This window comes from Phyllobates terribilis, unplaced genomic scaffold, assembly GCF_046119375.1.
Source record: "Phyllobates terribilis strain yellow unplaced genomic scaffold, ASM4611937v1 Scaffold_1__5_contigs__length_1240528914, whole genome shotgun sequence".
NCBI lineage: Eukaryota > Metazoa > Chordata > Amphibia > Anura > Dendrobatidae > Phyllobates > Phyllobates terribilis.
The window spans coordinates 250,039,726-250,111,814 of NW_027362761.1; the positions used below are offsets into that span (position 1 = coordinate 250,039,726).

The following is a 72,089-nucleotide window of genomic DNA, read 5'->3' on the forward strand; positions in this document are numbered from 1 at the left end:
CGCTACAAAGAAACTGGCCCACATGAGGACCGCCCCAGGAAAGGAAGACCAAGAGTCACCTCTGCTTCTGAGGATAAGTTTATCCGAGTCACCAGCCTCAGAAATCGCAGGTTAACAGCAGCTCAGATTAGAGACCAGGTCAATGCCACACAGAGTTCTAGCAGCAGACACATCTCTACAACAACTGTTAAGAGGAGACTTTGTGCAGCAGGCCTTCATGGTAAAATAGCTGCTAGGAAACCACTGCTAAGGACAGACAACAAGCAGAAGAGACTTGTTTGGGCTAAAGAACACAAGGAATGGACATTAGACCAGTGGAAATCTGTGATTTGGTCTGATGAGTCCAAATTTGAGATCTTTGGTTCCAACCACCATGTCTTTGTGCAACGCAGAAAAGGTGAACGGATGGACTCTACATGCCTGGTTCCCACCGTGAAGCATGGAGGAGAAGGTGTGATGGTGTGGGGGTGCTTTGCTGGTGACACTGTTGGGGATTTATTCAAAATTGAAGGCAAACTGAACCAGAATGGCTACCACAGCATCTTGCAGCGGCATGCTATTCCATCCGGTTTGCGTTTAATTGGACCATCATTTATTTTTCAACAGGACAATGACCCCAAACACACCTCCAGGCTGTGTAAGGGCTATTTGACCAAGAAGGAGAGTGATGGGGTGATACACCAGATGACCTGGCCTCCACAGTCACCAGACCTGAACCATCGAGATGGTTTGGGGTGAGCTGGACCGCAGAGTGAAGGCAAAAGGGCCAACAAGTGCTAAGCATCTCTGGGAACTCCTTCAAGATTGTTGGAAGACCATTTCCGGTGACTACCTCTTGAAGCTCATCAAGAGAATGCCAAGAGTGTGCAAAGCAGTCATCAAAGCAAAAGGTGACTACTTTGAAGAACCTAGAATATAAGACATATTTTCAGTTGTTTCACACTTTTTTGTTAAGTATATAATTCCACATGTGTTAATTCATAGTTTTGATGCCTTCAGTGTGAATGTACAATTTTCAAAGTCATGAAAATACTGAAAAACCTTTAAATGAGAAGGTGTGTCCAAACTTTTGGTCTGTACTGTATGTCAACATAACTTCACCAGATCACAAAAATGTCCACTCTATCCTGTCCTCAATTAGCTATCTTTCTGGCATCAATTTCCACTTGAAATTCATGTTGTTTGAAATACTAGCAAGGTAAACTGTCATGCCAAAGTACCATGTGGGGTGCGGAAGTTTACACTCTGCCATGACAGTGACAAAAAGAAAAGAAAAGTGAGTTTGTGATGCCAGGGTGCACTTAACTAACCTGGGAGTTTGTTGTAATGTGGTGCACTCCAAATAGTCCAGAAAACATTAAGGCCACAGGGGCAGTTGATAACATTTACTTGTTGCAAGACTACACAGGTACATCCAGATTAATGAAGCTTGAACACAAACTCCATTCCTATGCAGCAATCAGAGTTACTATCCAGTGTCGTAATGCAGTGATTCCTAAGCTTCACCATCTGCTTGTATGCACAATCCTTATCACACAATTGTCTGCAGCTGAGGTTGTGGTTTCTCATATATAGGAGCTATGGCCGCTCTCCTACCTGTTCTCTCATATGTAGGAGTTATGGCTGCTCCCCTACCTGCTGCCTCATATATAGGAGCTATGGCTGCTCTCCTATCTGCTCCCTCATATATACGAGCTATGGCCTCTCTCCTACCTGCTCTCTCATATATAGGAGATATGGCCACTCTCCTACCTGCTCCCTCATATGTAGGAGCTATGGCCGCTCCCCTACCTGCTCTTTCATATATAGGAGCTATGGCCGCTCTCTTACCTGCTAGCTCAGCTTCTCTAGGACGACTCTCACAAAATGTCTCCTTCCCTTCACAACTAGGCCCAGAAACCGGGTTATGTGGTCTTAACATGTGACCTTATGGCCATATATGGAAAGCAGGGATGCTTTATTAACCCTTAACAACCTCCTAATGCCAGAAAATAATAAGTCCATCACTTTGTGCAGATGTAAACCACTTCTATTTACTGAATTTTCATGTACATTATCTGCAAAGGGAAATATTACACAGTGCAAGCATGATAAGGTAGCTGCCAGCTCTGCTATATCTTAAAAGGCACATGCAGTGCAACTTAGGGGAATTACAAGTAATCACAAAATGTTTGAATTCTTTAGCAGAGCTGGCTGGGACTGGTGTGAAAATGGCAATAATGCTTTGCACAAAAAATGTGTGCGTTTTATGAATTTTTGCATAAACCCTTTGATGAATCGACCCCATTGTGTCAATCTTTTCTGATTGTAGGAAAAACTGATTTTACTAATCTTATAATATTAAACTCTGGTAATTTATACCATTGTTTTTATGATTAATAGATGCACCAGAGGGACATGAAAAAATGTATCATGCATACTGACATCTGTTTCTACTTGTCTTCTTTGCAATCTTTCTGGAACACGTTCATGGATAAGTACAATATTCTCTGCCAGCATTACACACCTTTGTGTATTCAGCCCATCATCTGAAGGAAAGTAGATTTGATATGAGTTAAAACACCAATGCTGTTAAATGACATTAATAGAACTTGTGGTTCTCCTGAGGAAGTAATAAGTGCACGTCGAAACACATTGAGAATAAAACCACATTACCTGTTCTACCTTCTCAAGTTTTTTCTGGACATCTACTGTATATGTCTTATAATGCCAGCAGCACAGCATATCCACTTTTCCATATTTATTCATTAATAGGATTTAATCATTTTTTATGCTGTTTTTTTCCTGCAGAGAGAGAGGAAAGCCCTTTGTAAAGTCCCTATGATTCTGTCAATCAAGATCATCACATTTCGCTTGTTACCAGTAACAGTTCGGAAGAAATATGAAAGAGGATATCCAGTCACAATAATCAGCTGAAATTTCCTACTGTAGATTCATGTTACAAGATGACACGGGTAGAATTTGTGACCTCAGGCCTTTCTGGTTGCTAGAACCCTGGCTGGCAGTAACCAATGTATTCAATTAATAGATCATATCTGCTAGCTTGTTTCTAAGTAACTGATATGCCACACATTAGACTATGAGATAAACATATCCGCAGGAGGGAAGCAGTGGCTGAGATGAATGATGAGGGACATTAAGGTTGTCAAGCAGCATAGTGACCATCAAAGACAATCTGCCGCAAGCATGGATGCATTGTAATTAGCATAGGGCATTGTAGCTGTCATAGATTATATTAATGCAATAATGGGAAATTGTTAATGGCATAAAAGAATGGAAGCTATTATAGGGAGCACTATGACTTGGAGGGGCACTGTATCTACCGTGGGGGTATACCAGCTGCCATGAGAGACACTGTGGTTTTCATAGACACTATGTTTTGTAAAAGTGAGCATCAACGGTGCTTGAAAACTGAACTCTGCAGATTACCCTAATAGCTAGAAATTTGATATGGGTTCATTGAAGCACAATCTTTGACATTACAACCATAGCTTTTGGGAGCTGTAGCGACTGTGAGTGTACCAGTGCTTCAATGCAGATAATAAAAGATACTTCCCACCACCCATGGACCAGGGCCGGCTCCAGGTTTTTCTGGGCCCGGGCGAAAGAGTCTCAGTGGGCCCCTTTAACACATACCACGATTCATGATGCAGAGATACGGCGGAGAAATATATTATATATATAGTACAATGCAAAGATTTCACTTCTTACATTACATGAGTGATATCTACTGTAAATTCCACAATAGCTCAGAAACCGGTGAATCGCTCCACACAGAATACTGGCCCCCATATAAGGCTCCACACAGAATACTGGCCCCCATATAAAGCTCCATACGGAATACTGGCCCCCATATAACGCTTCATACGGAATACTGGCCCCCATATAAGGCCCCATACGGAATACTGGCCCCCATATAAAGCCCCATAAGGAATACTGGCCCCCATATAAGGCCCCATAAGGAATACTGGCCCCCATATAAGGCCCCATACGGAATACTGGCCCCCATATAAGGCTCCATGCGGAATACTGACCCCCATATAAGGCTCCATGCGGAATACTGGCCCCCATATAAGGCTCCATACAGAATACTGGCCCCCATATAACGCTCCATACAGGATACTAGTCCCCTTATAAAACTCCATACAGGATACTGGCCCCCATATAACGCTCCATACAGGATACCGGTCCCCTTATAACGCTCCATACAGGATACTGGTCCCCATATAACGCTCCATACAGGATACTGGTCCCCTTATAAAACTCCATACAGGATACTGGTCCCCTTACAAAACTCCATACAGGATACTGGCCCCCATATAACGCTCCATACAGGATACCGGTCCCCTTATAACGCTCCATACAGGATACTGGTCCCCATATAACGCTCCATACAGGATACCGGTCCCCTTATAACGCTTCATACAGGATACCGGTTCCCTTATAACGCTCCATACAGGATACTGGCCCCCATATAATGCTGCATGCAGGCTGTTACCCCCCACATAATGCCCCATACAGGCTGTCCCCCCCCCTTATAATGCTCCATGCAGGCTGTTACCCCCCACATAATGCCCCATACAGGCCCCACCCCTTTTAATGCTCCATGCAGGTTGTTACCCCCCACATAATGCCCCATACAGGCTGCCCCCCCCTTATAATGCCCCATGCAGGATGTCACCCCCCCTCTTTATAATGCCCCATGCAGGATGTCCCCTCCTCTCTTTATAATGCCCCATGCAGGATGTCCCCCCCTCTCTTTATAATGCCCCATGCAGGATGCCCCCCCCTCTTTATAATGCCCCATGCAGGATGTCCCCCCCTCTCTTTATAATGCCCCATGCAGGATGTCCCCCCCTCTCTTTATAATGCCCCATGCCGGCTCCATACATTAAAAAAAAAAAATCAAATACTCACCTCCCTCCTCCTCACCTGCTACCTGCTGCAGCTGCTCGGGTCGGGACTCCAGCGTTGGCGGCGTCTTTCCGCTCTGCGCTCCCTGTGACGGCTCAGGGGAGGGCGCGGTGTAAAGACGTCACCGCGCCCTCTGACCTGAGACGTCACAGGGAGCGCAGAGCAGGAAGACAGCTGATCTGCGGAGGCACGGGGAGAGGTAAGTATCCAGCTGCCGGGGCCCTGAGCAAGCGGCGGAGAAGGGCGGGTGCTGACACCGCTCTCCTCCGCCCATAGCCCAGCGGGGTGCACGACCGCCAGTGGGCCCCTCTGCCTGCTCAGGGCCCCGGCATTTGCCCGGGTGCGCCGGGTGCTGACGCCGGCCCTGCCATGGACCCCAGGTCTGTAAGACAATCACCATTGTAAACAAGTAGTCAACCATCCATATGCAGAGTCGCATCAGAATTGATCCTGAAAAGGAGGTTAATAATAATAATAATAATAATAATTATAATAATAATTAGGTTAAGCTTGGAGATTGGCCTTGTGTGGCTGTAAAAACAATTTCACAATCTGTTTCCGGGAAGTGTGGTGAGAAAGAACTGAATATAGCAGAGATGCTGGCAGTGAGTAACTCATGACGCCCGGATGAAACTTGTAAACATTTGCTATTCTCCATGCGTCTGTGATAACAATATTTTATTCTTTTTGAAACTTAGAAGACTGAGCCTATTATTTGTCAGAAACCAATATGCCTTTTACCTTTAAGTGAGTAATAAAAAGAACTTGTGTATGCCCCAGAATTTGTATGTTCATGAGATTTTATAGGGCCATAAAACATACCATATCACAGGGTTAAACCGTTAAACACTTAGTTGTCTATTCAAATTGCGATTGGTTTGAATGCTCAAGCTTTTAGAATGCTGTCAGTTTTCAAGTGGTATTTCTGAAGTTTGCTGGGGTTGAAGCTAATGCCATATCCTGTATACATTTATTCATTCAATAACCTATATACAAATTTTTTTCTCCATCTTCTCATAAAAGAAGAACATTGTCCTGAAACTACTAAAGAGGCATGATGCTCAAATAGTGAACTTTAAAGGGAAAAGGATATATATATATTTGAGCATCATGCCAATGTTGTTCTTTCATGGTAGGGTGGAGAGAATTTTTTTTGAATATAGGTTATTTTAAGAAATGAATAACTATTCAAAGGCAACTTCTAGAAATGACAATCTTTATTTTTATATAGTGCTAACATATTCTGCAGCGCTTTACATACATCATCATCGCTGTCCCCATTGGGGCTCACAATCTAGATTCCCTATCAGTATGTCTTTGGAGTGTGGGAGGAAACTGGAGAACCCGGAGGAAAAAACACAGGGAGAACATACAAACTCCTTGCAGATGTTGTCCTTGGTGGACCCCAGTGCTGCAAGGCTGCAGTGCTAACCACTGAGCCACTGGGCCACCGTGCTGAACTTTCCCTCGTTCCACCGCAGCGCAGTTCCAACGTTCTGCTTGCTTAGTGCGGTGTATTTTCATTGCTTTAAGATGTATTGCCAAACTATTGTGAGATTGCAGGATCGCTTTGTCCTAGCATGCTAAATCTTGTGGTCCCAAAGTTAAAATCCTAGGTGAAGTTCTTTCTGCTTCTTATCTTATTATTTGTCTTCCATTCTATGAGTCAAAGTCTGGAGATGAGCAAATCTTTTGAAATTCAAATTTGCCAGCTTTGCCAAATATTTCCAGAAAATTCCATTCACGGTAAATTAATTTACCAGAGATCGATAATACTCAGTAATGTCCTGAAAAGACCTGTATGAAACTATTCTCTTTTTCTCACAACCTAATCTTCTTCACTGCTAAGCAGTCACACACTATTTGTACAGTTTATTCAGTGTTTTGTATATTTCCCTATCTCAATGGCTAAATTGTGATGTCTTCTCACTATCCAGATCTACCAAAAAATGGCTGCTGCATTTCCTGCCTCTGATTTTATACAGGCTATTATAATCTTTCCTAATTGACTGCTATAACATGTAATATGATAGCAGCAAAGCATTATGATGAAGTCCACCTGAGGTCATATGATTCTTCTCTGGCTGATGGGTAAAGTGCAAAGGCCATTTTAGGCGATTCTAGCGAAAAGAATGGATTCGCCGGGCCCTGCAAATTTCTAAAAATTCAACAAAAATCAAATTGCTCATCTTTACCACAATAACAATCCTTGTCTTTATATAATTTACATTTCAGTCATGGGGGATTTTGATTTCATGCTGTTTGGAGATTTTGACTAACTTTCTATTTTACACTATACATTGAGTGGTGTCTGCCTCCATCTTAGCTGTGCCCTTTCCAAAAGTATGGTAAATATAACAGAAATGAAATTTAAATATTAAAAATATTACACATTTGCATATATATTAGTACCGAAAGGCTGCTGCATTTTTATGTTTGTATTTTTATGAATCAGTATCCAACACTGAACTGCAGACTCAAGAAGCCGAACTAATGCTTTCTGACACAGCAAATTTATTGCCTCTTTTAAAAACACATCAGTACCATATTGCCTTAAAAGCAGATATTTAGCATTGCGCATTCCTATTGCATTTAGTTTCTGGTCTGTAATTGCTCTTAGATCTATTTCTGTTTGCACTAACCTCCCTGCTGGTAAATTAATCATGGAAGCAAGTTGTTCCAGTACCATCTTTGTTTAAAAAAAAAGATTCTTCTGAATATTATTCTATATTTAATGTAGTAGTCAGTAGGGGGTGCTGTGGGCCTAAATGAGGATGCATGTCGGCTAAGGGCTGTAAAAATTACCTAGAAATGTAAATAGGTGGAAAAGAAAATGCAGCTACTGTATCCTTCACGTAAGGAATTATCATATTGCCAAGCAAGCTACGGAATAATATTTAAGCAAAATTCATTGGGGTTATTTAAGTGCATTAGTCAGTGGATTGATTGCGGAGATACTGGAGCATTTTAGGTCATCTCATGCATTAGAGGTGGGTGGGGTAGAAAGCAATGTGCTGGAGCCTGATTGCAGAGATATCACCGGCAGACATGGGAGAGCTGCGTATTACTACCGGGACACCATCTGACACTACAGCACATTGTGGGCAATTTACAGGAAAAGTGAGTCTTTTTGTAATGTTGTTCTGTACTTTCAGTTCCTATGTGTGGATTACTAACAGTTATTACAGTAATTGCAAGTTTTGTAATGAGGTCTTGAGTAAGTAGTTACTCTTTTTTTTTTTTTTTATTTCCGGAGGTTTTACAATTTATTTTGTAATTAATTGCAACTATTTTTGCTGCCTGATACTTTTCAATATCAGGTAGCACAAAAAAAACCAAAACATTTGTGCAAAAAATAATGCTTATAGTATAACAAAAGAGAAAGGTATGTCCTGTATGTGGATAAGAGGTATCTGTAATGAAATATTGCCAATATAACTAGGTGCTATTCTTATATGAAAAATATGATATAAAGATCTTTCATATTTCGCATAGAGAGAAATATAGAAACAGAACCTTATATGGTAGGAGCCGACTAACTTTTATCAAGCTAAAAAATCAGATAGATCTTTTCCCTCTATCCTATTCCATTGATATATCATAGAAAACCACAAGTAGATTATTCGCTGAAACTAACATGACATGGAAGGGCACGCGTTATTCTTGGTTTTCAATCTCTTATGTGATAAAGAAACAAAACCACAGTGTGAAATCAACGAGATTGAAGAGTCACACAGTTCAGCTGCATTCACACTGACAGGTAACTGTGAATGAGAGTTCTTAAAAACGCTCCTTTCACAATTATGTTGCATTTTAAATAGGCTAAAGATCACCCGATGAACTAGCAAAATGCTCATTCATTGAGTGAAATGATCTTTTCTCGGGGGTGCATCATCTTGTGTAAACAGGACTCATACTGCCGAGAGCAATGGCAGCCTATAGGCACTGAGCAATCTAATGTACATCATTCAATGTGCATCTTTTGCCACAATTTGGCTGTTTAAACAGGCAATTAAATGATCAGCCGTCATATCGTGCCGCTGGTCGGTACATGGAAAAGGACCATTAGTTAAAAATACCATACTAAAGTGCACTTTCCTTTAGTATAAGGAGCATAAAAATGTATTTAGTCTTGAGAAGAGATTAACTTGTATAACGACAGAAATGGTCCAAACAAAAAGTATTGTAAAAAGCTGAAACAATATATGAAATTGCCTCAAAAGACAATGAGGCACTCCCTCCGTCTGAAGAAAAAGGTTCAATCTCCATAGGAGACAAGGCTCCTTTACCAGAAGAACTATTAATCTTGTGGAATAGACTACCTCAGGTATTGGTCACTCACAACATGAACTATCAATACGTTCCAAAAGGGCTTTTGTAGAAGAAAATAACATAATTACGTACAGTGGCTTGTGAATGTATTCACCCCCTTGGCTTTTTACCTATTTTGTTATATTAAAACATGCTTAAATATTTTTGTAATCCGATTTGTGTGTGATGCAGCAGCACTAAATAGTCTAAGTTGGTGAAGTGAAGTGAGAAAAATATAGGCATAAACTAAATTTATGGGCTCAAATAACTGAAAATTAGCATGTGCAAATGTATTCACCTCCCTGAAGTCAGTACTTTGTAGAGCTTATTTTGTAGCAATTACAGCTGCAAGTCGCTTTGGATAAGTCTCTATGAGCTTTCCACATCTTGCCACTGGGACTTTTGCCCATTCCTCAAGGCAAAACTGTTCCAGCTCCTTCAAGTTAGGCTGTGTGCCCACGATGCGTTTTTAATGCGTTTCCGCAGCGTTTTTGCAGCTGCGGAAACGCATTAAAAACGCATGGTAGAAGGCCTCCCATGTCCCCCAATGATAATCCACGTGTGCTGTGCACATGCTGCGGAAATTTCCGCTGCGGATTATCATTGCAGAAAAAAACGCAGCTCTACCAATTATTTTGCGGAAGTGCTGCTTCTTCGCCGCCATTGACTTGCATTAGACCGCATGGGTTACGCATCACTGTATATGTAGATGCGTAATCCAAGCGTTCTAATGTGCGGATGGTACCCGGGTGTAGATGAGAGGAGAGTCTCATCCACACCCGGGTACCATTAAAAAATCTGTAAAAAAGAATAAAATAAAAAATAAATGTATGCTTACCTTCCGGCGGCCCGCGCTGCGCTCCTACATGCTTCCCGGCACTTTGCAGTGAATTGAAGGACCTGCGCTGACGTCAGAGTCATGTGACGGGTCACGCGACGCTGACGTCGGCAGGTCTTTCAATTCATTGCTGCCGGGACGGAGCGAAACAAGCCAGCGCGGGCCATCGGAGGGTAAGTATATATTTATTTTTTTATTTTTACCACTCTCTCGGGTCACACTATATAAATCCATGCCGGTTGCATGGATTTATATAGTGTGACCTAGTTGTCACAAGCACTTTCCAAGTGATGCTAATCGCTTGGAAAGCGCTTGTCAATCCACATGCGGAAATGTCAGTGAATGAACGCTCCATTTCCGCATGTCCCTGGCAGGAAAACGCATGTACAATCCGCATGCGTTTTTTTCTGCCAGGGAGATGCAGAAACGCTCAGGAAAAAATCCTGAGCATTTCTGCATCGTGGGCACATAGTCTTAGATGGTTTCCTCTGGTGAACAGCAATCTTCAAGTCTGACCACAGATTATCAATTGGATTAAGGTCTGGGCTTTGACTAGACCACTCCAGAACATTTACACATTTCCCCTTAAACCACTAGAGTGTTGCTTTAGCAGTATGCTTAGGGTCATTGTCTTGTTAGAAGGTGAACATTTGTCCCAGTCTCAAATCACTAACAGACTAAAATAGGTTTTGCTCAAGAATATCCCTGTATTTCGCACCATCCGTCTTATCCTTGACTAATACGATTTTGCCTGTCCCTGCTGCCGAAAAACATCCCCACAGCATGATGCTGCCATCACCATGTTTCATTGTGGGGATGGTGTTCTTGGGGTGATGAGCTGTGTTGGTTGGGCACCTGACAGCATTTACCTTGGTGGCCAAAAAGTTCAATTTTGGTCTCATCTGACCACAGCACCTTGCTCCATACATTTAAGGAGTCTCCCACATGTCCGGGCTGAGAGTTTAAGTGAGTGGCCCTCTCTTGGCAGGTTTGTTGTGGTACCATTTTCTTTCCATTTGATGAAAATGAAATTTCTGGTGCTCTGAGGGATCATCAGAGATTTTTTTTTATAACTCAACCCTGAGGTTGTGTGCCCACGATGCGTTTTTTAAGCGTTTCCGCAGCGGCAAAAACGCTGCAGAAACGCTTAAAAAACGCATGGTAGAAGGCCTGCCATGGTCCACAATGATAATCCGCATGTGCTGTGCACATGCTGCGGAAATTTCCGCTGCGGATTATCATTGAGGAAAAAAACGCAGCACTAGCAATTATTTTGCGGAAGTGCTGCGTTTTTGCCGCCATTGACTTGCATTGAAACGCATGGATTACGCATTACTGCATATGTAGATGCGCATTCCACGCGTTTCAGTGTGCGGATAGTACCCGGGTCTAGAGGAGAGGAGACTCTCCTCCGGACCCGGGTACCATAGAACCTGTGAAAAAAAGAATAAAATAAACAATAAATGTTATATTTACCTTCTGATGTCCCCCGGTGAGCTCATCCTCCCTTGCCGGCAAATCGCGGTGGACTGAAGGACCTGCGCTGACGTCATAGTGCAGTGTACCGCGAGCTGCCGACAAGGGAGAATGGAGCGAAGCAAGACTCCGGGGGCCATCGGAAGGTAAGTATAGATTTATTTTTTTATTTTTTACCATTCTTTACCGTCACACTATATAAATCCATGCCGGTTGCATGGATTTATATAGTGTGACCAAGTTGTCAAGCACTTTCCAAGTGATGCTAAAATCGCTTGGAAAGCGCTTGACAACCCGCATGCAGAAATGCATGTGAAGAACGCTTCACATCCGCATGCGTTTTTTCTGCCAGGGAGATGCAGAAACGCTCAGGAAAAAATCCTGAGCATTTCTGCATCGTGGGCACATAGCCTGACTTGTACTTCTCAACGACTTTGTCCCTCACTTGTTTGGAGATCTACTTGGTCTTCATGGTGTTTGGTTAGTGGTGCCTCTTTCTTAATGGTGTTGCAGCCTCTGTGGCCTTTCAGAAAAGGTGTGAATATACTGACAGACCAGGGGCGGACACAGACTGTAGTGGGCCCCTGTGCAAGAAATTTTTTGGGCCCCCCCCCCCTGCGCTTCATAAGGCAACAAAGTTATCTAAACATAACCCCCCCCCATGTGCATCTCTCGCCCCCCCATGTGCAGCTCTCATCCCCCCCATGTGCAGCTCTCATCCCCCCCGTGCATCTCCCATCCCCCCCATGTGCATCTCTCATCCCCCCCCCATGTGCAGCTCTCATCCCCCCCCCATGTGCAGCTCTCATCCCCCCCGTGCATCTCTCATCCCCCCCATGTGCATCTCTCATCCCCCCCATGTGCATCTCTCAACCCCCCCCATGTGCATCTCTCATCCCCCCCCATGTGCATCTCTCATCCCCCCCACTCCTAGTTAACTACTTGTATTTAAAACAAATAAAACTTGTTATACTTACCCCCATGCGATCCCTGCAGAATCCTGGCGCTCGTCCACGTCGCTGCCACCAGACGGTGCCACATGCATAGCCATCAGCTTTTGTTTTGGCCAAAAGATTTTTAAAGCCGCCACCACGATAAGGTAGACTCTTCTGGCAGGGCCCTACTCTAACCTATTAAAATTTTCTTAAAATATCCAATACTCTTTTTAGATATATTTTTATTTAGTTTTCTTTAAGGGAATGTGTCATATACATTTTTTTTTTAAAAATGACCAATAATACCACATACAGGGAATACTGCCACACCATGACCAGACCACATATTACCACAACATAGTGACCGAATAATACCACACAGAAGGGGGAAAAACTGCCACACCATGACCAGACCACATATTACCACCACATTACTAATATTACCACCACATTACTAATATTACCATAAGTGTCATTATGCACGGGAGCTCTATACATGGTATGTATAATGTAAGTGTCCAGGTAATCTAGTGATCACCAGTGACATTATACACAGGAGCTCTGTATATAGTGTCAGTGTACAGGTAATACAGTGATCACCAGTGACATTATACACAGGAGCCCGGTACATAGTATATAGTGTAAGTGTACATGTAATACACTGACTCACTGGTGACGTCTCTAGGTGAAGTCCTTCAGCTACGCTTTTCTCCTTCATCCAGCACAGACCGCCATTACGTCTTCCAGCCAGGACTCGTCTCTGCATAAAATAACACAGTTATCTAGAGCACATTCCCCAACTTCTACATTACGCAGCTGAATACAGACGTGTATCCACCATCAATATATGGTTAGTTATTATACAACCTACCATTCCAAATATAAATTGTAATCCACCACGGTGCCCCCATTAACTGTAAATAGGCACTTAATATATAATTTAATTAGAACCTCTACTCTTTCCGCCAATTTGTTACCAGTTACACTCCTGCATCCGCAACGCCCCCTACTCTATACTTCCTGCTCCCCGCATTCATTATTTACATGCACCCCCTGCCCCAATTCATTATATCATGTCCTGCTCTCCCCACCCCATCATCATTTATCATTTACTGTCCCCCACCCCACATTCATTATGTGCAGCTCATTATCCCCCTACTCCCAATTCCCCCATGTGCAGCTCATTTTCTCCCAATTCCCTCATGTGCAGCTCTCACCCCCCCATGTGCACATCTCTCACCCCCCTCCCCCACATGTGCCCCTCTCTCATCCCCCTCCCCCACATGTGCACCTCTCTCATCCCCCTCCCCCACATGTGCACCTCTCTCATCCCCCTCCCCCACATGTGCACCTCTCTCATCCCCCTCCCCCACATGTGCACCTCTCTCATCCCCCTCCCCCACATGTGCACCTCTCATCCCCCTCCCCCACATGTGCACCTCTCATCCCCCTCCCCCACATGTGCACCTCTCATCCCCCTCCCCCACATGTGCACCTCTCTCATTCCCCCTCCCCCACATGTGCACCTCTCTCATCCCCCTCCCCCACATGTGCACCTCTCTCATCCCCCTCCCCCACATGTGCACCTCTCTCATCCCCCTCCCCCACATGTGCACCTCTCTCATCCCCCTCCCCCACATGTGCACCTCTCTCATCCCCCTCCCCCACATGTGCACCTCTCATTCCCCTCCCCCACATGTGCACCTCTCTCATCCCCCTCCCCCACATGTGCACCTCTCTCATTCCCCTCCCCCACATGTGCCCCTCTCTCATCCCCCCCCATGTGCACATCTCTCATCCCCCTCCCCCACATGTGCACATCTCTCATCCCCCTCCCCCACATGTGCACCTCTCTCATTCCCCTCCCCCACATGTGCACACCTCTCATCCCCCTCCCCCACATGTGCACCTCTCTCATTCCCCTCCCCCACATGTGCACCTCCCATTCCCCCCACTCCTAGTAAATTGTATTTAAAAAAAAAAAAAAAACTTGTTATACTTACCCCCATGCGATCCCTGCAGAATCCTGGCGCTCGTCCAAATCGATGACACCAGGTTCTCCTGACTTCCGGTCATGTGACGGTGCCGTCACATGACCGGAAGTCAGGGGAATCATGAAAGCGCTGCCGCAGCAGCGCAGCGCTGAGATGTTCCGGCCCCGGCGCTTAGCATGGGGCCGGGGGCCCCATGAGGAGAGAGACGCACAAGAGGGGGGCCCCCAAGGGGGCCCCTACCGGCTGGGCCCCATACTGGAGTCAGGGCAGTCATGCCCTGATGGCGGCCCTGCTGGAGGCTGAAGGGGCCCCCTCTCCCTCGGGGCCCCCGTTCAATGAACCGGCTGCACGGGCGGTAGTTCCGCCCCTGTGACAGACCATGTGATACTTAGATTGCACAAGGGTGGACTTCCTTTCAGTAAGAATTGCTTTCTTCTTAGTAATGATGACAAACAGCCCTGATTCCAAGGTGGAGTTATTTCAAGTTGAGTTTAGCAGACATGAGTGTGATTACTAACAGCTTCTATCTTTCATTGCCACATTATACAAACACTTGTAGCAGAAGTACAGTAGCCTTGTATCACCATACAAAAACTTCTAGCAGCTCTCACAGTGCTGCCAGCTCACCTGTACTACCCGACTGCCCAGAGATGAAAGATGAAAGCTTTTAGTAATTACACTCGGGTCTGCTATACTCATGATTAGTGTTGAGCATTCCGATACTGAAATATCGGGTATCGGCCGATATTCACTGTATCGGAATTCCGATACTTAATTCCGATACTTTTATAATATCGAATACCGGAATCGGAAGTTCCCATAATGCCTGCGCTCTGCAGTGTCTGTGAAGGATGACAAGCTGGATGGCAGCGCTCAGCTGCGATCCAGCTTGTCATCAGAATGCCATCCCAGCGTGGGAGAATTCTCCTGATTGTTTAAAAGCCGGCGGGCGGTAAAAAGCCGCCGGCTTTTAAACAATCACACAGCCCCATACTGCTTCCCCGCAGCCTCCCACCCCGATCCTCCGCTCCCCTCGCCACCTCCAATCCCAATCGTAAATTAGGACCGGGCGGGGAGCGCAGCACCAAGGAGCGAAGGACCCGGGCGGGGAAGCCGGCAGTGAAAAGACTTCACCGCCGGCTTTCCCGTTCTGTGCTGCGCTTTCCCGCCGGTTATTTCAAATGAACAGCTGAGGTATCAGGTGATGCCGATCAGCTGTTCATTTGAAGTAGCCGCGGTGCCCTCAGAGGGTTCATGTGAGTTCATGCTTGACTGCATGAACTCACATGAACTTTCCCACGGCCGCACAGGTCAGCCTCACCTCCCAGACCCGTCATGATTAGTGTGTGCGGGGTGTGTGTGTGCGGGGTGTGTGTGTGCGGGGTGTGTGCGGGGTGTGTGTGTGTGCGGGGTGTGTGTGCGGGGTGTCTGTGCGTGCAGGCAGACATAGGCCGATGTGACACTACTACTCCCATCGGCCTATGTCTGTCCCCCGTCCACTCGTGCCAGCAGGATCAGCTCGATGGGAGCAGTAGTTCCCATCAGCCTGATCCTGCTATATAAATTGCCCTACTGTGTCCCCAATAAATGTTAGATACATGTCATTGGTGGCCAGTGGTTACCTAAAAGAAATTAGTTTATACATTACCTGTCCCCGCCGATCGTCACCTAAAATAAAGTAAAAAATAAAAAACTACACCTATACTCACCTAGACACCTAATTCCCCGAAGCCATCGATCTCCTGTAATAAAATATAAAATAATAAACCACAACCTTATCCTTACCCCTCCGTAGCAGTCCACGAGTGTCCCACGAAGATCTCCAGTTCAGAGCAGCCACATAGAATGTGACCGCTCTGAACCGCTGCCGCCGCTAGAATGACGGGGCCGTAAGGGTTCACCAGAGTTAAGGCAGCGCTGCTCCGGTTAGCTGCTTTACGGCACTGCTGTATCGTGAGAAATTCCCACGGTACAGCACTGCCGTAAAGGAGGTCTCCGGAGCTGCGCTGCCTGAATGCACTCCGGTAACCTCAGTCAGTGGCTCCCGCTGCCGGGAGCGGACGTGTTCCCGGCAGCGTGAGCTTACAGCAGCCATGCACAGCTGTCACCATCTCCAGATGTGACAGCTGTGCATGGGAGATCAGCGCAGGAACGTGGACAGGTAACTATTTTTTTTTAGTAAACTAAGAATTAAATAAAATGGTGTTTTATTTCAAATAAATTATTTTTTTCTGGGTGTAGTGTGTTTTTTCTTTTTAACACTTTGTAGGTTAGTAATGGGGGTGTCTTATAGACACCCATCATTACTAACCTGGGCTTCATGGCAGCTGGCGCTGACATGAACCCCACCACTATTACCCCCTGCCACCGCACCAGGGCAGCGTGGAAGAGCGAGGCTAAGTGCCAGAATTGGCGCATCCTATGGATGCGCCATTTCTGGGGCGGCTGACGGCTGGTGTTTCTAGCCTGGGAGGGGGCCAATATTCATGGCACCCTTCCTGAGCTATTAATATCAGCCCCCAGCTGTCTGCCTAGCCTTTGCTAGCTATTAAAATAGGGGGGACCCCACGTCATTTTTTTTGGGGGGGTCCCCCATTTTAATAGCTAGTAAAGGCTAGGTATTCAGCTGGGGGCTGATATTAGTAGCCTGGGAAGCTCCGTGGGTTTTACCCCCTTCCCAGGCTTCAAACATCTGCCCCAGCCGTCTGCTTAACCTCCGCTAGAGACTAAAATTATGGGGGATCCCACGCCATTTTTTTTTAAAATAAATCCTTTATTTTAACACTAAATGACATTTGAGGACTTAATAAAGATGCAGTCCCTAAATTATTATTTATTTTTTAATAAATTTTTCCCAAAACTTTTGACGTGGGCTTCGCCATATTTTTGTATGCCAGCCAGGTACAGCATCCAGCTTCTATGAACGCGCCATTTTCCGGGGCGGCCGCGGACTGCAATTTTCAGCGGGGGGCAGAAAGCTTGGGCCTCCCTGCGCTGCAGATTCCATCCCCCAGCTGCCTAGTTGTACCTGGCTGGACACAAAAATAGGGAGAAGCCCCACGTTTTTTTTTTTTTAATTATTTCATGAAATTCATGGAATAATTAAGAAAAAAAGGGCTTCCCTATATTGTTGTGTCTGGCCAGGTACAAATAGGCAGCTGGTGGTTGGGGGCAGCCCGTTCCTGCCTGCTGTACCTGGCTGGACACAAATATAGTGTGAAGCCCCACGTCAATTTTTTTTTAATTATTTCAGGAAATTCATGAAATAATTAAAAAAAAATTATGTGGGGCTTCGCCCTATATTTGTGTCCAGTCAGGTACAGCAGGCAGGAACGGGCTGCCCCCAACCACCAGCTGCCTATTTGTACCTGGCCGGACACAACAATATAGGGAAGCCCTTTTTTTCTTAATTATTCCATGAATTTCATGAAATAATTAAAAAAAAATTGACGTGGGGCTTCGCACTATATTTGTGTCCAGCCAGGTACAGCAGGCAGGAACGGGCTGCCCCCAACCACCAGCTGCCTATTTGTACCTGGTTGGACACAACAATATAGGGAAGCCCTTTTTTTCTTAATTATTTCATGAATTTCATGAAATAATTAAAAAAAAAAAATACGTGAAGCTTCTCCCTATTTTTGTGTCCAGCCAGGTACAACTAGGCAGCTGGGGGATGGAATCTGCAGCGCAGGGAGGCCCAAGCTTTCTCCCCCCCCCCCCCCCCGCTGAAAATTGCAGTCCGCAGCCACCCCGGAAAATGGCGCGTTCATAGAAGCTGGATGCTGTACCTGGCTGGCATACAAAAATATGGCGAAGCCCACGTCAAAAGTTTTGGGAAAAATTAATTAAAAAATAAATAATAATTTAGGGACTGCATCTTTATTAACTCCTCAAATGTCATTTAGTGTTAAAATAAAGGATTTATTTTAAAAAAAATTGACGTGAAGCTTCTCCCTATTTTTGTGTCCAGCCAGATACAACTATGCAGCTGGGGGCTGGAATCCGCAGCGCAGGGAGACCCAAGCTTTCTGGGCCACCCCCGCTGCAAATTGCAGTCCGCAGCCGCCCCAGAAAATGGCGCGTTCATTGAAGCGCCATCTTCTGGCGCTGTACCCAACTCATCCAGGGCCCTGGTGCGGTGGCTCACTGGGTAATAAAGGGGTTAAGGCCAGCTTGGTATTATCAGCTGGCCCTAAGCCCAAAATTCATGGGGTCACGCCAATATTAGACATGACCACCATGAATTTCTAGTAAAGTATTTAAAAAAACACAACACCCAGAAAAAAGTCCTTTAATTGAAATAAACACACAATTCTTTATTGTTCTAAATTAAACCATACTTACCATCACGCCCATTCCAGCTGAAGCCAACGATCTCCTGCAATAAAAGTAAAATAATAAAGCAACCTCATCCTTACCTTTCCATGGCTCCCACGACAGCTTCAGCTCTGCTACATCGAGATGACAGGCTGGACCGCAGCAGAACGCTGCCATCCATCCTGTCATCCCGCAGACACTGAGAAGCACAGGCATGCTTGTGCTCCTCAATGTCTGGCTGTGACGGCATAAAGATGAGCCGAGGTCATGTCCAATGAACTCAGCTCACCTCATGTACGTCACTGACAGCGTGGGAAAATTCTCCTGCACTCAGCACTTCAGCGTGAGAATTTTCCCACACTGTCAGTGACGTGCATGAGGTGAGCTGAGTTCATTGGACATGACCTCACCTCATGTATGTCACTGACAGCGTGGGAGAATTCTCACGCTGAAGCGCTGAGTGCAGGAGAACTTTCCCACGCTGTCAGTAACGTGCATGAGGTGAGCTGAGTTCATTGGACATGAACTCGGCTCATCTGGATGACGTCACAGAGAGACACTGAGGAGCGCAAGCATGCCTGCGCTTCTCAGTGTCCGCGGGATGACAGGCTGGATGGCAGCGTTCTGCTGCGGTCCATCCTGTCATCTCGATGTAGCAGAGCTGGAGCTGTCCTGGGAACCATCGAAAGGTAAGGATGAGGTTGCTTTATTATTTTTCTTTTATTGCAGGAGATCGTTGGCTTCAGCTGGAATGGGCGTGATGGTAAGTATGGTTTAATTTAGAACAATAAAGAATTGTGTCTTTATTTCAATTAAAGGACTTTACTCTGGGTGTTTGTGTTTTCTTTTAACTTTGACTATGGGGTTAGTAATGGGGGTGTCTTATAGACGCCTCTCCATTACTAACCTGGGCTTGATGTCAGCTGGCATTATAAGCTGACATCAACCCCAACCCTATTACCCCCTGCCACCGCACCAGGGCAGCGTGGAAGAGCGAGGCTAAGTGCCAGAATTGGCGCATCCTATGGATGCGCCATTTCTGGGGCGGCTGACGGCTGGTGTTTCTAGCCTGGGAGGGGGCCAATATTCATGGCACCCTTCCTGGGCTATTAATATCAGCCCCCAGCTGTCTGCCTAGCCTGTGCTAGCTATTAAATTAGGGGGGACCCCACGTTATTTTTTTGGGGGGGTTCCCCCATTTTAATAGCTAGTAAAGGCTAGGTATTCAGCTGGGGGCTGATATTAGTAGCCTGGGAAGCTCCGTGGGTATTACCCCCTTCCCAGGCTTCAAACATTTGCCCCAGCTGTCTGCTTAACCTCCGCTAGAGCCTAAAATTAAGGGGAACCCCACGCCAATTTTTTTTTAAATAAATCCTTTATTTTAACACTAAATGACAAGTACAGTAATCAACACTGTCACTGTACTTCATATATATGTGACTGACATGTTTCTATCTATCTAATCTATGTGTGATTCTCTATTCTTTCTGTTCTAAATTGTCGGGTACAGATGCTGAATTGCCGGCCGGCTTTCTTAAAGAGACGGTGCATGAAAACACTATTATTTTTTTAAATAAATCCTTTACACTAAATGACAAGTACAGTAAGCAACACTGTCACTGTACTTCATATATATGTGACTGACATGTTTCTATCTATCTAATCTATGTGTGAAGCTCTATTCTTTCTGTTGTAAATTGTCGGGTACCGGTGTATGCCGCTGATGAATTGCCGGCTTTTCATGTCATTCTACATTATTCTTAGTTGTTTTACTTCATGTAGAATTAACCTACAAGGAAAGAAAGGGTTTATTTTCATTCCGATATTTGTGTCCCATTGACTTGCATTGGTTTCCGGTATCGGAATCGGCGATATCCGATACTTTTTGGGTATCGGCCCGATCCAATCCGATACGATATTTCCTGATATCGGAAGGTATCGCTCAACACTACTCATGATAACTTGTAATTTCTCTGCAGTGACATCAGAGCGGTCTGTCATCTACCATGCTGTCTGTTACTCACAGTGCTGATGCTGTTTTTTAGTTCCTTTCCTTAATCAGAAAAATCAATATTTGATGCCCTCTCAGTGCCCTCTTCCTATCTGTCCTTCGAGAGAAAAGGCATTTTTGTCTTTAAAATCAGATAGCTCCTTTTTATTTTCTCTCTGCAATAGAGCTCTGAAGTCATTCAAATAATAACTGAAGGGTAACCTCTTTTCCAGAGAATACAGAATCTGACTTCTACTTACACAAGCACTCCCATTAACTTTTTTTCCCTAAACCTTTGTAAATATTAGAGTAGTGTCAGTATGTTAAAGTACCCACTGAGGCTACATAGAATTTTTGAGGGTACGCTACTTAATTTTTGAGTATACGCTCACACTGGCCAGTGCATAACTCTTAATGTTTCATTGGATAGCACTAGCTCCAATTTAATATTGTGGAGCAGTGCCGACTAGGGTTTTTTTTGTCACGTCGAGTCAGCATACAAGTCTATGGGTGCCTGTAAAACTTTGAACTGCACTCGGATGTCATCCGAGTGCAGTTCAATATAAGCCAACTCACAGAATGGAGAAGAAGGAGAAATTAAGTTTCAGATCACACACAGAGTGCAGTGTGATTCAGAGAATTTGAATTGCCATCACATGACTCAGAAAAGGAGTGGAAAGGCACTGGATACAGTAGAAGACAGAAATCTGTGAGTATTTTAACACACTGACAGTACATTACACTAACATTTACACAGACTTAGCAGATAAAAAGTTAATGGGAGTACTTCTGTAAGGGTTTCTTCTGTTAGTGGTCTACTCAAAGTTTACCTTCTCCTCCATTAATTAAATTTCATAAACCAAATTGAGCAATCAATTGATTATTTTTTCCCATCCCTTTATAACAATTATAATTACACTCCCAACATTATAATTGGAACATCAAGAAGGGAAAAACTAAAAGTATCCCAGGAGCCATTTTTCAATACAACACTGCCAGACAACATGTTGCTCGTGGTACTTTGAGCAGCTTGCATGGTCTAAACGTACTACCACTGACTGGAAAATAACTGAATTTTTCTCCCACAAAACACATCTGAGATGTCATTAATCAGCAATTGCAAAGGGTGCTGCCGACAGCGGATCTTGATTATTTATGTGGCTAACTGTGTGGCAGAATATTCCACCAACAACCATTATAAATATCTTCAATAGCATTTAAGTGCATGCATTTATGCGCATGGCCCTCATACTCAATACTGAATAGATTGAGATGTTTTGAAAAAAAATAACATTTTCACTTTTTCATCATTTGGATTATGACCACATAGCACACCTTGGTGTTGATGGTCATTGGCATTCCTTGCACCTGTTTTCATCTAGATATTACACAATATATACAGTTGTGGCCAAAAGTTTTGAGATTGACAACAATTTCTGTTTTCACAAAGTTTTCTGCTTTAGTTTTAATTGTGGCAATTTGAATCAGCTCTAGATTGTTATGAAAAGTGATCAGATGAATTGAAACAAAATTACAAAGTAATTTCTTGCCATGAAGATTAACTTAATCACAAAAAATGCATTTTCATTGATTTTTCAGCTCTGCCATAAAATGAACTATTTACATAATTTCAGTGATCGTTTTTTTTTAACTTACGAGAAAGTATTAAGTAAGACGAGACATGTCATATCACTGTCATGCTGAATGAATTATAAGAGCACACTGGTTGCTCTAAAAGGGTGTTTGGTGCTTGAAATTATCTTGTTTGGTTAACCATTGTTACCTTCAAAGAAAAACATGCAGTCTTATTTTGCTTTACATCAAAAGGGCTTTACAGGCAAGGACATAGCTCCTTGTAAGATTGCCCCTAAATCAACCATTTATCGGATCCAAAAGAACTTCAAAGAGAGAGGTTCAATTTCTATGAAAAAGGCAGAGTACCCAAAAATGTCCAGCAAGTGCCATGCCTGTCTCCTAAATAGGGTTAAGCTATGGGATCAGTTAAAAAATAGCTTTTAGTCATGCACAACTCACATGGAACACACTAAGGTGACCATATGTGGTGCAGTTGGAAGAAATGGATTAATGTAGTCTCTGAATTTTTTCATGGTCCCCATTAGATCTCCTGAGGAAGCTCTTATGAATGAAAGGAAAATATGTCAACATGAGGTATACCATATTAAATGTACGTATATCGCTATTTTGGGGACTTTTATATGGTACTGTATTAGGATTTGATCTATTTAAGATTAATCACAACACCTGGCTGTCTACACTTTATTTTAATTTAGAAGTCAATATGACAAATTGCTAGGATTCATATAGTGCTAGTTTTATGGGGCCGTACAGCCTGTGGAAGACTTATATAGTGTTTAGTAGGGCTAACAGTGATTGGGGGCACCATTTGCAGTACACATTATAGGATTCCAACCTTCATAGCTTGATAAAGGCCAATATTAAAGAGTGTTTGCTAGTTTGTATACAGATAAAACCTTTGAACAATCTGTTGACTTGACAATTTTTGCTTGATCATTATTAAACTATTCTGTACATCTAAAACTGTAATTTAGCACACTGATGTTGTGAGAGGTTGTTTAGCACTGTGACACATATTTTTTCACCTAAACCTGTACTTACTTACAAGGATTGGGGATGAGGGGGGGCATACATACCAAAATTGGGGATGAGGGATGCCAGGCATACCAGGATTGGAGATGAGAGGGCCATGCATACCAGGATGGGGGATGAGGGGAGCCATGCATACCAGGATAGGGGATGAGGGGAGCCATGCATACCAGGATAGTGGATGAGGGGGCCATGCATACCAGGATTGGGGATGAGAGGGCCATACATACCAGCATTGGGGACAAGGGGTGCCATACATACCAGGATTTGAAATGAGGGGGCCATGCATACCAGGATTGGGGATGAGGGGGCCATGCATACCAGGATTGGGGATGAGGGGGCATTTTTTACCAGGTTGGAGAAATTTACCAGTAGCTGCTGCATTTCCCACCCTAGGCTTATACTCAAGTCAATAAGTTTTCCCAGTTTTTTGTGGTAAAATTAGGTACCTCGGCTTATATTTGGGTTGGCTTATCCTCGAGTATATATGTTGCTGGGGACCTATGGTAATTGTTCATGAAGTACTATCTAAATATTATAGGATTAGCCTTATAAGCCCTGTTCACAAGACTATGCCCTCTACATGAGAGGTTATTTGTGTACTCACCATCATAAGAGACCCATTATACTTGTTTGATTCCAATATCCATTTTTATCTGATTCTTACTCCTTTTTTTGTTGGACCATGCATATTTTTAAAGCATATCTAATAAAACCATGTTTTTGTGAGGTAGGGTTTTTATAGAGATTTCTTCAACATCCCCATCTATATATCTTACCACAATACAAAGTATAGTAACCTCTCTACTCAATTAATAGAGTAGATTGTAAAAAGATTTTCACTAATGGTTCGTGGCCTCTTCTAACTTCAATTCATAAAATAGAATAAATGAATAGGGGTAAATTCATCCATTTATAAATACTCTTATTTGTGGAGTGTGTTCTCAGTTGTGTATAGAGTTATTATTACCATTGGTTGTAATCCTGCCTCTGATAATATGGAACCTTGTTGAAAACCTGTTCCTGAAAGAACTGGAAGTATGAGTCTAATAAAATCCCCAGTGGCCAATGTGAAAATTGCAAGATTACAAATTTTATTTTGTGAATAAAGATTGTAATATGAAAAGTAAACATTGGCCAGAAATTTTAAAAATTCACAAAAATCTGATTTAAGCAACAGGCTATTTTCTAATGATACATTTCCTTTAAAGTAAAATGGATTAGATTGACGTGGAATACTACTGCCATAAAAAAGGTTCCCATTGTGGTCATTTTAACAGCTGATTTTTTTTCCTCGGTTAATCATTTATCCATGGGAAAAACATGCATTGCACCTCCTACAACTTGCACCTACTGTATCTCAAGAATGAAGCCCCATTTTGTCCCTCCAGGGATGGACTCCATATAAGGGAATGGAGAGAAGCAAAGATGTGCTGCCATCTATATATTTCTAAGGGTATGAGACAAAACCCAATTTAGGTTTCTGCTGAGCAGACTGCCTTGCCTAAATACTCACAGTAGACCATGCGCATTTCTTGTAGTTTACATCATTGGGTTCATTACAGGTTACATATCTACCATATCTACAGTTCTACAGTACTGAAAGTGTAAAATTGTGCATTGTGTACTGCATGCTTTGGTCACAGTTCAGACATTCTTAACTACCACACATGTGCAGCTGCACGCTGATTATTTAAAGGTTTAATTCCTTCCCATTGTCATAGCACTTCCTCTCTCCCAGACAATTCAGCTCATGACACTTTATTCTGGCATGTCAATCTGTTGCGTCAGGAGGGGACATCAACTTCATATCTTAAAAGGAGTTCAAGGGAGCTCATGACATTGAGTGTATATGATACAGTACGTATTTCAAGGGTATTTTCCAATTTAGCCAACATGACAGCATAGTGTCCCATACATATTTCTCTACACTCTCCAAACAAATGTGGCAATGATTTCAAAAAATACAAACCGACAGTGGAAATTCCAAACACTCCAAGAAAAGTTATGGATTCTTTAGAGCGTACAAACTTAATAAAGATTTAATATTCAATTTAAAAAGGACAGCGCTTACAAGAAACATGTATATAAAAAAAAAAAGCCAAAATAAGGCAACATACAAATATGCAAAACATTTATGAATTGTAACAGGGAAATAACAGAAATCCCTAAAGGTTTAAATCTATAGATGTTGTTCTGATTCCCTGAGGTTAGGAGAACGATGGAACACGCTCACACCTGGCTGACCCATGGCATGTGAACCCCTCTCAATAGTAAAAATATGTTTTTTATATATCCACAGTTCTTGCCTCGGGTTTCCAGGACTGCCTGACATTTCACTAGGTCTATGACTGGACAGCGAGTTAATAATTGGTCAAGTAGAATGAATATTAAATTGTTCAAATTCTTGTATCCCCCTCCACATACCATAGAAGATGCAAGATATCCATCCAAACAGTTTGGATAATCATATGTCCATCCATTTTGTACCAACAAAAAAGTGTCAAGCATAGCACTTTCTCTACATTAAGAGATAATCCTCACCCCCCCTGTACTGATTCCTGCTATTCCTTAGTACAGCATGCAACAAAAGTTCACCATTTGTATAGTCATTTCCACAAAAGTAACCATTTGGATGTCACAAGTTCTAATTATTACATTTTCTAATACACATAGGTGGAGATGAATATATGGGCTCTCTGCAGCCCATGAGCTCATCGCAAGGTACCCCTTTATGTGTCTGTGACAGAAGCTGCTTATTGCTTTGGAAATGGGCCCCATTACCTTTAGAGATCACATGTGGCTACATAGTGTCACGGATGTGTTAGGTGTAGTGTTGAGCGAACATGCTCGACACTGCTTGGTTCTCGCCCGAGCATCACGCTACTCTGGATGTTCGGCGAGCACCGAGCATTTCCGGGTTACTCGGGCGGGAGCTCGGGTCTCCGCCCTGCATGTTTGGTGCTCTTTACAGAGCCAATGAACATGCAGGGATTGCCAGCCAGTCACTGTAATGCTGCAGCCATGTTGGTTGTGGGCATTACAGTGATTGGCTGGCCACACAGCGTCACCTCGAGTATTTAAAACGGGGCGCCGCCATCTTGGACACAGTCGCTCCGGATTAGACAGTGTAGGGACAGCGCTGCTGATTTAGGGAGAGATATAAACTGCGAAATAGTTAGTGTAGGGTCTGTAAAGGCTGCCAGAACAAACAAACAGTCCTTTTCAGGACTAATATCCATCCCAGATACCAGGCAGGCAGGTTGTATAGGAGACACAGTGGTTATACCAGCAAACGCTGCATTACAGTCCTGTGTGCTCCTGTTGCTGAAATTGCTGGACTTAGCACCAGGTGTCGCTGGCCAGGAAAAATCCCTTTTTTTTCATCTAAATCCTCCTTTTTTTTCCTCCTTCACACTGTACAAATACCCATCTTATTAACCTTTTGGTGTGTCCCGCCCCCCCCCCCCCAAAAAAAAGCGTGTCTCTGATTTTTCAGACACAAATATAACTGTTGAAAATAGTCTGGTGTAGGCTAGAGAAACAGAAGTGTTGTTTTGCACTTCCACGGTTCAAACCTCTGTATTATCCATTTTGGGCCATTTGTATCTAAAAAAAAAACAGTTTGAGTGTGTCGCTCACTGTTCAGCCGCAAATATCTCTATTTAAAAAAGTGTGGTATACCCCAGTAAACAATAACTGTGGTTTTGCCATCCCACGGTAAAAAATCTCTATTATTCAGCTTTTGGTAGTTTTTTCCATAAAGAAAAACAGTAGTGTCTCCTGACTGTTGTGACACAAAAATATATCTGTTGAAAATAGTCTTGTGTAGGCCCGACATCCCAGTGTGGTTTCGCAGTTCCACGGGTCAAATCGCTGTACTATCCAGTTTTGGACCTTTGGTATCTAAAAAAAAAAAGCAGTTTGAGTGTGTCGCTCACTGTTCAGCCGCAAATATCTCTATTTAAAAAAGTGTGGTATACCCCAGTAAATAATAACTGTGGTTTTCCTCTTCCACGGTTCTAATCTACTCTTTATTACCCTTTTTCCATTGACAGTGCAAGTGTAAGCTATTTTACTTCATTTACAATGGGCAAGGCGCGTGGCAAGGGACGTGGAAGTGGACGTTCTGGTGATGGTTCGTGCAGAGGACGGGGCCGTGGCCAAGGTGAAAATGTGCCACAACCAACAGCCACATCTTCTCGCTCCCACTTCTTGACCTAATTACTAGGGAAGCACAGAACAACACTAGTATTGAGAACTGATCAGTGTGAACAGGTTATTAATTGGATAGCAGATAATACTTCCAGTTACCTGGGCACCACCACCTCCGGTCTGTCTTCCACACGGTCAACTCTTAGTAGCCGTGAGTCTCGACCGCATACTCCTCCTCACCCAGATGCTCCTTCCTCTCACCATGCCGAGTGTCGTCAGACAGCAAGTGATCCCACACTTGGACACTCTGAAGAGCTGTTCACTGGTCCATTTCCATATTTGGGCCCCTCGCCTGATACGCTTGAAGTGGTGGAAGAGGAGATCCCATGTTGCGATGCCCAAATATTTGAACAGCCACGGCCACAGGAAGTCGACGTTGGCAATCTGTCACAAGAGGTGGACGATGACGAGACGCAATTGCCAGGAAGTGAGGAGGAAGATCGTGGTGTGCAAGTGGAAGAGGAGGAGGTGGTGGATGATCTAGTAACTGACCCAACGTGGAAGGAGGACATGCAGAGTGAGGCCAGCAGCACACAGGGGGAGGGAGGCAGAGTACCCCAACAGGCAGGAAGAAGCAGTGTGGTGGCCGCAGACAGAAGGCAGGCAACCGTTCCCCGTAACACCAACACGAGGGACGTTGCCAGTACAAGCGGTAGGTCTTCCAGAGTCTGGAATTTTTTTAAAGACTCTGCTGATAACCCCAAAAAGGCCATATGTTCCACCTGCCATGCCAGCATCAGTAGGGGTGACAAAACTACCAGCCTGACCACCGCCAGCATGATCAGGCACATGGCAGCAAAGCACCCGACTTTGTGGGGCGAAACCCAGGGTCCACGACCAGTGTCAGCGGGTGTCACCACTGCTTCTTCCACTGTTGTGCGTGCAATAGAACCCCCTGTTGCGTGTGCAAGGCAATCCCCTGTCCATACTGCATGTAAAGATGCCCCCTCCTCTCAGTCTTCACTTGTTATGGCAGTTTCTCAAGAAACAGCATCAACGTCCACGTCCCACCGCAGCGTTCAATTGTCCATATCCCAGACCTTTGAACGAAAGCGGAAATTCGCAGCTAACGCCCCACAGGCCACAGTCCTAAATTCGCACATTTCACGACTGCTTGCATTGGAAATGCTGCCTTTTAGGCTGGTGGAGACGGAATCCATCCGCAATCTTATGGCGGTGGCCGTCCCTCGGTACTCGGTCCCCAGCCAACACTATTTTGCCCGGTATGCCATCTGCCGTGCCCTCAACAACGCAGTTACTGGGAGAGTCCACCTGACAACGGACACGTGGACAAGTGCTTGTGGCCAGGGACGGTACATCTCTCTGACGACACACTGGGTAAACATAGTGGAAGCCGGGACCCAGTCGGACCTTGGGACGGAACACATCCTCCCCACACCGAGGATTGCGGGCCCTATGTCAGTCAGAGTTGCCCCCACAGTGTACAGCTCCTGTGCATCCTCCTCCTCCTCCTCATGTTCAGCCTCCATCTCAGATATCACCACATCAGTTACAAGCTGGAAGCATTGCAGTACTGCCTCCGCCAAGCGGCAACAGGCTGTGCTGAAACTCATAAGCTTAGGTGATAAACCTCACACTGCTTGTGAGTTGTGGACAGCTGTGAAAGAGCAGGCAGATCTGTGGCTGAGACCGCTGAACCTACATCCCGGCATGGTCGTGTGTGACAATGGCCGTAACCTGGTGGCGGCTCTGAGGCGAGGTGAGATCACACACGTACCATGCCTGGCTGATGTGCTTAACCTCGTGGTTCAGCGGTTTCTTAAATCGTACCCCGAGTTGCCAGATCTGCTCGTCAAAGTATGCCGCCTGTCAGCTCATTTTCGCAAGTCGGCTACAGTTTCCGCCGCCCTTGCTGTGTTGCAGCAGCGTTTGCAGCTTCCGGCACACCGACTGGTGTGTGATGTCCCCACACATTGGAACTCTACCCTCCACATGTTGCAAAGGATTTGTGAGCAGAAGAGAGCAGTTGTGGAGAACCAGCTGCAACAAGGCCGTCGATATTCAGGTCAGACTCCACACATAAGACCTCAGGAGTGGACCTGGATGTCTGACATATGTACCATCCTGACAAACTTTGAGGAGGCCACCAAGATGGTGAGTGGCGATGATGCCATCATTAATGTCAGCATCCCACTTGTCTGTCTTTTGCAATGCTCTCTGCAGAGAATTAAAGAGGAGGCATTGCAGCCAGAGTATGATGAGATGGATCAAGAAGCCGTAGCGGGCGATTACACACAGCCCAGCCTCATCTCATCCCAACGTGCATTGGGGGACAATGAGGGAGAGGAGGAGGAGGAGGAGGAGGAAGAACAGGAGCTGCTATCATGCGTTGTAGACAGTAGTACCTGTACAAGTGTCATACCGTCGGTTCAGCGTGGGTGGCCTGAGGACAGGGGGGAGGAGGAAGAGGAGGAGGAGGAGGAGAGCATGGTCAGTCGTCATCTTGGTGAGGACACGGAAATCTTGCCCATTACCAGTCTGGCACGCATGACTGACTTTATGTTACGCTGCCTTAACCGTGACCCTCGCGTTGTCAAAATGTTGGGTGACAGTCATTACTGGTTGGTGACACTTGTAGACCCCCGCTACAAGGAGAACTTTCACTCTCTTATTCCTGAGGTGGAGAGGTCTACAAAAATGGGGCAATACCAGAAGGCCCTTGCTGCAGAACTCTTAAAAAAATTCCCATCTGAACACACTAGCGGCAGAGGTCACAGTTCGTTGCCCAACCAAGGCGTACAGGCGAGAGAGATGCAACTCCAATCCAGCAGAGGCAGGGGAACACTGTCAACGTTCTGGGACAGTTTTCTGACACCCGCCCAGCTTACAGGCCCTGAGGCGCGGGGTACTCTCACAAGGAGTGGAAAGTTTCAAAAGATGGTGAGGGAGTACCTTGCCGATCGTACCAGCGTCCTCCGTGATTCCTCTGTGCCTTTTAATTATTGGGTATCCAAGCTGGACACTTGGAATGAACTCGCTCTGTACGCCTTGGAGGTCCTGGCCTGCCCTGCCGCTAGCGTGTTATCGGAGTTTTAGTGCCGCTGGGGGAATTATAACTGATAAGCGCACTCGCCTGTCAACTGACAATGCTGACAAGCTGACCCTTATCAAAATGAACAAGGGCTGGATTGGGCCAGACTTCTCATCACCACCAAATGACAGCAGAGTAACATAAAGTCAAATCCACTGTGTTATTTCGGGAGGTGTATTCACATGCACCGCTTCACACCCACACATGGGTATACGCTTCCTCGTTTCGGCTGTTTAATCTTCTTCTCCTTATCCTCAGCCTCCACCACCACTATACCACCAGGGTGCCAGCATTGCAAGTTCCTCCGTCCTTATTTTTGGCAGCTTTTGCTTGCAAGGCATAAGCAAATACTATGGGACACCCACTCCCCAATAATGGGACTTATGTTTGTAATATGCTGTACTGAATGGCTCTTGTAAGGGGCATTGCAAGTTGCTCCATCCTAATTTTTGGCAGCTTTTGCTGGGAAAGCATAAGCAAATACTATGGGACACCCACTCCCTAATAATGGGACTTATGTTTGTAATATGCTGTACTGCATGGCTCTTGTAAGGGGCATTGCAAGTTGCTCCGTCCTAATTTTTGGCAGCTTTTGCTGGGAAAGCATAAGCAAATACCATAGCATAAGCGGATCGGGTTGACAGGTTACTGGGTGGGGCTGGCGAAGACCCAGCGGTCATGGTCCACATCGGCACCAATGACAAAGTGAGTGGTAGATGGAGGGTCCTTAAAAATGATTTCAGGGACCTAGGTAGGAAGCTTAGGGCAAGGACCTCCAAGGTAGTTTTCTCAGAAATACTACCAATCCCGCGAGCCACACAGGAGCGCCAACGGGAAGTTAGGGAGGTGAATAAGTGGCTAAAGAGTTGGTGCAAGGCAGAAGGGTTTGGGTTCATGGAGAACTGGGCCGACTTCGTGGTCGGCTACAGGCTCTACCGTAGGGACGGGCTGCACCTCAATGGGGAGGGTGCAGCGGTGCTGGGGAAGAAGATGGCTAATAGGTTGGAGGAGTTTTTAAACTAGAGACAGGGGGGGGAACCAAGGAAATAGGTGGGATGTGAGGCAAGCAAGGGGGAAGGGGAGAAGTGAATATAATGAGGGTGGAGAGGGGGGTGGGGATAGTACAGTTAGATCGTTAGAGAAGAATAGGATGCTAAATAACCCCAAAGTTTTATCTTGCATGCTGACCAAGGCAAGAAGCCTGACCAATAAGGCGGATGAGCTGCAGGCGCTTATATCGGAGGAGAGGTATGACATCGTAGGTATAACAGAGACTTGGCTAGACGATAGCTACGACTGGGCGGTAAATTTATTAGATTATAGTTTATTTAGAAGGGACCAGAAACAGGGGAAAGGCGGAGGAGTCTGCTTATATGTAAAGTCATGTCTAAAACCCAGACTAAGGGAAGATATAGGAGAGGGAGAAGAGGGGGTCGAGTCCATGTGGGTAGAGATAGAGGGAACTAAAAATAATAATAAAATATTACTGGGGGTCTGCTATAAGCCACCCAATATAACAGAGGAGAATGAGAATCTGCTATTAGGACAAATAGACAAAGTAGCAAAACATAATGAAGTGATTGTAATGGGGGATTTCAACTACCCGGATATTGACTGGGAAACAGAAACCTGTAGATCTCAGAAAGGAAAAAGGTTATTGACAAATATTAAAGATAATTATCTCTCCCAACTAGTGCAGAAACCAACGAGAGGGAAGGCCGTGTTGGACTTAATATTGACTAATAGGCCTGATAGAATAACTGAGGTACAGATAGGGGGGCACCTAGGTAATAGCGACCATAATATTATCGACTTCAAAATGCCCTTCAGTAGGGTTATCAATAAGGGAACAACAAAAACATTAAACTTTAGGAGGGCGAAGTTTGATCAGCTGAAAGAAAGCCTTCAACTTATTGACTGGGACAAAGTTCTTAATCAAAGGAATACGAATAGTAAATGGGAAACCTTCAAAAGAATTCTGAATACTCAGTGCGAGAGATATATACCGTATGGGAATAAAAGGGCCAGAAATAAGAGGAAACCAATATGGTTGAACAAGAACGTAAAAGGGGCGTTAAATAGCAAAAAAGAGGCATTCAAGAGATTAAAACAGGAAAACAGTAAGGAGGCACTAATGTGTTACAAGGAAAAAACGAGAACCTGTAAAAAACAAATAAAAATAGCGAAGGAGGAAACAGAGAGACGTATTGCTAGGGAAAGTAGATCAAATCCCAAACTGTTCTTTACGTATATAAATAGTAAAAGGATTAAATCGGATAATATTGGACCGATAAAAAGTGAGGAAGGCAAAATCATAGAGAAAGATGAGGATAAAGCTAATCTATTAAATTTTTTTTCGACAACTTTCACAAAGGAAAAAGAACTAACAGGAGAAATGAGAAGTGACAAACTTAATCCTCCACTAAGTATGACAAATCTAACCCAAGCTGGGGTACAGAAACGCCTCATTAACATTAAAATAAACAAATCACCAGGACCTGATGGCATACACCCACGGGTACTAAGGGAACTAAGTAATGTGATAGACAGACCGTTATATCTTATATTTAAGGACTCTGTTGAGATTGGGTCTGTACCACTTGATTGGCGACAGGCGAATGTAGTGCCAATATTCAAAAAGGGAGCGAAAAGTGACGCCGGAAACTATCGGCCGGTGAGTCTGACGTCCGTTGTGGGCAAAATTTTTGAAAGCTTCATTAAAGAGGCAATTACGGAGCATCTTGATGCTAATAATCTTTTAATCCCGAACCAACATGGATTCATGAGGAATCGCTCCTGCCAAACAAACCTGATTGACTTCTACGAGGAGGTTAGCTCTCGAGTAGATCAGGGGGAACCAGTGGATGTCGTGTATCTCGACTTCTCAAAAGCGTTCGATAGCGTGCCACATAATAGGTTGGTATACAAAATGAGAATGATGGGGCTGGGGGAAAATGTCTGCAAGTGGGTAGCTAACTGGCTAAAGGATAGAAGGCAGAGGGTGGTTATAAATGGAATATACTCAGATTGGGTAAGAGTCACTAGTGGGGTACCACAGGGGTCTGTACTAGGCCCAATGTTATTTAATTTCTTTATTAACGACATAGTCAACGGGATAAAAAGTAAAATATCAATATTTGCAGATGACACAAATTATGTAAAACAATTAATACAAAAGAGGACAGTGCAGACCTACAGAGGGATTTGGATAAGCTGGGTAGGTGGAGCATTAAATGGCAAATGAGGTTTAACGAGGAGAAATGTAAGGTCATACATATGGGAAGGAAAAATGGAAGTCACCAGTACTCACTGAATGGGAAATCATTGGGGAATTCAGAGATGGAGAAGGACTTGGGCATCTTGATTGATAGCAAACTAAATTGGAGTGCCCAAAGTCAGGCCGCTGCTGTAAGGGCAAACAGGGTAATGGGATGTATCAGAAGAGGTATAGCTGCAAAGGATGAGAACATTGTTCTTCCACTGTACAAAGCACTGGTCAGACCACACTTGGAATACTGTGCTCAGTTATGGGCCCCAATATATAGAAAGGATATAAATGAGCTTGAAAAGGTACAAAGGAGGGCAACAAAATTAATAAAGGGAATGGAGGGACTGCAATACCCAGAGAGGTTGGCAAAACTAGGACTATTCAGCCTGGAAAAGAGAAGGTTGAGGGGGGACATAATAAATGTGTACAAATATGTTAGGGGACAGTATAGAGATCTTGCCCGGGATTTGTTCAAAAGGAGGGATATTACGGTAACAAGAGGGCACTCACTAAGACTGGAAGAGAAAAGGTTTCAGCACCAGCATAGGAAGGGGTTCTTTACGGTAAGAGCAGTGAGAATATGGAATTCACTGAGTGAGGAGACGGTAATGTCAGATTCACTGCACCAGTTCAAGCAGGGACTGGATGCATTTCTAGATACCAGGCAGATTTCAGCATATACTTAAAAATAAAATAAAATAGTAGGTTGATACAGGGATTTATTCTGACTGCTGGTTTCAGAGTCGGGAGGGAATTTTTCCTCAGGTGAAGATTGGCCAAATCATTTGGGGTTTTCGCCCTCCTCTGGATCAACTTTAGCAATTACAGAACTAACAGGTCGAACTTGATGGACGCAAGTCTTTATTCGGCTTTACAAACTATGTTACTATGTTACTATGTTACCCACTCCCCAATAATGGGACTTATGTTTGTAATATGCTGTACTGCATGGCTCTTGTAAGGGGCATTGCAAGTTGCTCCGTCCTAATTTTTGGCAGCTTTTGCTGGGAAATCATAAGCAAATACTATGGGACACCCACTCCCCAATAATGGGACTTATGTTTGTAATATTCTGTACTGCATGGCTCTTGTAAGGGGCATTGCAAGTTGCTCCGTCCTAATTTTTGGCAGCTTTTGCTGTGAAAGCATAAGCAAATACTATGGGACACCCACTCCCCAATAATGGGACTTATGTTTGTAATATGCTGTACTGCATGGCTCTTGTAAGGGGCATTGCAAGTTGCTCCGTCCTAATTTTTGGCAGCTTTTGCTGGGAAAGCATAAGCAAATACTATGGGACACCCACTCCCCAATAATGGGACTTATGTTTGTAATATGCTGTACTGCATGGCTCTTGTAAGGGGCATTGCAAGTTGCTCCGTCCTAATTTTTGGCAGCTTTTGCTGGGAAAGCATAAGCAAATACTATGGGACACCCACTCCCCAATAATGGGACTTATGTTTGTAATATGCTGTACTGCATGGCTCTTGTAAGGGGCATTGCAAGTTGCTCCGTCCTAATTTTTGGCAGCTTTTGCTGGGAAAGCATAAGCAAATACTATGGGACACCCACTCCCCAATAATGGGACTTATGTTTGTAATATGCTGTACTGCATGGCTCTTGTAAGGGGCATTGCAAGTTTCTCCGTCCTAATTTTTGGCAGCTTTTGCTTGGAAAGCATAAGCAAATACTATGGGACACCCACTCCCCAATAATGGGACTTATGTTTGTAATATGCTGTACTGCATGGCTCTTGTAAGGGGCATTGCAAGTTGCTCCGTCCTAATTTTTGGCAGCTTTTGCTGGGAAAGCATAAGCAAATACTATGGGACACCCACTCCCCATTAATGGGATTTATGTTGGTAATATGCTGTACTGCATGGCTCTTGTAAGGGGCATTGCAAGTTGCTCCGTCCTAATTTTTGGCAGCTTTTGCTGGGAAAGCATAAGCAAATACTATGGGACACCCACTCCCCAATAATGGGACTTATGTTTGTAATATGTGTACTGCATGTCTCTTGTAAGGGGCATTGCAAGTTGCTCCGTCCTAATTTTTGGCAGCTTTTTCTGGGAAAGCATAAGCAAATACTATGGGACACCCACTCCCCAGTAATGGGACTTATGTTTGTAATATGCTGTACTGCATGGCTCTTGTAAGGGGCATTGCAAGGTGCTCCGTCCTAATTTTTGGCAGCTTTTGCTTGGAAAGCATAAGCAAATACTATGGGACACCCACTCCCCAATAATGGGACTTATGTTTGTAATATGCTGTACTGCATGGCTCTTGTAAGGGGCATTGCAAGTTTCTCCGCCCTAATTTTTGGCAGCTTTTGCTTGGAAAGCATAAGCAAATACTATGGGACACCCACTCCCCAATAATGGGACTTGTGTTTGTAATATGTGTACTGCATGTCTCTTGTAAGGGGCATTGCAAGTTGCTCCGTCCTAATTTTTGGCAGCTTTTTCTGGGAAAGCATAAGCAAATACTATGGGACACCCACTCCCCAGTAATGGGACTTATGTTTGTAATATGCTGTACTGCATGGCTCTTGTAAGGGGCATTGCAAGTTGCTCCGTCCTAATTTTTGGCAGCTTTTGCTGGGAAAGCATAAGCAAATACTATGGGACACCCACTCCCCAATAATGGGACTTATGTTTGTAATATGCTGTACTGCATGGCTCTTGTAAGGGGCATTGCAAGTTTCTCCGTCCTAATTTTTGGCAGCTTTTGCTTGGAAAGCATAAGCAAATACTATGGGACACCCACTCCCCAATAATGGGACTTATGTTTGTAATATGCTGTACTGCATGGCTCTTGTAGGGGGCATTGCAAGTTGCTCCGTCCTAATTTTTGGCAGCTTTTGCTGGGAAAGCATAAGCAAATACTATGGGACACCCACTCCCCATTAATGGGATTTATGTTGGTAATATGCTGTACTGCATGGCTCTTGTAAGGGGCATTGCAAGTTGCTCCGTCCTAATTTTTGGCAGCTTTTGCTGGGAAAGCATAAGCAAATACTATGGGACACCCACTCCCCAATAATGGGACTTATGTTTGTAATATGCTGTACTGCATGGCTCTTGTAAGGGGCATTGCAAGGTGCTCCGTCCTAATTTTTGGCAGCTTTTGCTTGGAAAGCATAAGCAAATACCATGGGACACCCACTATTCAATAATGGGACTTATGTTTGTAATATGCTGTACTGCATGTGACGCGCCCCCTGGGCCATGTGTACACGTGTGTGGGATGCTCAGCTTCCAGCCCCTGGTCTTTAGCTCCTAGCTCCTACAGAGCTCCTTGCTGTTACTTTCCCTTGCTCTCACTCTGACTCTGACTGTTCTCTGACTCACTCAACCCCGCCCCAGATCCAGTTTATAAGGGCAGAATTCTCCCCTCCCAGGATTGGGGCAGGAGGATGTTTCATGTTTTTTGGGATCCTTACCAGGAAACCTCCCACTTGCTCTCCGACGTAATATCTCTATTACTGTGGTGACCAGACCCCTGGGGTGCCACACATGGCTCTTGTAAGGTGCATTGCAGTTCCTCATAATTTTTGGAAAGCCTTCCATTCACTGCTTAGGCCAACAGTGCACGGGAGACCCAGTTGCTATAAATGGAAAAAAGGTTTAGTTAACGCCCTCTGACCTCCATGTCATTTCCAAGGGGCATTGGAGTGGCTCGAAATTTTTGGTAGGCATTGCACTCACTGTATGCCCTATAACTGTGTAGCCGAACCGCTCCTTTTGTTACAGAAACATATCCTACAAGACATATCTGGTTGACTGGCCTGATATTGATGTGAATGGTCCCTGTTCCTCCTGCTCTTTCTCCTTTGCCACTACCTCATCCATCATTTATCACCTGAAGCTTTGTTTTAACGGGAGTCATAGAACTTGGATAGTAGCAGGAAAACATCCAGCAATCCTCGGAGGAGGTAGGATATGCGCCATAACGCTGACCACCTCAGGCCTAGCCGCTACTACATACATGCGCTTGCATTACAACAAAACAAAGCAGATGCTAACTTCTATCATCCTCATCATGCTCCTCACCTTGGCACTCTCAACTCCCCTGATGGAGAAGCCAGGGCCCACCGGAGGAGTCTGATAGTCCGGTGGGCTCGGCCAATGCTGCCCTAAAGCAGGCCAGGCTAAGAAAAGTGTGGGAAAGGTTATGGGACAAATAGGGGTGGCTGGGGACTGAGTATGGACACCCGGCCACCCCCTGGAGGCTGGGGAGCAAGCGGGGACACCCGGCCACCAGGCGGCTGGGGACTGAGTATGGATACCAGGCCGCCGACACAGCCATGGGGTGGTAGCCAGATTCCGCCTCCACATGCCTAAAAGGCCCAATTTAAAGTGCAAGCAAGCAGTATGGTATTGCAGCCTGGGGGTGGGTGGGTGGCAGGCTGCATACTTGCGCTTGCATTGCAAGGAATGGGAGAGGTACAATTGAACACTGCCCTGGGACAAGGACTTGAATGGGGATAGTTGCAAGTCTGCAACGACAGGTGCAAGGTGGGAGGCATCTCCGCATGTACCATGAACAGGGGTTTGGCATGCACACACTACAGCGGAATAGGCTCTCCTTCCCACTAAATGCACTGGGGAGGGCACCGGTAATGTTTTGGTATACGCATTTAATCTTATGTATAAGGCACACCAGGACAAATATGGGCGGCTGGGGACTGAGTATGGATACCTCGCTGCCGAAGCAGCCATGAGGTAGTGGCCAGCTTTGGCCTCCTCCAAACTAAAAGGCCCCATTTCAAGTGCAAGCTAGCAGTATGGAATTGCAGTCTGGGGGTGGGCGGGTGGCAGGCTGCACACTTACACTTGCATTAAAAGAAAACATAGCAGATGCTAACTTCTGTCATCATCATCATGCTCCTCACCTTGGCACTCTCAACTCCACCGATGGAGAAGTCAGGGCCCACCGGAGGAGTCTGGTTCTCTGGTGGGCTCGTCCAATGCTGCCTAAAGCAGGCCGGGCTAAGAAAAGTGTGTGGGGGGATGTTCCAAGGAGAAATAGGGGCGGCTGGGGACCGTGTGTGGACACCCGGCCGCGGGGCGGCTGGGGACTGAGTATGGACACCCGGCCGCCGGGCGGCTGGGGACTGAGTATGGATTCCAGGCCGCCAACACAGCCATGACGTGGTGGGCAGATTCCGCCTCCACATGCCTCAAAGGCCCAATTTCAAGTTCAAGCAAGCAAGCAGTATGGTATTGCAGCCTGGGGGTGGGTGGCAGGCTGCATACTTGAGCTTGTATTGCAAGGAATGGGGGAGGTGCAATTGAACACTGCCCTGGCACTAGAACTTGCATGGGGATAGTTGCAAGTCTGCATCTTCTGATGCGGTAAGGATCACTTATGATGGGCACACTTTTAGACAGTGACCTGGGAGTCAGAGATGCTTCCAGGGGTCTTCCCCATGCTGTTCCCTTGTCTTTTCAGCACTTTATGCATGTATCACACAGCACATGGCCAGCTAAGGTTGTAAAATGTTAAAATGACATTTCACGGTGAATGCGTTTGTCATAGTTGAAAGCAATACAAAAGTGCAAAAACGCATAAAAAATGCTACTTGTGAACATAGCCGAAGGTGTGGAGGAGTATTTTTGTTTTTGGTCATTTATTTTAACTTATACACAAGTCTTTACCCTGGAAAGGATGTTCCTTAACATATTTCACAGGAAAAAGTTTCACTTTCGTTTTTGAACGTTTTATTGTGAGCCTGTGAAAGTGGCTTAATACCTCTGACCACGTTGTTGACAGCAGTGACTTGGGGGTCAGAAATGCTTCCTGGGGCGATCCCAATGCTGTCCCCATGTCATTTGAGCACTGTCATTATCGTTTTGGGCACTTGTTAGGCTTTTAAAAGACTGCCGGGGGTGCCACCCCAAAAATGCTCGAGTCTCCCATAGACTAACATTGGGCTCGTTGCTCGGGTCGAGCACCCGAGTATCACGGCGAGCTCGGCCCGAGCTTCGAGCACCCGAGCATTTTAGTGCTCTCTCAACACTAGTTAGGTGTGATAGACAGTCGCTCGGGATCTGGCAGTAGAAGGTCTCTGCGCTTGGCATTACAGACACCTTCGTAATCCTTCTTCCTTTAGGACCTAGCAGCAACCTCCCTTCTGCTGCTGCTTGGGAGTTAAAAACAGTCAGTTTGCTCCAGGGAATCGCCGGTGACACTTCTATGTAAGCTTGGAGCACTAGCAGTCCGCTAACCTCTTCTCTGGTGCCCTTGGAGGACAGTTGGCATTACTCCTCTGGTGTCTGCTCAAGTTTATCCCCTTTGTTTGAATACATTGTTGTCTTTAGTTTGTAGTGGGGCCTGACCAGTGCTCACCCCTCCCTTTCCCTATCTAGGGCCAAGCTCTAAGAACATCCAGGGCTTAGGGTCCTGCTCAGCGATAGGTGTGGAACCTATATAGGGATGGTAGGGTAGGCAGGGTGATATTATATTTGCCTAGGGGTCTCCATTCCCCCTTTCCATAGTGTTTGGGCTGTTTGGGCTTCCTCCTCCTCTTCCCTTCGTGTTGCACTTAGTCTTTCCCACACCTTGCTTGACACATAGGTAGCACACCGGGCTGCCACCAGAAATTTCAGGGCCCCATACTGGAAAAATTTTCGAGCACCCTGAGACTCCACCCAAGCTCCATCCCAGCTCCGCCTCCACCCCTGGAACCTTCCCCTATTCCACCGCCTGCTCTTGGAAAAGCTCCACTACTGCACCATATCCTCACCAATCACACATTAATAGTTCCCATTGAACACCATATCACATACATAGCCATCAGCTTTTGTTTTGGCCCAAAAAAAATTCTAAGCCTGCCACCATGACAAAGTAGACTCTTTTGACAGGGCCTACTTTACTCTAGCCTATTAAAAATTTCTTAAAATGCTCAATACTCTTTTTAGGTATATTTTTATTTATTATTCTTTACATACATTTTTCTGTCACATACATTTTTTTAAAATGACCAATAATACCACCTATAGCGGACAAATATGGACAAATACCATCACATCATGGCTGGACCACATATAACCACCACACAGTGACCGAATAATACCACATTCAAGGAACAAATACTGCCACACCATGACCAGACCACATATAACCACCACATAGTGAACGAATAATTCTACATATAAGAGACAAATACCATCACACCATGGCCGGACCACATAGTACCACCACATAGTAACCAAATAATACCACATACAAGAGTCAAATACCACCACACCATAACCAGACCACATATTAGCACCACATAATGACCGAATATTATAATACTGATCATTAATGAAAAACACAATACTAATATTACCGTAAGTGCAATTATGCACAGGAGCTCTGTACATAGTATACAGTGTAAATGTACAGGTAATACAGTGATCACCAGCGGCATTATACACAATAGAAGTGTATATAGTGCACAGGTAATAGAGGGATCACCAGTGACATTATACACGTGAGCTCTGTTTATAATGTATAGTGTACAGGTAATAGAGGGGTCACCAGTGGCATTATACACAGGAGCTCTGTGTATAGTGTACAGGTAATACAGGGACTCACCAATGACATTATACATTATACACAGGAGCTCTGTGTATAACGTCAGTGCACAGGTGAAACAGGGATCCCCAGTGACAATATACACAGGAGCTCTGTATATAGTGTATAGTGTAAAAGTAATACAGGGATCACCAGTGACATTATACACAGGAGCTCTGTATATAGTGTATAGTGTAAGTGTACAAGTAACACACTGACTCACCAGTAACATCTCTAGTTGAAGTCCTTCATCTTCGCTTTTCTTCTTCATCCAGTGCAGACCACAGTCAGGACTCATCTCTACAGAAAATAACACACCGTTATCTAGAGCACCACTTCCAGAGCACATTCCCCAATTTTTTCCCTAACTTCCAAAAAGTGACATAGTATCGCTCTGCACAGTAACGGGACCCACTACTGAAAACAGTATCCTCAAAAATAAAATACATCACAGCAGTAATAATATCCTTTACCCCTTACAGTAAGAATGTCCCACATCCTGGCCCCTTCCGGTAATAGTGTTCTCTATCCAGGCCCAATCTGTCTTATTCCTGGCCCCCAGTGGAGTCTCATTCCTGGCCCTCAGTGTAGTCTCATTCCTAGCCCTCAGTGTCATCTTATACCTGGCCTCCAGTATTGTCTCATTCCTAGCCCCTGTGTCATCTTATTACTAGCCCCATATGTCATCCCATCCTGGCCCCCTGTGTCTCATTCCTGGCCCCATATTGTGACCTTCAGTACTCTGGGGGGGCCTGCATTATCCCATATGGGCGGCCTGCCTGCATTATACTGTATGGGGGGCCTGCCTGCATTATACTCTGTGAGGGGGGCCTGCCTGCATTATACCGTATGGGGAGGCCTGCATGCATTATACTCTATGAGGTAGGCCTGCCTGCATTATACCATATGAGGAGGCCTGCCTGCATTATACCATATGGGGGGGCCTGCCTGCATTATACCCTATGGGGGGGGGGCTGCCTGCATTATACCCTATGGGGGGGGGCCTGCCTGCATTATACCGTATGGGGGCGTCTGCCTGCATTATACCCTTTGGGGGGGCCTGCCTGCATTACACCCTATGGGGGGCCTGTCTGCATTACACCCTATGGGGGGCCTGCCTGCATTATACCCTATGGGGGGCCTGCCTGCATTATACTCTATGAGGGAGGCCTGCCTGCATTATACTCTATGAGGGAGGCCTGCCTGCATTATACTCTATGAGGGAGGCCTGCCTGCATTATACTCTATGAGGAGGGTCTGCCTGCATTATACTCTGAGGAGGGTCTGCCTGCATTATACTCTATGAGGAGGGTCTGCCTGCATTATACTCTATGAGGAGGGTCTGCCTGCATTATACTCTATGAGGAGGGTCTGCCTGCATTATACTCTATGAGGAGGGTCTGCCTGCATTATACTCTATGAGGAGGGTCTGCCTGCATTATACCATATGGGGGTGGCCTGCCTGCATTATACCCTTTGCGGGGGCCTGCCTGCATTATACACTTTGCGGGGGCCTGCCTGCATTATACACTTTGGGGGGGGCCTGCCTGCATTATACTCTATGGGGGGCCTGCCTGCATTATACTCTAGAAGGGGGCCTGCCTGCATTATACTTTATGGGGGGCTGCATTATACTATATGGGGGGGGTTGCTGCATTATACTCTATCAAGGACTATGAGGTTCATTATACTATATGGAGGACTGTGGGCTGTGCATTATACTATGTGGAGGACTATGGAGGACTATGGGGTGTGCATTATACAATATGGAGGACTATGGGGTGTGCATGATACATTATAAATACAACCAAAATGTTTCTGTGTGATCGTGCAATATGTGAGCATTTGGGGCCCCACTATAAACTTTTGTTTGTTTTAACAAGGATGAAATAAAATTTCCGACTTAATGAGCCGGGAGCCACTCATCAGGTCTTTGTCTACTATGTTCACAGCAGGAGATGGACGTACCAATAACTCATATATTAACCCAATTAGTAGCTAACCTGGTGGCCTGAAATATTATTTAGATCTTGAGCTACTTCTTTTCAAGAAGTTTGATAACTATCTGAAATATCTGTACTTCCCACTCACTGGGAGTTTCTGAGTTATTTAAAATATTCCCTTTTAGTAGCATAGACTGGAAGTTCCTATATGAGAACTGTAAAACGTATTCACTTTATCAGTACCTTAGGACATAGTTGAAGCTGGGCTTTAATTCAGGCTGGGCAAGGATTCACTTTTCTGGCTGTTGTCTGTTGGGCATATTCTCTACAGGAGATAAGGTAAAGTGTCTTCTGTCTTGTCCTTGGCTCAAAGCTCCATGGAGGGCAGAATAGGAAATGACTTTATTTTTTATATCTATATAAAGTCATATTATTTATAATAAGCACTATAAAAAATGCTATAAATTATTATTTCAGGCTTTATGGAATGATTGCACAGAACTATATACAGCAGCTCATTTTCTGATAATGTTTTCTGACATTTATTCTCTAGTTTATATCTACCTGACAGAAGACTACATCATCATGCCGGAGACAGTAAGTAACAATACTTTATATTTGCTAGATTTCACAACAAATTGTCGTTACGTGCTTCACAAACTTCTGGCTGACTTATGAACACAGTAACTTTGGCAATAAAAGGAGATTTTTCTGAAAATTCTATAGAACAATTCAACATTGCCAAATAATTAGAATTCCTGTTAAAATACAATGATTGCATGCATGACTTTTCAATTTTTGTGAGTTAGTCATTTTTTTGCTAATGTTTTGTCATCTTCAGTGTGTACTGTATATAATAAAGAACTTGAAGACACCCCCTGCCCACATGCATTATTAGGGCATTTGGACTCATTAGACTTGTGACCATGTATATTAGCCAAAGCAATGACAAATTGCAAAGAGATACTCATACCCAGAGCAGAGATGGCTTCAGGGGAACTTGTTATTGAAAATGTTATTTATCTGCAGATATAGGGTAAAGCTGCAGATAAATAGCATTACAATACAATGCTGCCTAGCCTGGCCACCTTACTGAAAGTGCTGCTACCAGGAGAAAATTAACTTATTTCCTATAAGAAAATAATTTTGGTGAGTTCCAAAAATAATTAAAATCCTCAATTTATTACGAAATAATTTAAAAGATCATACAGGTTGGGGATACATCTCAACACGTTACTGGCAAAAAACCCTTATTCACTGAGATACAGATTCCTTATGATACATGGTATAAAAACATATGGTAACCATCCGTTGATCAATAAACACATATGTTGACAATCAATTACATTTGAGAATAATCCCTAAGATTTAATATAGATAAAGAGTATCATTCCTATGGTTCATGCCGTTGGGGTATTTTGTATCAAGTTTAATGATCCAAAATAATTCTCTTAGGAGGATTTTTTTCCTCCAATCCACTCCTCTAATAGGAATATCCACTTTTTCTAGCCCATAGAATGAAAAATTGTTTAATTCCCCTTTATGTCTCTCTACAAAATGCTTACATGCTCCTGAATAGGATACGTTTGTATTTTTGATGTTGGTAACATGTTCTGCCATCCTTTTCTTTAATTTACGTATTGTGCAGCCAATGTATTTTATTTTACATTCTTTGCAAAATATGCAATACACAACATAATTTGTATTGCAATTAATAAATCTTTTAATATTATTGGATGCATCAATTTTTTGAGTTTGCAATGTAAAATGGCACATTGTACATTTGGAACATGCACATTTAAGAAAACCTTTACAACTTAGCCAGGTTTTTTTATCGCTAATGTGGCACCCCAGGGGGTCTGGTTGCCACAGTGGTAGAAATACCATGTCTGAGAGCGAGCATGGGTTTTCCTGGTCAGGAGCACTATTGCATGCAACGCTCCTGCCCCAGTCCAGGGAGGGGAGGAACCTGCCCTTTATAAACTGGATCTGGGGCGGGGTTAGGGAGTCGAGTCCAGTCGAGTAGATCCAGAGAAAGGGACAGAGGAGCAGCAAGGAGCACTGTAGGAGACAGGAGCTGAAGGCCAGGGACTGGAGTTAGCAGAGCTCGTCCTGGCCGAAGACGCAGAGAACCGGACACCGGAGTCCGAGGCTGTGAGGATATCCACATCCAGCAGCAGAAACCACCTGGCAGGGGATTTCAGGTCCTCTGGCCGTAGAAAACCCGGAGGCTCAGTCACACGCAAGGGACCGGCACCGCCATCGAGGAGCGGAAGGTACCAAAGACCCCAAGTCACCAGCCATACAGGTGAGCACTACACGGTACACTCAGGGACGTGGGCTACTACATGACTACAGCAGGGTAGCCCGGAAGAGTGCAGTCAGACGGGAAGGCCTACACCTCCACCTGGCCAGGGGGACTCTTGTTCGCTCACAGACTGACCAGGCCTCTAATGTTAGCCAGTACTCCCGGCAGGGCCTTCTTCATTACTAACAGTAAAGACCCTGAACTGCACTGCATGGACTCTGAGTCATTTCTGCTGCGCCCATGCACCACAACCCTCACCATTTACACACGCTGCCCTGAGGCTATACTCCTCCCATGGGGAGTTATACTACCCTCTGCTGCGCACCCAACATCAGCCTCAGTGGTCTGCCCCGCAGCGGCGGTTCTCAGTGACCGCAATCCACGGGTGGCGTAGTCGGACATTTAAACATTAAAAACCAAATAAACAGATCCGCAACTGGTTTGACCACCCTGAGCCACGGGACCGGGTCGCCGCCACAGAGACTACAACCCCCAGCATTACACAGAGACCCGGCTTCGGGTATTCCCCCACACACGGCCCAGGGGGCGCGTCACTAATACTAATTCATACTAATCCATTTTTCAGGATTTTAGTATGTGCGCCGAGAAAAGGGAGATCAATATGTGCTACTCTTTCCCCAAGTCTATACATTACACAAAAAAGCGATAAAAAAACCTGGCTAAGTTGTCGCTCCTGCACTTTGATTGACAGCTTATTCAGTGCATCTGTATACTTACAGATGTCACTCACAGTATAGTGAGCGGTGCTGTGAGTGGTGTCTGTAGTTGCTCTGTGCACGTCCCCATGACTGAAAGCTGGCGGCTTCTGGGAGGAAATTAATTAATTTTCTCCTGGTAGCTGCACTTTCAGTAAGGTAGCCAGACAGCATTCTATTGCTTTTTATCTGCATTTTGAAGGGTGACAGATTCTTATTAACATGTTTTACATTGTTTTACCCTTTTTTTAATGAGCACCATTGTATAATACCGGCACAGGTGAAACTTATGGGTGTTTCAACTGCGGATCAGCATCCCGCTTAGACAAGGGATTATTCAAATAGCACAAACTTCACAAAACAATTTTCTAATTTACCTCCTATTAAAGATCCTCTCCAGTTTCATCAGGATTTTTATTTTTTTAGCATACAGCTCATTGTCTTGTTTACCAGCCACCTCTGCAGAATATCAGAGGTGGCCCATTTCTTAGACAAGGAAAATGAGTGTGTTATGAAACTGATTGTATCTCTGGATCTGGCCAACTTCAGTTACCCTATGCTCCGTCGATACTGCAAGCAGAGGCAGATTTTGCTCTGCAGCATCAGACAACTGATGAGTGCCGTTCATCAGCGTTTCATCAGAGTTTGGTCACTGTTTTTAGTTTTTGTCATTAGAATTTAGTCAGAATTTCCTAGATGAAAAAATGAACAAATGGAGGTTTCTTGAGCTTTTCATTAAAAAATAGTGAAACATGAAAAACAGAGAACGCACAAATGGAATGAGTGTTGTCCAACTTTTCTTTACGGACTTTATAGACTTGCATTGGTGAGTTTGATCCAATCAGTCCGCAAAAATGTAAGTGTTTGAGTGGGTTTCCTCCAGGTTCTCCGATGTCCTCCCACACTCCAAAGACATGCTGATTGTGATCCCCAATGGGGAGAGTGATAATGTTTGTAGAGTGCTGTACAATATATTAGTGCTATATAAGTGAGTAAAATATTAACTCATATTTATTTTTATTATCAGACTGTAAATCTTGGACTGATAGTAACTGGCAATATAACCCCTACAAACTTCACTAAGGAACTTGCCACAGGATCTAGTCTTGGAATTGCTATCCTCTCAATAGCTTTGATCATTGGATTTCCGGGAAATGCCTTTGTCATCTGGACTGTGTTGACCTGTATGAAGAAGCGGACTGTCGCCTGCAATCTCATTTTACATCTAGCCATTGCCGACCTCTTTGTCATTCTCACAGCACCAGTGTTTATCCATTTACTAGCTACTGGTAGCTGGGTATTTGGGAATATTATCTGTAAGCTGTGCCATTACATCAGCTGTTTGAGTATGTATGCCAGCATCCTCCTCATCACCTCAATGAGTATAGACCGATTTTTTGCTGTCGCAAAACCATTAGCTTCTCTAACCATAAGAACTAGATCAACTGTTAACCATATGATTTTTGCACTATGGTTGTTAGCGTCTCTCTTGGCCATTCCAATGCCACTTTACCGGGAGGTAATACCCTTTAAAAATAAGCAGCTATGTCTAGCTGTTCATGGTTCTTCAGGACATGTGATATTTCAATATCTTTTTGAGTTTATTACAGGTTTTGCATTTCCATTTTCCATCATAATATCCTGCTATGTCTACATTGGACTAAGGTTACGTACTGCAAACTTTCAGAACAAACATAGGACAAGCCGTTTGGTCATCATGATCGTAGTAACTTTCGCCCTCTTCTGGCTTCCATATCAAGTTATGAATTTTATGCAAGTATCAGGAGAATTCTTCTCAGCAGAAAAACTTATAAACATGGCCAAAGCTGCAAGGCCCACTGCTACAGCTTTTGCATTTTTTAGTAGCAGTGTTAACCCTATTTTATATGTATTTGCTGCTGGCAACTACATAAAGGCTTCTGGAGCAGAATTTATGGCCAAGCTCTTTGAAGGTGTTGGCACTGATTCCCATACTTTACGCAAAGTATCCCACATGATTAACCAAAAGAGTCGGGGTGAATCTGTGGAGTTGGACAATATGAACCAATGAAGTTTTGACTTTGCTTGGAAAATGCGGTAATATTTTATCCTATATAATTGCAGCATACTTATACATTTAATGTAACTTGTCAGAGTAAAACACATTTCAGTTAAGTTACTAAATATAACAGAACAGTCTTTTTGTGAAGTGATGTTGCGCAATGCAAATATTAGAGATGTTTTGCAATTCAGATTCACTGCTTTGCTGAATTTTACCAAATAATTTGATTTCCGGTGAATATGTATACTGCAAATCTTATCATTGCACTGTCTTTTGAGCTCTTTAATGCAAACTCAGCTTTATTAATATCCAAGTGACTTCAACCTATCTGGCTAGGGGAAAATGGATGGTAAGTGGTAATAACCATTCCATTATCAGACTTTTTAAGCATGTACAGGTCTAATATTGGAATATTACAACAGCGAAGTGTGCAAAGCAATTCTTTTTTGCATATAACACGTACACTTTGTGAGATAAACAATTGTGATTATAATTCTGGAATGTGGAGAGTTTTCTTTTTTCTTTTAAAGAAAAAAAATATGACTTGTCCATCTCACAAGACAGGAAGCATATTTTCTCTGACACAAGCCTTAGTTTCAGAATTTTTCTTCAGTAGCAACATTAGGACAAAGGGGTATTAAACTGCCCATCTTGTTTGCAGTGTGTGAAAAATAAAAAAAAATGCTGTTATTAAGGTGCCATTACTTCACTACATCACAGATCAATCGATTCACAGTGACACTGACTATGCAGGTCCAGCACCTCCCTCTCCCTATCACTTTGCAAAAGTATTCACAGACTGAGACTGCAACTCCATTTTCAATGGGTTTCAGCATTACATGATACACCACAATCAGATTTAGGTCTTTTTCTATCGCTATGTTTAATGAGCTGGAGGATCGATCTGCTCATCTCTAGCGAATATGTTATGGTGTGACTTTGTTTGAATTAAAATGTACGAACCATGCGTTGTAAATACATTTTTGTAATGGTTCTCCTAGGAAGTTTGATGTGGTTTCTTTTTAAACATTTATTTCATATTGCTTTCCCAATAATAATGAATAAATTATACAACATTTTTAGATTTTGCTATTTACCTCTCTACAGGATATTTACAAAGTATTTCTTAAGAGATTTCACAGCATGTATTTATTTGTATATAGCTATAGTAAATTACACATACGTACAGAGTCTGTGTGACGACACGTTGTCTTGTATTACGTATTGCATTATTATTCCAAAGACACCATGTGCTGCTTTATGCCGGGCTGTGTGTTCAGGCAATTTATTATATTTTAGAAATACAATTATTTTAGTAATCTACAAGATCTTAGTATTCATTTGTGTGCCTTTAAAATTCCTTGCTGGAGCTCAGATTGCACTGACAGATTTTTGTCCATAATGAGCATTGATCTACAATATATCAAGCCGACTGGTACTAGTTTATTACTGCGCAATAGAAACAGCTCACCGATATACCAGACTGGTGCACGGAACTTCCTGAGACAAAGACTGCGGTTGCAGTCGAAACGCGTAGCCTCTCCATTTTTTTTCTCTGTTTGTTATTCGTTTTTATGGCTTACCGTAATATGTATTTGTGGCACCCCAGGAGTCCGGTTGCCACAGTGGCATTGTCTCCCTCACAAGAGGTGATGCCATGCCTGGAAGCAAGGAGGGGTCCCCTAATCAGGTTTAGCTAGCATGCAACACTTTCCTGGCTCCAGACCAGCAAGGGGAGCTCCTCCCCTTAGCAACTGGATCTGGAGGCGGGGTTAGTTAGTGTGAGAAGAACAGACAGGAGTTAAAGTCAGGACGTCGACGAGGAAAGACCTAGGGAGTGGAGCTGCATGGCAGTTCACCCCAGAGGAAGCGCAGAAGAACCAGACACCGGAGTCCGAGGTTGTGGGGCACCGAAAGTCCAGCAGCAGAAACCGGAGGGCAGGAGACTGCAGGTCTCCTGGCCCCATCAGACGCCCAGCAACACAGCAGCGCCATAGGGCCCAGCACCGCCACTTGGGAGCGACACTACAGGAAGGCCCGAGCTGCTTGCCATACGGGTGAGCACAAAGACATTTTACTCAGGGACGAGGGCCGCAGCATAGCTATACGCAGCAGGGCCAAAGAGGTAGCGCAAAAGGGAAGGCCTACAACTCCACCTGGCTAGGTGGATCCCCCAACTTGCTTCCAGGCCGCCCGGACCTCTATTACCAGCTAGTACCCGTGCCCTGGTCTGCCTAACCACTGCAAATAAAGATAAGAGGAAATCGCCATTAAGTTGTGGACTGATTATTAACTTCGCCATCCTCTGCACTACACCGCACAGCAACGTCTACGCTGCCCTGGAGCTACCTGTGGAGAGCTAAACCAACTCTGCTGCATTAACAGCTCCAGAGGACCTGCTCCGCAGCGGCGGCTCCCTTTAGTCGCATACCACAGGTGGCGTCACGAACTGTATATAAAAACTATAAATCCCCTGTAAATATCCCCTTTTTACTGACCGCCCTGGGTCACGGACCGGGTCACCGCCACTGTGACATCACCCCTAGCAACGACCGGCCCGGCACCGAGTACCCTACGGCCCACGGGGCGCATCATATTAGCTACCATAGCCCATGTGCCGTGCTATTTTTTAGCATTTTCTAAATAAAGATTATTTTTTAAAAAGAGAAAAAGAGTTGAGCCGGCAATCCAACTATTTTCCTATAAAGTTTTTCATTTTTTAACTATATCCTGGTTGGATGTGCTGGCTCAACTTTTTTTCTCTATATTCATCGTCTGTGATCACCGATGGGTGCGACACCCACAGGATGGACTTCAGCTGAAGTTGTTCGGTTCTCAACGTGGTAAGCCTCCAACCTCCATCCCTCTCCTCTCCCACGCTGCATTATTTTTTAAATAATTTTCTTGGAAACTGAAACACATTTCTTCTTTTCATCAACTCGTGTCTTGCATTCATCAATGCAAACCGTATGCCAACCAAACATTCATTGTTATGACTGTTAGTCCGATCGTTTGATTTTCATATAATTTGCATATTATCGGCAAGCAACACATATCCTGTTTACATGGGGCGCCGTCCTGCCTACAAGAGTGATTTTGTGTATAGATAATCCAGCTGGCCAAAGAACAATTATTTTGCTGGCTCGTTGGCTGATCAATGATATGTCAATGCAGCTAATGATCGTTTCTAGGCATGCTCCTTCGGGCAATTATCAGTTTTTCTTAATGGGAACCTGACAGCTAATACATGCTGACCATTCCATAGACCATTGTTGGATGATTTAAGCCATACATACGCTGGGGCGTTTCAGAGAACAGCGTAGCTTCAAAGACGTCCACTCACCTTGAGTGATGGGTCTCTATCTATACAGGAATAGACAGGGCACTCCAGGGCAGTGGGCAGGGAAAAGTTGCCGAGGACCCACCTTTCTCATTAGTCTTAAATGCAGCTATTAAACTATGTTTTTCTCTGAAATGGCGCAGCGTCTCAGTGTTTCAGAGTTAAACATATATAGCTGAAATCATAGTCAGTGTGTGATACAGGCTGCCTGCGGATCGGGCAGCATGTATCACCTTCTAGGTTCACTTTAAGGATTTATGTGCGATCTGTAATATGATCATATGCATGAAGCTTTACTTGGAAATTTTTGTAAAACCTAAAGCATTATGTGATTTAAAACATATGCACAAATAGTACAAATTATTTTTTTCAGTAGAGTCATCATTTTTGGGAAAATGAAGGCAAATACAGTAACTCACTAAAAAATCTTCCAAAGAACTTGGTCTGACTTGCTGTAATTAATGAAATTCCAGGCTCCAAACATCAGAATATTGAAAAACAGCAGTTCTAGGGCAATGATATTGTAATCTCCCCAAGTTAATTTTCCTTAATAGAGTTTTTATTATCATTGTACAGCTAGAAAGTGACTACAGATTTGTTACCTGCAGTAAGTGGGTATTACCCTCGACAGAACACTAAACTTAGAAATTATTGAGAAAAAAATCAGAATAGCAGAAAATATTTGGCAATGTGTCCAACAAATAGTGAAATAGAAATCTAATAGGGTTATTTTTTACATTCGGTCAGTAATTTATAACTGATAAAGTTCTTTCTGATAACATTTTGGGCTCCAATGCTGAGAAATCACTAGAAAATAAAATTTTGGGAAACAAAACATATATTTCATTTAAAAAGGCACCAGCTCCTCATCAATGGACACAGAGGGCTAGAAAAAAAATCTATATTTACCTTCTGGACTTACTCCGCTTTCAGCCCTGTGTGTCATAACAAAAACAATGTCACAAAACCGCTGCTTGTCTTTTAAGTTAATGATGTCATGTGACCACTGCACTGTTATTTTGCTCAGACAAAACTGTGAATGCTGCAGCCAATCATCTGCAGCAGTCATGTCAATGGTTGCTGTGGTCATGTGATACTGTTTATGTCACAAAATCAACAAAAAATACAGGGTTAAGAGAGAAGCATTGGTGCTGGCTCAGGATATAGGTATAGATATTTTTTTCTTTATCCATCGCCATGGGACCATTCATAAAGGGTTGTCCATATAGCAGTATTTTTCCTGGTAAAATGACAGACACCATTACAAAACTAATTATAGTCAATAAAGTTGTTGGTGCCTCTTATATGAAGGATCCAGCACAATGTCATTTCCAGCCTTTTTCTTCTGTGACGGAACAGAATACAGGAAAATTTACCACAGATGAAAACCTAGTCTTGTGGGAAACTCTGAACACTAAACACTCTGTTGCTGTCTCTGTGTGAGGAGAATGGCTGTCAGTCTGTATGCCTTATGAAAGAGCAGGACTGTGAGCTCCTGAGTATGGAGGATCTAATGGTAGGTAAGGTAATTGTCCTGCCCTTCTAGAGGTCCGCTTTAAAAATCTGCCAACTAGAGAAGTAGCGTGGAGAGGAGGAACACCGCTGAAAAATAAGACACTGACAATGTGGCCAGAAATGTCAGATTTCACCAGACTGACAGATACACTTTATAAGACTCCTACTATAGATTGCACAATACTTCATTCCATTTCACTGTAACCCATGGGCAGTAAATAATGGCATCTGGTGAAAACCTGACAATCCAACAATGCAACAACTTTGTGAAAGGCTAAACTAAATAGAATTATTGACCCTCATGTTATTCAATAAATGGAAACTGTCAGAGACCTCCTCAAACATTACCTTGTGTAGCGACTGTGTGTGCATTACCCGCGGGAGTGGAGGGCGCGGAGTAAAACTAAAAAAACTAAAATCCATACACAGATCAGTTTAGGCCGGTCTCCAAGTCTCCTACCTATCATGTCAGCTATTTTGCAGATCAGAACTGCTGAAAGCTTTCTTTAATGAAATTTTACTGTTTTTAACTATTGTATTGTATCCGGTCTGGCGTCCTCCGGCTCCCCTCCTGCATCTGCCCGGGGAACGTGCACCGCATGCAGTTTCCCGGGAACTGTACTTACGGCGCGTGCGAATGCGCTCCCTCCCTCTTAAAGGGGCCACGCGCCATTGACGCGCCCCCTGGGCCGTGGGGAAACCCCGGAGCCGGGCCGGTAGATGCTGGGGGTTGTAGTCACCATGGCGGTGACCCGGTCCGTGACCCAGGGCGGTCAAACCAGGGTAGTCTATGTGTCTCTGTTACATATAGTCCAACTACGCCACCTGTGGGATGCGGTTATTGGGAACCGCCGCGGCGGAGCAGTCCACTGAAGCTGATGGTGTGTGCAGCAAGGTGATGTGACTCCCCACAGGAAGAGTGTAGCTTCAGGGCAGCGTGTAGGGATGATGGTGGTGATAGCGCAAGGTGTCGCGGTGCAAGAATAATCACAGAGTCCAAATGTTGCAGTCCCAGATCCTTTACTCACGGTTAAAGCAGTTCCAGTTACAAGGCCAGTGTAAGAGCCCGCGGCGTCCTGTGCTCACGCAGTGAGGGGCTCGGACGACTCCCAGATACCTCCAGAGTATTTATCAGGACCCCCTTTCTGTGTGTCCTCTCTGGCCTTTCTCCTTGTACCTCACACCTAGCGGCACCTCTGTCCAGTGTCCTCGGGCCTTGGCGGGCGATGTGTGTTCCGTCCCCTGGCCCTATGCGGCTACTTTCCTAGTGGCTGGTGTGGACGGCCTGCTGTACTTGAAGTGCTGCAGCCTCCGGTTCCCTGTTGAGTCCTGTAGTCTCTGCTGGCTGGGGGACCTGGTTCCCCTTCTGGCCTGACCCCCCCTACCTACTAAAGAGTCTCTGGCCAATGGCCGGAGGACTGCCCTTATATAAGGCACCTCCTCCAAAATGGAGGTGCCTGTGCAAGATTGTTGTTTGTGTGCTAACACTCTCCTCAGTCCTCAGGTTACAGTGCCCACCAGCCTGTCTATCAACCGTGCCAGTCTGCCTATCAGCCGTGCATGCCTGTCTATGAGCCGTGCCCGTCTGCCTGCCTACCGGCAGTGCCCGCCTGCTTGTCTACCCGCATCACCTGCCTGTCTACCAGCCGTGCTCATCTGTCCCGTGGGAGTCGCCTGCTCTCACAAAAGGTCGGTCTCAGAGTGGCACCTGGTTCACCTTCCCGGTCCCTCCTTGGTTCACAGAGTCAACTAAGCCGCTGTGTGGCCTGGGTCAGTCCGGGTAGGCACTTAGTTACGCCCCTCTGGTCCCTCCTTGTATCACAGCACAGAGGTTCCACCACCCGGATCCGTAACAGTTTGCACAGGCCATGGAATCCAGTGGCTCCCAGGCTCCTTCTCTCTCAGACCTGTACCAAGAGGTCTCTCACCAACAGGATACTATCCTGTCCTATCTGCAGACAGTCAACTCCCGCCTGGACGCGCTGTCCACCCCGACTGTGTCTGCCTCTAACCAAGCGGCACCCACTCCGGCGGCACATCAACCTAGTGATCAAGGATGAGCTAGCCGGTCGTGACATACCTCTTTCTCTGGACGATCTGGTGTCATTAGCTACACGGATCGACATCCGTTTTCAGGAGCGTTCTAAGGGGGCGACCCGTGAGAGAAGACCCCTGCGCCTCGCACCAACCTTCCAAAGGCCAGTCTCGCAACCAGCATCCCCTCCGGTGTCTTCTCCATAGTCTATGCAAATAGACCAAGTTAAGATTAGTGTTGAGCCACCCCCGTAGTGTTCGGGTTCGGTTCGGTTCATCGAACACCGGCATGTTCGCCGAACGGTCCGTCGAACGGTTCGTCGAACACCGTTAAAACCAATGGCAGGCAAACAAAAACACATAGAAACACATAGAAAACACCTTCAAAGGTGTCCAAAAGCTGACAAACTGCTCAGAAGACACAACTAACACATGGAAAAGTGACAAGTACATATAGTCATGCGAAAAGAAAAGAGGTGGAGGAGTAAAAGGAGGAGGAGACACGGATATAGGCATGTCATACCCTTCTAAAATCAAGAAAGGCTGGAGTAAAAATCTAAAATCAACCTACCAACACCAAGACGTCGTGACAAGAAAATTAAAAAAAGAAATATCTTTAGGTAGAATGGCGGTTCCATTCAGAACACTTTCCTTACAAGACGTAGTGGTATCCCCGTTGGGAGTCGTGCCAAAAACGGAACCCAATACATTCGGACTAATCCACCATTTGTCATATCCAAGGGGCAGGTCAGTAAACGACAACATCGACGCGGAACCAAATACAGTAGTATATACTGTACCTCCTTTGACAAGGCAATCAGGCGGGTCAAGAAGTTGGGAATGGGCACCCTAATGGCCAAAACAGACATTGAGAGGGCGTTCCGGTTACTTACTACCTGTGCCTCCGAATAGTGTCCACCTATTGGGCTGCTTCTGGGAAGGAGCATACTATATAGATCGCTGTTTGCCCATGGGGTGCTCCATATCCTGCTCACTATTTGAGGCGCTTAGTTGCTTCCTCAAATGGGTCGTCATGGACGTTTCTAAGGGAATATTATCCATTACCTCGACGACTTCTTATGCCTGGGCCCAAAAGATTTGCCATAGTGTGAATACACGTGGTAGTCCACCTGTGAGAAGGAGAGAGCTGGAGGGAGAGTGGACACCACAGAGCCGAGGGGTTAGATGGAGAACGGAAGAAGGAAAGAGGGCGAGGGAGGTAAGGGAGTACGGTGGAAGGCCGACCTGAACTCCCCCACGTTCCTGCTGGGCGGGGAACAGCCCTGGGAAGGAAAGCTGCTTGCGCATCCCTTTGAGGTTACGGGCGCGAGCGGGCAGAGGGACTACGCTGGAGTGTGAAGCCGACACGGCCAGGCCGTTTGTGCCAGAGCCGCGGTGGACCCTGACGGCCAGCCCCCCTCTCCCAATACTGGTGCCTGTCCACTGGTGGGTCGAGACCCCCCACGGTGGAGGCAGGTCTAAGCTCTGTAATTTAAATTGGCTCTGTAATTTGAATGAGTACACTTTAATTCCTTTTACAAGGATCTATTGGAGGGCAAGTCTGGTGCCAGCAGCTGCAGTAATTCCAGCTCCAGTAGCATCCACTAAAGCTGCTGCAGTTAAAAAGCTTTTATAAGGATCGAGCTTGGTGGTCCGCCACAAGGCGTCCTACCGCCAGTTCCAGCCCCTTTGCCTTGGAGCGCCTCCCTGATGCTCTTGACTGAATGCCCCTGGGGCCCGAAGCATTTCCTTTGAAAAAATTAAGTGTCCAAAGCACAGGTGGTGTAGCTTGCTTAACAGCTGGGCTACTCCGCTGACTAGCAGACACTGCTACTAGGCCCAAAGTATTGCCTGGGCTAGATGCAGTTAAAAATTTGTAATTAGATCTACAGGTGGTGTAGCTTGCTTAACGGCTGGGCTACTCCGCTGACTAACAGACACTGCTACTAGGCCCAAAGTATTGCCTGGGCTAGATGCAGTTAAAAAATTTTAATTAGATCTACAGGCGGTGTAGCTTGCTTAACAGCTGGGCTACTCCGCTGATTAGCCGACACTGCTACTAGGTCCAAAGTATCGCCTTGGCTAGATGCAGTTAAAAATTTGTAATTAGATCAACAGGCGGTGTAGCTTGCTTAACAGCTGGGCTACTCCGCTGACTAGCAGACACTTCTACTAGGCCCAAAGTATTGCCTGGGCTAGATGCAGTTAAAAATTGTTATTAGATACAAAGGCGGTGTAGCTTGCTTCAGATGGGCTACTCCACTGACTACGAGACACTGCTCCTAGCCCAAAAGGATTTCCTGGGTTAGATGGGAGGGAGAAGGGAGATGAGAGGGAGAAGAGGGGGTCGAGTCCATGTGGGTAGAGATAGAGGGAACTAAACATAATAATAAAATATTACTGGGGGTCTGCTATAAGCCACCAAATATAACAGAGGAGAATGAGAATCTGCTATTAGGACAAATAGACAAAGTAGCAAAACATAATGAAGTGATTGTAATGGGGGATTTCAACTACCCGGATATTGTCTGGGAAACAGAAACCTGTAGATCTCAGAAAGGAAAAAGGTTCTTGACAAATATTAAGGATAATTATCTCTCCCAACTAGTGCAGGAACCAACGAGAGGGAAGGCCGTGTTGGACTTAATATTGACTAATAGGCCTGATAGAATAACTGAGGTACAGATAGGGGGGCACCTAGGTAATAGCGACCATAATATTATCGACTTCAAAATGCCCTTCAGTAGGGTTATCAATAAGGGAACAACAAAAACATTAAACTTTAGGAGGGCGAAGTTTGATCAGCTGAAAGAAAACCTTCAGCTTATTGACTGGGACAAAGTTCTTAATCAAAGGAATACGAATAGTAAATGGGAAACCTTCAAAAGAATTCTGAATACTCAGTGCGAGAGGTATATACCGTATGGGAATAAAAGGGCCAGAAATAAGAGGAAACCAATATGGTTGAACAAGAACGTAAAAGGGGCGTTAAATAGCAAAAAAGAGGCATTCAAGAGATTAAAACAGGAAAACAGTAAGGAGGCACTAATGTGTTACAAGGAAAAAACGAGAACCTGTAAAAAACAAATAAAAATAGCGAAGGAGGAAACAGAGAAACGTATTGCTAGGGAAAGTAGATCAAATCCCAAACTGTTCTTTACGTATATAAATAGTAAAAGGATTAAATCGGATAATATTGGACCGATAAAAAGTGAGTGTGATGAAAGCCGGCCGGTGGGTGCAGCTCTCTGGCGCCCCCTTACCTCTCAGGTCAGTCAAGGTACTGCACCTAGAGAAAGTAGTGCCAGGAAGCTGCAACCAGCGCAGGGAACACGGTAGTGTGTTATCCCTTCAACGTCACTAAACTGTAACGTCACTACACAGCACAACTCGCTAGCGCCCTCTTAGCCTCAGGTCAGTCAAGGAACTGCACCTAGGATAAGCGGTCGCCAGGGAGACTGTCCTGTAACCTACTGGGTATCGGGGCCCTCTGTAGTGAGGGCGGTATATATATCTTCCTTGGCCGCGCCAGGAATATATATATCTGAACCTCCGACCGTCACTACCAGCCTTCCCCAATCCCCAGTTGGTATGCTGCCACCAGTCCCTATTTTAGATATACGCCCAGTCCGTGAATGGGCCTATATCGGGTCAGGAACCAACCCTGGGTAGCGTTTTGGCTTGAGCCGAGCTCACACGGACGTGCGTTCGTTATGCAGAATAAAAGGCAGGCCCACAATTACTTGAGGTAATTGATTATAATAATACACTAGATACACGATATACAACTAAATATACACAGGTATAAGGTCAGGCTAAACTATACAACAATGGAATACAACACACAGAATCACCACAGCATATCAGTTACCGGTTTCTTGATTTTCTTGTGACGCAGGGAGAGGATTCTGCGGTCGCAGGCACGGTTCTTTGTTACAGGCTGAGGCCTACCACCGCATGGTCAAACTGCTCCTCCCCTTGGTGGCCTCAGCTGGTGCTCAGATGTTCAGCACACCACTCTTGGGTCAAGACTGACTTGTCTCTTGTCTGTCCTGCTATCTTACCTGCCCCGTCCCGCCCACTGCTGGTGAGGTCAGCTGGCTCAGTCTCCACCCTCAGGTCTAACTTCGATCAGAAGCCCAAATTCTAAGGAACCCAATAACTTCTTCTGGGATGGTCTCAGGATACCCACAGGGGTTCCCATGGATTCGGGCCGCCGTAACCGACCTTTTGATATCAATTATGATACCATACGGTCCTCAGGAATGGCTCCGCGCTATATCTTGGCTTCCAGAGCACGTACAAACGTCTACCGCGGAGGATTGTGTGCGCAATGGCTCCGGGACGCCGTGATATTTTTTTATTGGCCCATCCCATGCAACATGCGTGTACTTTTCATGTTTCTATATCTTATGCCTCCATGCTTGTGACAGACAAAGAAACTAGTCCTATGGGACAAATGGTCAGGTACAGATAGACGAAGCACCCCCCCCTGCTGGCTGTGTTTCCTCTCGAAGTCTTTGAAGCTCCTAGCATTCAAGTGTTAAGTAGGCTTCTTATCTTACAGGAGCCTGGATGGGGGGAAACTATCTAGTTGACGTTTTAACAGAAGGTCCCAAGGGTGGGGGCTGCTGAAGTGTGGCCATCCCTGGATATGATTTATCATTACCAAGATGGCGGCTACAGGTTCATCACAGTGAGGAAGGCAAAATCATAGAGAAAGATGAGGATAAAGCTAATCTATTAAATAATTTTTTTTCGACAACTTTCACAAAGGAAATCGAACTACCAGGAGAAATGAGAAGTGACAAGCTTAATCCTCCACTAAGTATGACTAATCTAACCCAAGCTGGGGTACAGAAACGCCTCAGTAACATTAAAATAAACAAATCACCAGGACCTGATGGCATACACCCACGGGTACTAAGGGAACTAAGTAATGTGATAGACAGACCGTTATATCTTATATTTAAGGACTCTGTTGAGATTGGGTCTGTACCACTTGATTGGCGACAGGCGAATGTAGTGCCAATATTCAAAAAGGGAGCGAAAAGTGACGCCGGAAACTATCGGCCGGTGAGTCTGACGTCCGTTGTGGGCAAAATTTTTGAAAGCTTCATTAAAGAGGCAATTACGGAGCATCTTGATGCTAATAATCTTTTAATCCCGAACCAACATGGATTCATGAGGAATCGCTCTTGCCAAACAAACCTGATTGACTTCTACGAGGAGGTTAGCTCTCGAGTAGATCAGGGGGAACCAGTGGATGTCGTGTATCTCGACTTCTCAAAAGCGTTCGATAGCGTGCCACATAATAGGTTGGTATACAAAATGAGAATGATGGGGCTGGGGGAAAATGTCTGCAAGTGGGTAGCTAACTGGCTAAAGGATAGAAGGCAGAGGATGGTTATAAATGGAATATACTCAGATTGGGTAAGCGTCACTAGTGGGGTACCACAGGGGTCTGTACTAGGCCCAATGTTATTTAATATCTTTATTAACGACATAGTCAACGGGATAAATAGTAAAATATCAATATTTGCAGATGACACAAAGTTATGTAAAACAATTAATACAAAAGAGGACAGTGCAGACCTACAGAGGGATTTGGATAAGCTGGGTAGGTGGAGCATTAAATGGCAAATGAGGTTTAACGAGGAGAAATGTAAGGTCATACATATGGGAAGGAAAAATGGAAGTCACCAGTACTCACTGAATGGGAAATCATTGGGGAATTCAGAGATGGAGAAGGACTTGGGCATCTTGATTGATAGCAAACTAAATTGGAGTGCCCAAAGTCAGGCCGCTGCTGTAAGGGCAAACAGGGTAATGGGATGTATCAGAAGAGGTATAGCTGCAAAGGATGAGAACATTGTTCTTCCACTGTACAAAGCACTGGTCAGACCACACTTGGAATACTGTGCTCAGTTATGAGCCCCAATATATAGAAAGGATATAAATGAGCTTGAAAAGGTACAAAGGAGGGCAACAAAATTAATAAAGGGAATGGAGGGACTGCAATACCCAGAGAGGTTGGCAAAACTAGGACTATTCAGCCTGGAAAAGAGAAGGTTGAGGGGGGACATAATAAATGTGTACAAATATGTTAGGGGACAGTATAGAAATCTTGCCCGGGATTTGTTCAAAAGGAGGGATATTACGGTAACAAGAGGGCACTCACTAAGACTGGAAGAGAAAAGGTTTCAGCACCAGCATAGGAAGGGGTTCTTTACGGTAAGAGCAGTGAGAATATGGAATTCACTGAGTGAGGAGACGGTAATGTCGGATTCACTACACCAGTTCAAGCGGGGACTGGATGCATTTCTAGATACCAGGCAGATTTCAGCATATACTTAAAAATAAAATAAAATAGTAGGTTGATACAGGGATTTATTCTGACTGCTGGTTTCAGAGTCGGGAGGGAATTTTTCCTCAGGTGAAGATTGGCTAAATCATTTGGGGTTTTTGCCCTCCTCTGGATCAACTTTAGCAATTACAGAACTAACAGGTCGAACTTGATGGACGCAAGTCTTTATTCGGCTTTACAAACTATGTATGTATCACTATGTATGCAGTAAAAACTTGTTATTAGATACACAGGTGGTGTAGCTTGCTTCAGATGGACTACTCCGCTGACTACGAGACACTGCTACTAGCCCAAAATGATTGGCTGGGTTAGATGCAGTAAAAAATTGTTATTAGATACACAGGCGGTGTAGCTTGCTTCACAGCTGGGCTACTACGCTGACTAGCAGACACTGAAGCTTTGGAGCAGACCTCTGATTCCCAGGCTATAGTATGAGTAAACAGCTCTGCAGAATCAACCATTTGTGTTACCCCAAGTCATAGTGTATGTAGTTTCTTACGGTTAAAGGGGGGGGAGCGACCCGACCCACCTGGATTTGATGATGCCAACATCATGTAAAACACAGCAAGGGGACTCCAAAAAGAGTCTGCATTTTTTCCAAAAATTGTGGCACAGACACCATTTAAGTGGCATCAATTGCCCCAGAGTTGCTTAAAATGGTTGGTGAGGTGATTTTCCAAAATCCTCAAGCTTTTAGTCTCCCCAGGATGACACAGGAGTAAAAAAGTCCTTGCAGATCCATGATTTGTTCATCTTTATGAATGTGAGTCTGTCTACATTCTCAGTGGACAGCCGCGTGCGCTTATCTGTCAGCACACCAGAGAGAGAACGCTGGCTGCGGGGCACAACAAGATCTCCAAGGCGTGAGTGGCAAGCTCAGGCCATTTTTCCAGATTGGAAGCCGAAAATGAGCAAGGGTCCAGTGACACAGTCATGGCTTCGATGTTCACTTGGAGATACTCCTGTACCATCCTCTCTAGGCGTTGACTATGTGTCAGACTTCTTGTCTCCTGTGGCCTTGCAAAGGATGGTCTAAAAAATTGGTGAAACGATTCCACAAAATTGCTGTTACCAGCAGATCCGGTGTCACTGTTACGGTTTGAGTGATGAAGACTCGACAGTCCCATGGTTGGCAAGTTAGAACTGTGAGATTCACTACGTGCACCACTGGTGTATTGTGGAAAAGCAGATGTAAGATTCTGTAACAGCCTCTGTTGATACTCCTGCATGCGTGAATCCCTTTCTATTGTAGGAATTATTTCGGCAAATTTACTTTTGTACCGGGGATCTAAGAGTGTGGCAACCCAGAAGTCGGGATTACTTCGAATTCTGACAATCCGAAGGTCATGTTGCAGGTAGTGCAGCAAGAAGGCACTCATGTGTCTTGCGCATCCAGGAGGACCAAGTCCTTGTTGTGTTGGTGGCGAGGTAAGAATCATGCTTCCTTCCTCTGCCCTCTCCCCCCAACCTCGCACAACAGAAATGTGATCAAGGTCTCCCTCATCTGATGAGTCTTCCATGCCCATCGCCAGTTCGTCCTCCACTTCTTCCTCGGCTCCTGCACCTTCCTCAACAGTTTGGCTGCTACCATGCACCCTCGTTAATCCCTCTCCCCCACCCTCCCATGCCTGCCGCCTTGGTACTGCCGACCGTCTGAACCTTGGAGATGTTATCCCTTCCGCATACGACTCCTCCTGTACTTCCTCCCCCTCCTCTTGTCCCACCACCTGACTCCGAATACTGTTTAACGTGTGCTCCAGCATGTAAATGACCGGAATAGTCATGCTGATAATGGCATCGTCAGCACTAAACATCTTCGTCGCCATTTCAAAATTGTGCAGAAGCGTGCATAGGTCCCTGATCTGAGATCACCCCTGCAGTGTGATTTGCCCCACCTCTGGATCTCGTTGGCCCAGGCTTTATGTCATAACGTATTGCACCAGGGCTCGTCGGTGCTACCACAGTCGCTGCAACATGTGCAGAGTTGAATTCCATCGTGTCGGCACATCGCATTTCAGCCAGTGAACTGGAAGGCCCAATGACTTCTGTAGAGATGTAAGTCATTGAGCTGCGGGATGCAAACGGCGGAAGTGAGCACACAGCGACCGTGCCCTCTGCAGAAGGCCATCTAGTCCGGGATAGTGGGCTAAAAATTGCTGGACAACCAGGTTCAACACGTGAGCCATACAAGGCACGTGTGTGACATTGCCCCGGCGAAGGGCCGCACCCAGGTTTGCAGCATTGTCGCACACGGCCTTCCCTGGCTGCAGGTTCAGTGGAGACAACCACTCATGAAACTCGGTCTCCAGAGCTGACCACAACTCCTCAGCTGTGTGACTCACATTTCCCAGACATTTCAAAGTAAACACCGCCTGATGACGTTGAGCCCTGCTGCCAGCATAGTAAGGAGGTGTGCAGGATTCCTTCTGCGGAGTTAGAACCCGGGTGGCATTACCAGACAGGCTTTGGGTGCAGGTCGAGGACCGAGAAGAGGTTGAGGAGGCAGAAGCAGTGGAGGAACTTCTAGATAAAGAGAATTGACGCACAACTCGTGGGGACGGCAAGACTTAGACAGCAGCCCCTTGTCCTGCTGTAATCATAGTTACCCAGTGCCCAGTCAGCGACATGTAACGCCCCTGTCCATGCCTACTCGTCCAAGTGTCTGTGGTGAAATGCACCCTGTCACACACAGAGTTTCTCAAGGAAGCGGTGATGTTGTGTGCGACATGCTGGTGTAGCGCAGGCACAGCTTTCTTTCAGAAGTAGTGGCGACTGGGCATCTGGAACTGGGGCACATAAGGTCTTGAAAATCCTCTATGTCCACCAGGCGGAAAGGCAGCATTTCTGTAGCCAACTGCTTGCAGATGGTGAAATTCAACCTCTTAGCTTTGTCATGGCTAGGAGGAAATGGTCTTTTACTTGTCCACATCTGAGGGACCGAGGGCTGTCTGTTGTGCTTAGACGGGGTTGAGTAGGGTGTCCCCGGCAAACTGCCGGTCTGTGAGGAAGATGCAGGCGGACATGTTATGTTGCCTTGATCCAAAGGTGGTGCTCTCGATGTCGGAGAGCGCTCAACACCAGCAGGTGTTTCCATTTCCAAATGAACTGACGACTAGTGTTGAGCCACCCCCGTAGTGTTCGAGTTCGGTTCGGTTCGTCGAACACCTTCGAACACCGTTAAAACCAATGGCAGGCAAACAAAAACACATAGAAACACATAGAAAACACCTTCAAAGGTGTCCAAAAGCTGACAAACTGCTCTGAAGACACAACTAACACATGGAAAAGTGACAAGTACATATAGTCATGCGAAAAGAAAAGAGGTGGAGGAGTTAAAGGAGGGGGAGACACAGATATAGGCATGTCATGCCCTTCTAAAATCCAAAAAGTGAGAAGCCGACACGTTCAGTCCGCTCCTGCCCGTGCCACCTCCGTGTCGCCGGGATTGTGCCAGAGCCGCGGTGAACCCTGACGGCCAGCCCCCCTCTCCCAATACTGGTGCCTGTCCGCTGGTGGGTCGAGCGAGCCCCCCTGTGGTGGAGGCAGCTCTAAGCTTTTTAATTTAAATTGTCTCTCTAATTTGAATGAATACACTTTAAATCCATTTACAAGGATCTATTGGAGGGCAAGTCTCATGCCAGCAGCCGCGTAAATCCAGCTCCAGTAGCGTCCACTAAAGCTGCTGCAGTTAAAAAGCTTTTATAACGATCGAGCTCGGCTGTCCACCGCAAGGCATCCTATGCCAGTCCCAGCCCCTATGCCTTGGGGTGCCTCCTGATGCTCTTCACTGAGTATCCCGTGGTCCCGAAGCATTTCCTTTGAAAAAATTAAGTGTCAAAACTACAGGTGGTGTAGCTTGCTTAACTGCCAGGATAATCCGCTGACTAGCAGACACTGCTACTAGGCACAAAGTATTTCCTGGGCTAGATGCAGTTAAAAATTTGTAATTAGATACTCTCGTTGGATGCTGAGAAAGCATTCCATAGAGTCTCCTGGCACGCCATATATGATTCTCTTAAAAAGCTTGGGGTAGGAGTCTAGGGGACCCTTTTATAGCCAAAATCACGGCCCTGTATCGCAATACGTCACCTAGGCTGAAGATAAATGGAACTGTATTACCCTGAGGGCTCGGTTGCTACAGAGGTATTGCACCTCACCCAGAGGTGTGATATCTCACTCTCAGGTAAGGATGGAGTGTGGATCAGGACCCGACACCTGCATGCATTACACCACATTGCCGTGGGGCAGGGCTACCAATATGCCCCTGAGATGGGCACGACAGTCCCTGTCCCTGGCTGGAGTGGGGGGAGGGAACACTGAGGAAGGGGAACCCTGTAGTGCAGGAGCAGGGAGGAAGCAGTTCCTGGGTGCATTGAGAAGGGAGTATAAAAGGTGGGCACCATCTTAGTTCAGTGCAGAGAAGTCTGAGCAGAAGTGGCAGGGAGCAGGGGCTCTGCATGAGCTCTGCTCCGGAGGTGGGCCTAGTAACAGAGGCCCAGGCCTGGAAAAGGGAGAAGGAAGGAAGAGGAGCGGACAAGGCTCCAGGAACGAGGAATGAAGGGATCCCAGGGGTGCGGACGGGCGAGTCGCCACCGCACGCCCGAATCCACCTGCGTGGAGGGGTCAGGCCAAAGGGGGAGACCGGTCCCCGAAACTAGTGGAGGCAGGAAACGACCCTCAGCTAGAAACCGGAGGCTGTGACATTTTATGTGGCGCAGCCCCTCGCTACACCCGCTAGGAAGGCACCACATAGGGTCAGGGAAACTGGCGCCAAGTTTACCAAGAGGAGGCCCGAGGCAGCCGGACAGAAGGGTTGGTAAGAAAGGCCAGACAAAGGACACACAAAGGGGGTCCTGTGAAGCGCTCCAAAGTTATCTGGGAGTTGTCTGAGCCCCTCACTTGGTGAGCACAGTACGACGTGGGCAGCCGTTACCTGCAGACGTGGTCTGGATAATACGAACTGTGAGTAAAGGCCCTGGACTGCATCACTGACTCCGTGTCGTTACTGCTGCTGCCCTGCACCATCACCCCCATCCTCCGCATACACTGCCCTGAGGCTATACTCCTCCCGTGGGGAGTTATGCTACGCTCTGCTGCACCCACAACACCAGCCTCAGCGGTCTGCCCTGGAGCAGCGGTTCAATCTGACCGCAATCCACGGGTGGCGTAGTCGGACATTTAAACATCAAAACCACATAAATAGTTCCGCCACTGGTTTGACCGCCCTGAGCCACGGAACCGGGTCGCCGCCACGGAGACTACAACCACCAGCATCCACCAAAAAGGGTCCGGCTCCGGGTGTCCCAAGGCCCAGGGGGCGCGTCAGAACATTTTCATCACCTTTCACAATCACCAATGGGACAAGGCAGGGATGTTCTCTGTCCCCTCTCTTATACATCCTAGTGATGGAGCACCTGCTCTCATCAATTCGCCATAACCCCAATATTAGGTGGATTGAGGTGGGAGGCACCGAGTACAAGTGCTCTCTATTTGCTGATGATGTCCTAGTATATATCACTCAATCACATATATCCATCCATGCTGTTATGGCTGAAATAGATCACTTTGTTACATGGTCAAATTTTAAAATCAATGCAGCGAAGTCTGAGGCCCTCGATGTCTCCCTCCCCAAATCCATATAGGATTCCATCCAGTCCAACTTTCCCTTTGCCTGGCCCTCACAGGGTATCAAATACTTAGGAATTAATATTCATAGAGACCTCTCCCATCTATGTTATCTTAATTTTGGGCCCTTTATTGAACAACTCCATACAGACCACGGTTGGCAAGTTAGAACTGTAAGATTCACTACGTGAACCACTGGTGTTTTGTGGAAAAGCACATGTACACTGTGTTCCAAATTATTATGCAAAAAGTGTTTAGGAGTGATAAGGGAAGAATTTGTTTGTTTGTCAGTTAAACTCATTGATGGTGATGTGTGTCAGGGCTCTTTATATCACTGTAAGCAATTGCAGACACCTGTGCTAATTAGTTTGGCAGGTTGGTCCAATGAAAGGCAAGACTACTTAAGAAGGCTGTCTCACATTATTAAGCAGCCTACATTTTCTGCCAAAATGGGAAAGAAAAAGGATGTGTCGGCTGCTGAGAAGCAACAAATTGTGGAGTGTTTAGGTCAAGGCATGACTACAATCAACATTGTGCGATGATCAGGATGAAGTGTCTTGGCAATCAAGAAGTATGTAGCTGATTCACAGTACACACGTGTGCGTGCTGATAAGGGCAAATTGAGGACTCTTTCCTACAAGCAATTACGTCAGGTTAAAAGAGCAGCGGCAAAAAAGCCTTGTCATAGCAGCAGACAAGTTTTTGAAGCTGCTGGTGCCTCCAAAGTCCCCCGAACAACAAGATGCAGGGTCCTTCAGAGGTTTGCAGCTGTGCATACGCCATCCTGTCGACCTCCTCTATCCACTTCACACAAGCAGAAACGACTCCAGTGGGCCAAACATTACATGAAGACTGATTTCAAAACTGTTTTGTTCACGGATGAGTGCCGTGCAGCGCTCGATGGTCCAGATGGATGGAGTGGAGGATGGCTGGTTGATGGACACCCCACGCAAACACGGCTACAGCACCAACAAGGAGGAGGTGGAGTAATGTTTTGGGCTGGAATCATGGGGAGAGAGATTGTCGGCCCCTTTAGGATCCCTGATGGCGCTAAAGATGAACTCCATAATGTATGTGGATTTTCTCAAACAGCACTTCCTGCCATGGTTCAAGAAGAAGAACCGTGTATTTCACAGCAAGATCATTTTTTTGCATGATAATGCACCATCTCATGCTGCACATAAAACATCTGCATCTCTGGCTGATATGGGCATAAAAGGGGACAAACTTATGGTGTGACCCCCATGCTCCCCTGACCTCTACCCCATTCAGAACCTCTGGAGCATCATCAAAAGGAGTGTCTATGATGGCGGGAGGCAGTTCACATCTAAGCAACAGCTCTGGGAGGGTATTCTGTCCTCATGCAAAACAATTGAAGCAGAAACCATCCAAAACCTGACAAATTCAATGGACGAGAGAGTTCAGAAGCTCCTTTCGAACAACGGGTCCTATGTGAAAATGTAACATCACCTAGAATAAAGTTTTGAGTTGAAAACTGTTTGATTTCAGTTTCTAATAACCTGCTAATGCTTATAATTTCAAAAATGACCATTTTTTTGGTCTTTATTAAAATGAAAAGGTTGATCGAAAAGTTTGGCGGATCTAAGAGTGTGGCAACCCAGTAGTCATGATTACTTCGAATTCTGACAATATGAGGGTCATGTTGCAGGTAGTGCAGCAAGAAGGCACTTATGTGTCTTGCGCATCTCGGAGCCCCAAAATTATTTTCCGGGCTAGATGCAGCTAAAAATTATTATTAATTTTAAATCTGGTGGAGCTTAGTATAGATGGCCTAATAGAATCAGTGCTGCACACTGCTACAAAGCCCAAATTATTTTCCAGCCAAGATACAGATAAACATGATTAGTAATTTTAAATCTGGTGGAGCTTATTATAGATGGCCTAATAGAATCAGTGCTGCACACTGCTACAAAGCCCAAATTATTTTCCAGCCAAGATACAGATAAACATGATTAGTAATTTGAAAGCTTAAAACGGTTGGTAGGGTGATTTTAACCAATCATCCATCTTTTACTCTCCCCAGGATGACACAGGGGTAGAAAAGTCATTTCGGATCCATGATTTGTTCATCTTTATGAACGTGAGTCTGTCTACATTATCAGTGGAGAGCCGCGTGCGCTTATCTGTCAGCACACCACCAGCAGCGCTGAACACACGTTCAGACAGAACGCTGGCTGCGGGGCATGACAAGATCTCCAAGGCGTAAGTGGCTAGCTCCGGCCATTTATCCAGATTGGAAGCCCAAAAAGAGCAAGGGTCCAGTTACACAGTCATGGCTTCAATGTTTACTTGGAGATACTCCTGTACCATCGTCTCTAGGCGTTGACTATGTGTCAGACTTCTTGTCTCCTGTGGCCTTGCAAAGGATGGGCCAAAAAAGTGGTGAAATGATTGCGCAAAATTGATGTTACCAGCAGATACTGTGGTTCTGTTATGGTTTGAGTGCTGAACACTTGACGGTCCCACGGTTGGCAAGTTGGAACTGTGAGATTCACTACGTGCACCACTGGTGTTTTGTGGAAAAGCACATGTAAGATTCTGCAACAGTCTCTGCTGATACTCCTGCATGCGTGCATCCCTTTCTATGGCAGGAATAATTTCTGCAAATTTACTTTTGTACCGGGGATCTAACAGTGTGGCAACCCAGTAGTCGGTATTACTTTGAATTCTGACAATCCGAGGGTCATGTTGCAGGTAGTGCAGCAAGAAGGCACTCATGTGTGTTGCGCATCCACGAGCACCAAGTCCCTGTTGTGTTGGTGGCGAGGTAACAATCATGCTTCCTTCCTCTGTCCTCTCCCCCCAACCTCGCACAACAGAAATGTGATCAAGGTCTCCCTCATCTGATGAGTCTTCCATCAGTTCGTCCTCCACTTCTTCCTGGGCTCCTGCACCTTCCTCACTAGTTTGGCTGCTACCATGCGCCCTGGTAAAACCATCTCCCCCATCCTCACATGCCTGCCGCCTTGGTGCTGCCGACCGTCTGGACCTTGCAGATGTTAGCCCTTCCGCATACAACTCCTCCTCCTCTACTTCCTCCACCTCCTCTTGTGCCACCACCTGACTCCGAATTCTGTTTAACATGTGCTCCAGCATGTAAATCACCGGAATAGTCATGCTGATAATGGCATCGTCAGCACTAAACATCTTCGTCGCCATTTCAAAACTGTGCAGAAGGGTGCATAGGTCCCTGATCTGAGACCACTCCTCCAGCGTGATTTGCCCCATGTCTGGATCTCGTTGGCCCAGGCTATACGTCAGAACGTATTGCACCAGGGCTTGTCGGTGCTGCCACAGTCGCTGCAACATGTGCAGAGTTGAATTCCACCGGGTAGGCACATAGCATTTTAGCCGGTGAAGTGGCAGGCCCAACGACTTCTGTAGAGATGTAAGTCGCTGAGCTGCGGGATGCGAACGGCGGAAGTGAGCACACAGCGACCGTGCCCTCTGCAGAAGGCCATCTAGTCTGGGATAGTGGGCTAAAAATTGCTGGACAACCAGGTTCAACACACGAGCCATACAAGGCACGTGTGTGACATTGCCCCGGCGAAGGGCCGCACCCAGGTTTGCAGCATTGTCGCACACGGCCTTCCCTGGTTTCAGGTCCAGTGGAGACAACCATTCATGAAATTGGTTCTCCAGAGCTGACCACAACTCCTCAGCTGTGTGACTCACATTTCCCAGACATTTCAAAGTAAAAACCGCCTGATGACGTTGAGCCCTACTGCCAGCATAGTAAGGAGGTGTGCAGGATCCCTTCTGCGCAGTTAGAAAGCTTGTGGCATGACCAGACAGGCTTTGGGTGCAGGTGGAAGACCGAGAGGAGGTTGAGGAGGCAGAAGCAGTGGAGGAACTTTGACATAAAGAGGATTGACGCACAACTCGAGGGGACGGCAAGACTTGGACAGCAGCCCCTTGTCCTGCTGTCACCATAGTTACCCAGTGCCCAGTCAGCGACATGTAACGCCCCTGTCCATGCCTACTCGTCCAAGTGTCTGTGGTGAAATGCACCCTGTCACACACAGAGTTTCTCAAAGAAGCGGTGATGTTGTGTGCGACATGCTGGTGGAGCGCAGGCACACCTTTCTTTGAGAAGTAGTGCCGACTGGGCATCTGGTACTGGGGCACTGCGACGGACATAAGGTCTCGAAAATCCTTTGTGTCCACCAGGCGGAAAGGCAGCATTTCTGTAGCCAAGAGCTTGCAGATGGTGAAATTCAACCTCTTAGCTTTCTCATGGCTAGGAGGAAATGGTCTTTTACTTGTCCACATCTGAGGGACCGAGGGCTGGCTATTGTGCTTAGACGGGGTTGATAAGTGTGTCCCCGGCAAACTGCCGGTCTGTGAAGAAGATGCAGGCGGACATGTTAGGTTGCCTTGATCCAAAGGTGGTGCTATCGATGTCGGACAGCGCTCAAAACCAGCTGGTGTTACCACCTCCAAAGAAAATGATGACCTGCCAATCACGCTGGCTGTTGCGGGTAAAGAGGTGGCAGGTCAGCGCCCCAAAACAGGTGTGACTGCTGTCCCCCCAGTCACAGAGGATGAAGAGGCCGCGGATGCACAAGATATGGCAGACGGTGGTTGGCCCGGCCGGCTAGGCCGCATTGTAGCACACTGAGCTTCCCACTGCAACTTATGCTTCATGTCCATGTGCCGGTTCATGCATGAAGTACTCAA

The 72,089-nt window shown here is 45.5% G+C and overlaps 1 protein-coding gene across 1 annotated transcript; it reads left to right on the forward strand.

Moving 5' to 3' along the window:
• Positions 1–7,711: 7,711 nt before the first annotated feature.
• LOC141256141 (leukotriene B4 receptor 1-like) lies at positions 7,712–50,777 on the forward strand. Its single transcript, XM_073671149.1, has 3 exons — positions 7,712–8,034; positions 43,996–44,039; positions 47,494–50,777. The coding sequence occupies exons 2-3, from the start codon at positions 44,028–44,030 to the stop codon at positions 48,514–48,516; spliced, it is 1,035 nt and encodes a 344-aa protein (XP_073527250.1). The 5' UTR covers positions 7,712–8,034; positions 43,996–44,027; the 3' UTR covers positions 48,517–50,777.
• The last annotated feature ends 21,312 nt before the right edge of the window (positions 50,778–72,089 follow it).